The sequence below is a fragment of the Triplophysa dalaica genome, chromosome 17, assembly GCF_015846415.1.
Source record: "Triplophysa dalaica isolate WHDGS20190420 chromosome 17, ASM1584641v1, whole genome shotgun sequence".
In the NCBI taxonomy this organism is placed as follows: Eukaryota; Metazoa; Chordata; class Actinopteri; order Cypriniformes; family Nemacheilidae; genus Triplophysa; species Triplophysa dalaica.
The window spans coordinates 7,313,774-7,369,989 of record NC_079558.1 but is presented as its reverse complement, the minus strand read 5'-3'; the positions used below and the strand labels follow the sequence as shown (position 1 = coordinate 7,369,989).

Here is a 56,216-nt window from a genome sequence, read left to right as displayed (position 1 = left end):
ACTTTTATATCTTAAAATGTATCTTTTAGCTTTAAGGTGATAGTTCAAAAATTCGCACATCAATTGCCTTGTCATTTCAAACCTGTTTGACTTTTTTACGCAAAACACAAAAAAATATATTTTGAAGGACATTTTAACTGGCACCCAATTTGCTTGCATTGGTTTTGTGTCCAAACAATAGAAGTGAATGGGTGCCGGTGCTGTTCAGTTACCAAATTTCTTAAAATATATTTTTTGTTTGTTTGTTGTGTGGGAGAAAGACATGTACACAGGTTTGATACGGTAAGAGCACAAGGACAGAATTTTCATTTTTAGGTGAACTATCACTTAAAAAAAAACTGCATGCACCTTACAATGTCCTGCACAGTATAAAATAAGTTAGTATTCCTAAATTTAGTACCTAAAAGTATAATAAGCAGACAGGAACAAAAATTAAACAATAAATCAGTAAAAGAAGGAACTCTTTTATTCTTTAATACCATATATAATGCAACAATTGCATATCTTTGGCAAAAATAAACTTTATAAACCTTTTATTAACAGAGGTTAGCTTACAAAATCAAAAATCCGGTTCGGTCTGCCACAAACACGTGGCAGATGAAAATGACAAACTGATCGGGAAGTGGCAACTCAGTTAGCGGCCAATATTTTAATAATAATAATTATAATAAGAACAATTAGGCAGCTTATTTTAGAATTGGCCTCAGGATCTAAAACTACTGCTTGCTCCCTCCTTGCATTAATACTTCTTGCATTCTGTATCAGCACTATGCACAGCTTGAGCAGGGAACGTCTAGAAATTGGCAGCCACAGTTAAAGTGACAGGGAAATAACTTTATAAGCATAGGCAGTTTTGACACTTTGAACTCAAACAAAAGTTCTAGGTTCTATTATGTCAGCGTGAGGGGGTGGCAGTTATATTTTACAATTTCACATGCTTGGGTATATAAAATCATCATAGTCTCAAACAAATACTTAAAAACTCAATCGAATCAAACAAAGGTTCAGGGTCACAGAGTACACACAGCCAGGCAAATTTTGTGAGCAGCAACTCTGGCGATCTCAAAGGGAACACAAACAGGAGGATATAACTGGAACCGAAAAAGTTTGCAGTCTTCATCCAGCTATGCTCCTGTCATGTTCCTGTGTGCGGCTGACTCTCCAATCACCTTCCAGCTCCTTGCTACACAAATTTAATTTCACGTCCTGTGGTTCTGTTCCTATGACTTCACCCCTCAATCAGCCCCATATGTGAGCTGCAGAAAATGTTTTTGCTCCTTTGCAGGACCATTAGTTGTGCAGTTCACATTGTCTCTGGTTTCCTCTCAAGCGTTGGGAACTCTCCGGAGGGTTGGATTGGGGAGGAAAATGTTAAGCTGCACAGCTCCCCCTACTGGAGGCATCGTCACACAGATTGTAGCAATTAAACACGACAATGAAGACACATTGCACCAACAAAATGTCAATAAGCAATGAAGGTAAAGTGGTTTAAATTTCTTTCAGTAGAGGTAAAATTCTTGTTGTGATTGGCGTTTAATGATTAGCTCCAATAGCAAGCAATACGCACACGGACAGAATAATAATGTCAGTGCAGCGTATGATGGTACGACACCTGGTGACGGGGATCAGTAGCGTTGGAGAAACACTGAGGTTGATGTGCATGCAAGGAAAAGTGTTCGATCTGTTCTCCAGCTTTCCCCATAAGTCAAAGTGGTTGGGGATGCAAAACCAATCCATTTAGAACGCACAGGAGAAGTCACATGGTTTTGACATCATAACTGCGGCAGCAAAAGGCTCCCAGGGGCATGCCGTCACCATCACACAGGATATAAACCAGCAGTACAAAAATAAAATAACTACAGGTATTTAGGTCAACTAATTATTGCATTTCTCTTCATTTCACGTTTATGAACAAAGGTCTTGTGATCCAAAAACAATGGCACTTTCAAAAAAATTATCTTCATTTTTTTCCCCATCTATGATGCACAAACAGGAGAGGACATAGGAGCTCTTAAAATCCATGCATTCATTTTCTGTATAAATACGTTTGTGTTGATTTAAAGGTGGAAGCATGCAAATCTTCAAAGTCTGAAGTATTTTTTACTAGTCTTGCACTTTTTTTGTTGAATTAACATCTTTAAACACTCACTGATAAACTCAAATGATGCGGGCTGTTTGTTCTGATCTGTATGGCTTTTCTCTCCTGTGTTTGTATTGCCGTGTTTGATGAGTGGTTAAAAAAACAAAAAATATTTCAACATGAAGGAAGATACACCAAACCAGAAGAGAGAGGTTGGGTAGGCCACAGGATTAAGTCACAGAATAGGGGTGTGGTAAGACAGTTCGCAGGGTTGGGGATCATTTTCTACTGAGCTTCCTGCTCTTGCGTCTCGAGGCGACTAAACTGGTGCGAATGCCGGCCAGGTGCAAGAGCGAACCGGCAGCCTCCTTCAGCTCCTCGTCCACCTCAGGCCGAGAATCTCTCCTGCTCCTCTTCCCTGATAACGGGCCCTGCTGCGGGCTTCGTGACCGTCGGCCCCGAACTGCTTTATCCTGCTCGTGGTGCAAACCCAGGCTGAAGTCAAGCGGATGTGAAGGTTTTTGAAGAGGACAGGGAGGTGTGGGGGTGCTGCTGTAATTGTGATCCTGCTTTGGATCCCGGCTCACAACCACCACGTCCCTTCGTGAAAGATCTATGGGTCCATCTTGGTCATCTGGTTTAAATGATATGCAAAGTGACAACTGATGATTAGATCATGTGTTGAGATTATCAGAATAAATATCAAGAAGCATTTGTTGGTAAAAACAGATGTAACATGGATAAAAAGGAGAAAATAAAAAGGGAAGCACGTAAATGTTGGTGTTTGATGGTGATCTCTTACATGAGTCAATGTTCTGCTCAGAGGCAGACTTTAACAGCATCATGGCGGTGGCAGCGTCAAAATCACATTCTGTAAAGAGAAAGAAATCTTTGATGCTCACACAGGTACCGACTACTGGTGTGCTTTTCTGCTTGTGTGTGTGTGTGTGTTTAAGTGAATGAGTCACTTCCACCCAGGAGAGAAACAGTCTCTCTCATTTTAAAGTATCAGTGCCTTGGTTGTCAAGGTTACTGTTACAGGAAAGAGATGGCATCACTGTGGAGCACAAAGTCTGCCAGTAGGGGGTGAGTGAAACCAAAACAGTTGAGATGAGTGACTTGCTTTAATGTGTGATGATATGTCTACTAATGGTATGCGAGGGATGCGAGTGAAATGTGGAACTTATGAACAGAACTGATTAAGTCTACTCACCTTTTAGGGCGCAGGCCTGCTCTGACGTGAAAAGGTGATGAGGAGGAGAAGAGGCACTACAGAAAAGCAGAAAGAGAAGATATAAGACAATATACACACCACTGAGGTGGGCGGAATGGGCAAAAATCTATTTCACGGAATTTCATTTCATGGTAACAATATATTTCAATGTAACAATCTCCCATTATAATTCTATATCTTATACCTAATTGTATTTATTTATTTATTACAGTTCATTTAAATGCTCACCATGGTTAAAACAGAAAAGTTATGAAAATGTACTGAAGATATCAGATTAAGTTCTGATGATGAGATGTATTATTTATTTATATTTATCTTCTAACTATATCATATGTATACAGAAGTAAGATAGACATCAAGTATAACAATGAGAGTACAGTACATGACTGGTGTTCATGGGGTCTGTCCTGTAGGTCTTAATCGCTCTTCACTCTCTATTAGATGTGCATTTTTTTTAGTGTGTTGCATCTTTATGTTAGTTAATTGTGGCGCTTGTCTTTGCACTGCGAGTCTCTGTTAACCTCACACACATCTTCTAAAACGCGGGAAAGCGTTTTTCATCGCGCATTTCAACGCAAGTTTCATCTTTGGCTTGCCTGAAGTTAAACTTTTAAACAATTAATAAGCTTCACAAAACAATCCAACTTCTGAAACAAGTGATGAGAATGAGCTTTTTTAAATGCTTGCGCAGACCCCTGCACATCCACTATGGGTGAGCGAGAAAGCGCCGGCCTGGAGCAGATCACTAAACTACAGACTGAAAGAAGGTCGAGAGAATATTTGATACATTAATTTGCCACGAGTGGATTAATTCACTTGTTTTTTCAGAATAACGCCAAATTTGCAGAGCGACGAGTTAACCACGCCTACTTATCTACAGTGCACGGAATAGAAAAATCTCTTACGGTTGACATTTTTTCCTCAGTAACGGAATATTCCATCATAACGCTCAGCCCATGTAGTCTGTTTATTATACTGCTAAGAAAAGGAGTTCATATTCACTTTTAAGCAAAACAATAGTAATATTTGAAAAAGATAAAACATTTGTTTTCATGTGTTTTGTCATGCTTTTAGTATTCCACATTGCTGATGGATACACTTTATGTCACTCCTGAGGTTTGATTTTGTTGAGGTTCAACAGACACTGGACTGGAATGGCCATAACACATCTAGAAATGATGATTAAATGAAAACTTGGAATGGTCTCCATTATTCCCGCAATTAGAATAGATTTTTATTTTATTTGAATCTGATCCCGTTTACAATTTTGGGATACTGAATAAAACAGGAAGGTAGGGCCAGTGTAGGCTTAAAAGGCGATTTTTATTTGATGCAATGAATGGCTGGCATTGGAACAATAAAGCTGTTTACACTAGAACTGCTCATCTGTGATTTGCCAAGGTCTATGGTTTTTGTCAGATATACCATTGCTTTAAAAATAGTAAATCTCCATTTTCAATATGTGTTGGACAAAATCAGGCCAGTGGTAGTACCTAGGGGGAGAGGCGGGAGGGGTGCAGAAGACGTGTGCGTTCGGGAAGTGCTGCTTCCTCAGAGCTTGCATCAGCATGGGCCGGAACTCAGGGTGAACGCACCAAAGAGAGCCTTTCCCATTGGTCTAAAAGAAACAGAGGGGAGGAGTCAGAACTGCCACAACCAAGCATGATATCTGGCAAAGTGGTGTAAGAACGCTGAGGTTTAATGAACACGGGCCACGCCATCTGTCTGTACAATAAAATAGCATGCTGCATTATAACCACAAAACACATTAACAGAAGAATGATCTTTAGCAAACGAAACAATGCCCACCTCATAGGAGCTTACTTTCAACCCCCCAGTGATTGCACTGGGTGTTTATGAGAGTCTGAATTCAGAACTCATCACCCTTTGTCTAAGGTGCGGTCCTGCAGGGAGAATATGACCTTGACTCACTTTACTAGCCGTGTTCATAAACAGGAAAGAGGAAACATCGCCATGGCAACAGACACCAGGCTGAGACACATGAAACCCACAGATTCACACACAATGTCACACGTTAATGAAACATACCAACATCCCCTTTCCAAAAATCATTTGTCATCTACGGTTCACATACAAAAAATGAGAACACCTGCCTCGTTCCATTTGCGTTTGGTACTGGCTTCAAAAGAAGCTTAATATTCCTCTTTACTACCTTGTTAGCACACTGCAGTCAGCAGCTACATACACTGACCCACTTACTGAAACATCTGCAGCAATGCTGTGTGAACCGCGCTTGAGAAAAAAATGCTATTCCAATGTACATCACAAGGGAATTTCCCTTCTTGAGTTCTTACCTTCCCTATGCTTCGCTCCACTTTGCAGAAGCACTTGTTGAGGGAAAGGTTATGGCGCACCGAGTTCTTCCAGCCAGTAGGGGCGCTAGAGAAATATGGGAAGTGCTTGAGGATCCAGCCATAGATGTCCTTCACAGGGAGAGATTTGCTGGGAGACTGTTCGATAGCCATGTAAATCAGTAAGGAGAAAGAGAAGGGAGGCTTTGACTTGTAAGGATCTCCTCCGCTCCCTGCCGAAACTGAAGAGGCCGAGGAGGTGTTGGTACTATTTGGCGATCCTCCGCCTCCCTCTATGTCAAACAGCGGGCTGTTGTTTGCTTGCGCCTCGGGTCCACCGAGAGTGAAGTTCTGCAGCAAGTTCTCATGAAGCCAGTTCAGGTTGGTTAACTCGTCGTCTTCAGATTCACCTCCAGCGACACTCAGAGCTCCAGCTCGACCGATCTGGTCCAGACTCGTGGCCATGGGACTAGAAGCGCTGTCTGCCTCAGGGAGAGTCCCTCCTCCACATACGCCCTGAGCTCCAGGGGATTCAGCTTTCTTATCTGGAGACATCCCAATTATCGGACCCATCAAACCAGGAGGATCTGAGGAGATAAAAGGGAAGGGTGTGAAACAGATAGGAACCGGTCAGTAAAACTGTCAATGACGAAAAGATGGAGCCGTACCTAGATGAGCTGCTTGTTAACAGGGTGGAGTCTTTAAAAAACTAAAAGGTTTTCTAAAAGGTTGATAGGAATAATAATGGTTCCACAATACGCATTTATTAATTTCGGAGGCTCAAATGCATTTCTGTCAGGTTCAGTATCGTCCAAAATAATAGGCATACAGTTAAGATTGGCGGTATGGTTCTGTTCTTGGCAAAAACATGCCCATCCATGCAGCCAGCATGAATAAGATCAGGGAGTGCAGCGATAAACCCCCCTTAGGGTAAACATAACAGATCAACTGATATCCTTAGTTCTTAATAACATTTAAGTGTAACACATTATGTAAAGTAATTGAGACTTATTAAAAGGAATAACAGAAGTCGAGTCCCGATGGATCAGTAATCCATTTAACTGAGTTAGTCAACACATATTTTTGTTGTTTTTAAAGTCGGGTATTATGCTATGTCCTGCATTCTGACTTCTTTACACTGTTAAACGTGCTGGCTTCTCATGCTTAACATGGTCGTTAAAAAACGAGTTGGATGCATGACGTAGTATTTCTATACTTGATGCACTCCCCCAGCACTCCAACTTGTTTCTGAAAGTGTTTTATAACTCTGGATCATCATGTTGTCAGAGGGATACTATTCCTTTTATTGGCCATTCTCCTGGAAAAGCACGGCAAGGCGAAAGAAAGAGCCCGTCCACGAGCTAACCGATGAGCAAGTCCTGCTTACCATCAAGATTATCTGTGCTACGTCAAGATGGGCTGCGCTGCAGCTCTTTACTCTTGCAATATAGAGAAGTCTAGGTGTGCCTGTTTGTTCACCGCATTTCAGTGATAGATGTTAAATAAACGGTGGATATAACACTGGATTTGGAGATTGTTTGAAACTGATAGATGGCGTGGCCCTAGTGCTAAAAGATGCCGGACGTGAACTGCACACGGCAAGTCAAGCGAAGTAATTCGTCTGTGATTTGTTGTCAATGTACGTGCATAATGTACAAAACACGAAGGGATTAATGTGATGATGTGTTGCTTGCTCGTGCTGTAGTCCCATCTCTAGCAACTTGGGTTTTTCCGGGAATAATCGTACAGCTGTATCTCTCTTTTAAAATTTGATCAAACTTAATACTCTTCGAAGATACAACATATGCAATACAACTGTATAGGCACTAAAGAATAATATGAGATAAGCAGAAACTGCCGGTGATACGCAATCTTTAAGCGTCAGTTTACACATTCATAACTGTGTGACGAGAAACTTATCTCACGAGACATGAGACTTGGTTCACGTGAGACTTTTTTACAGAGAAATCCACAATGATGAAATATAAATGGAAAATAGTATTTTATTCACTTTAACACAAAATGCTAAATTAAAATCAAGCTGTGCATTATAAAATCAACTTGTACTTTATGAATATTATGTATATTATGCATTATGAAACACATTAAACTTCTATTTTTATTATGCAGTAACAAACAATATGTAAACACTGCAAAATGTTTTGTCACAAACTCAAATGTCAATACTGTACAGTAATGAAAACATGGCACACCACAACAAAATGTGCACTCACAAATAACTCCCAAATATATTTTGAGGTCGAACAGGTTAAATTTAGGGAACATATGCACCTAAAATGAGCCCAGCACTCCATCATGCCAATTGCGTAAGGAAATTGAATTCTCGCGAGACTTATCCGATTTCGAAAGATCTTGTGCCACGATGGATGTCATTCCCTATTTTCTTAAATCAGTAGAACTATGCACTCTCATCTCATCTCCTCTTCATCCCTCCCTTTCTCTTGGGAGAATTAAGCGGCCCTCGAAAGAACACAGTTAAGCGCCTCTTAGGTGTCTACTCAAGTGTCTAAGAGAACCCTGACCCTTATCTTCAATGTGATAACGCACCAGCACAACTGCACTACATACTCTAGGGTTCACAGTCTCATCCACTTCAGAAATTCAGCTCTGATATATGTAACGTAATAGTACAGACACGGACAGAGAACATAGAGCGACATTCAGTCCTAATCCCTCCATCCGATTGCAGGGGCCCGACAAAACAGATCCACACAGCTAAACGAAACAGGAAGCCTTCCAAGCACAAAATAACTCAGGGAAACCAATCAGAAAGCAACCCTGACGCAGACTAAGTGACTTCCTCTAATGGACAGCGGTGGAAAGCACACCGAATATTGATAAATAAATCATCAGCTCAAGTAAAAGAGGCTGAGTGTCTAGGAGAGTGAATGTTTCTCTGCCCACTATTATACCCACTACCATGGAAACCATACAGCACATCAATAAATAAATAATCACATAAAGTGCTCTGAATCACTCTCTCTCACTCTGGAGGACAGACTGGAGGTAGCGGGAGGGGGACCCTCTTCCTTTTCCAGATCATACAAAAAACAACTTCAACTCAAAATAAACCTTTTACAAACCAGCCTTCCTTTAAAACTAATGACTGTATTAACAGGTGCTGACAAAAAAATACTTTTCCACATTAAATGTATTTCCAGGAAGCTGAAACTCTGTCTTACTTGCCCGCAGCTTTACACCCCTGCAGTATATCCACATAGTGCTTTTCTGTAGCTTTGTTTATGCTGCTCCATGGCCACTGAAAAGCAGGTATGTCCTTTATATTGAGGTCTGTTTGTTTCCCATCCTCAGCAGAGATCTGATAGCTGTATTCAAGGCGGTTCCCATTAGCAAGACAAATCTAGCCACCTCCAACAAGCTTATCAGCCCATCTCCAAACGCTCTATCCACACAGAGAGACAATGGTAATGATGTCACTCTACTGTTCTTAGCAAATTAAAACACAAATAGACACAAACAAACCCTCTATCAACTGGTCTAATGGAGGGGTGGCTTAGAAATACAACTGCCCCTTTGAATCCAGTTAGGGGGAATAAAATCCCACAGCTGGGAAAGCTCTGGCATTTATTTAATGACCATTATTGAATTTAATTTATTCCATTCCATTTTCTACCGCTTATCCGAACTTGAATTTAATTTATGTCACATTAAAATAAAAATATATGAGCTAGGAACTACGAGGACATTATTATTATTGCACATATACAAGGTTAAGATAATGAATCCTGTAGGTCAAGTGGCATAGCACTTTATTAGCAACACAAAGGTCAGAGGTTCAATCACATGGAACATTCAAGTGTATCCATTGAATGCTTCAGAAAAATGTGTCTGTCAAATGTAAATAAATAAGCCCATAAGCTCAAGCATTAAGACTGTTATATGAACATGAGTTCAAGCCACATGTTCAGGAAAGGTGTGCAATTTCTTTTTAAGCCAATAGTGAACTATAATATGTGAAAGAACCCCATAGACTTAGAATAGCAGAGTTTTTGGGGTAGGCTCTTTGAACTACTGAACACCTTTGCAAGTTATCTTAAATAAAAAAGAATGCCCACAACACCCTAGTATTGTAGTGGCGATATTCGAACAGGCAGGCAGACACATATTTTATTATTAATATTAGAGTGTGAAACGATGGATCTAAATATAAAGACTAACCCGTTCTATTTAATCTGCCAACGTTCAGCGACTAATTTCCATCACAGTTTGGAGGAGGATTTATTCGATATTGAACCGCTGATGTTTGCATTAGCGAGTACAGAACAGAGTAGCGCAAAGAGCATGTGGTCCTGTAATAAAACAGTTGGAGATGGATATCAAGGGGTCTGCTACGTGTTCAAGCATGCTTAAACAACCCATTTGAATTGCAGGTCTCTGCTAAAAAAAAAGAAACAAGCAGAGAGCTTTAGTATAGCGTAGCTGCTGGTTTTGGTCTGTCAAGCACCAGTTCCGATTGAAGGGCTCCTATAGCTGTGTGAGAGCTGATATAAAAGCCCAGCAGGAAGGTCGCCTAACAAACAACTTTTTTATTCTTCCCTGTATACACCTGAATTCAGGTATTCTCATTCGTTTCATAAAGATATTTGACAGATCAACTTCCATGGACAATAAGCTCATAAGACACTTACGTGCAGTACAAAACCCCTCTTGTTATTATTTTAACCAGTGCTCATTGAGCAACAATTCTGCATCACGTTTTAAAGCTTAGCTACTTACAAACATGGGTTCTGGAATCTCAAAAGCTGTAATTCACAAAAGTAAATACACAATACCTAAGTTTGTTTCATGTCACCCGCCATATTGAAACTCCTCTTCAGTCAGAAATATGTATTCAAGGTCTCCATAAGAGAGCAATGAAGTTTACTGTAGGATCCCTTTCTTACATGTTTTAAATGCTGGTGACATATGTGCATTCATACACACAAGGCCACACACGATCTCCGCAGCGTGTTGTCTGGCTTTCGTCCTGTACCATTGTCACACCCAGTCTCAATTAAACACACCCTGTTTATTCACACAGGAGTGACCCGCACAATAGAGGCCATTGTAACAAAAATGCCACAGGGCTACGGTACTGGGGCAAGCTCTCCTCATCAAGGCAGTGCCTGACATTAACATCACTGTCAATGGGCAGGGGGGCCCTAATGGCCCGCCGGCTGCTCTATGGACTTAAATCTTTCAGAAAGCAAGAGAGGAAAGCTTAACGAAAAAGGAGCGTGACAGACCCCATCTAAGAACACGAGGCTGAGTTGGGGGTTGGGGTGGGCACGAGGTGCGACACGGACCAGGCAAATGAGGGGGAAAAAGGCACACATTTGCAACTGAAATCTAGAGCAGTCGCCTATATTTGATTACCACGCCCCGGTGTCACCAAGTAGCCATGGCAACCCTAGCGTTATAGCCTCCTGGGGATGCGAGTTGTGCCTCCTGGTCTGACGAAGAGGGCATGAGGAACAAAAAGAGGCTAACAGCAGATGAGAAATATGTGCAGCTGGAGCCATAATGAGAGGATGGAAATAGGAGGAGTCACTAAACAAAGGTGTTGTCATTAAAAGGCCAATAAAAGCTTGGAAACAAGTTCGATTTTCTTTGTTTTCAAAAGAGTGTTGAAGAGTTGAAGAGTTCAGTGAAAATATTTGACCACAAGTTATTGTACATTAAGTGAATGTGTTTTGCCGTTCATATTACATTAAAATTACAGTGAAAATGAGGAACCTATACAGTCTGTGATGCATACGTGACCAGCTGGTTTTTATAGTCATGTGTTTATTTTGACTTTCCTGCTCGGGATGCTCATTTCGGATAATTTCCCTAACCGAGAACAGACACTTGTTATCCGAACATTAACCGTTAACTGATTAGATTTTAATACCAAATTGGAATTATATAAAAATACATCCTGGGAAGGAGTTCTTCGGAGGTTACGTTTGCGAATGCGACATCCGAAGGACGCAGACTTCGAAATGAGACACAGCTACAGTTGACGAGGGTCTGTGACATGTTAAAAATACCAAAAAAATCACTGATTTATTTAACATGCAAACAGCAGCATAACAAATAAATCGACAACAGCACCTGCATTCACATATAACATATAAAAATCCAGAGCATAAAATGAACAGGCAAGAAAATAACTTGAATAATTAACAAATTATGACAAAACGAAGACACAGAAGAACAGGCAAAGGCCCCATTCCCCGTGATCGCTTTTTTCAACCTTTAGTTAGTGTGTAATGTTGCTGTTAGAGCATAAATAATACCCTGCAAAATGATAAAGCTCAAAGTTCAGTGCCATGCGAGATATTGTCTTTAACAGAATTCACTTTTCAAGGACTACAGAGAAAGGCTGGAATCGGACTACTTCCCGTGTACATGATGTCACCATTCCTAATACTTTTAATAACCTCCACCGATAGGAATATGCAAAAAAAATGGGCAAGGTCTTCCTTAGAGAAGTGGAAGAGCGGCTGGAGTAGTGTTTGGTTATCAGAGATCGTAAACATTTGACTGAGCTACGCGCTAACTACTTTCACTTTCATAACGGCCCTACAGCTTGTCATAAGAATTCAGCTACACACATTCTAAGATAACCAACGGTCAAATAACAGCTTCCATGACTTTAATATCGGCTGTGAAAGCTCTTCTGTGTAATACACCGATATATTGTGTGTGTGCATAGCCTACCTCTAAAACACTTCTATGAAACGTCCTTTGAAGTCCTGCTTGCAAATGTCTTCTGGTCAATCTGCTTGTTTTATTATCCAACTCAGATCCAATATAAAAAGGCAAAACCAACGCTTCTGTTATTAGTGTTAATTAATATAACCGGTCTGATGCCATTCGGTCCGGTGTCATTTCCCTCGCCTTAGTAGGAAAAATAATTGCAATCTCTAATAAAGATTGACGTTTGCACATGCACTAGCAGACCTCCATTACAATTCGATCAATCCGCGTGTTTTTAACTGATAAAGTGAAGTTGACTCCATTGTTAATGTTTATTGCTCAAAGCCGAAGTTTATGAATACACGTGCACTGAGAGGGGGACCGACCAATCACATGAGCCTGAGAAGCGGAAGCTCGCTGATATGGTATGGATTGGACATCTTCACACACACTCTAAACAGGGAACCAATCACGACAGACCGGGTCAGCTTTACCATTCAGAGCTTTCGGAAGGAGGGTCTTTATATAGACTGGAAAAAATACAGTCATTTTGTTAAAAGAGGAAGAGTGGTGAACAACAAAATTAAAGTTTTTTTTTATTAGAAACAGTAACATCCATTGTTAAACATAACATAATCAAAGCCTCAAAAACAGCAAAGACTGGCTCCTTTAATAAAGTAACATGTTTACATGTTGTGGGGACAGTCTGGAGCCTGCTGACGATTAAGGGCGTACTCACATATAGCCCGGTTGCTCTCAACTGTGCCTGAGCACGATTGACAATGTTCAGTTTGGGGCTGTTTAACTTCATGCGCGCTGAAATGATGTCATTCAAAAGTGACACTAGAGTAAACGGCTCATTATGCTTTAAAATCATCCTCGCAAAGCCTATCATTACACACAGCGTTGCATTATGTTTGACAAACCTTATATCTGGAGTAGTTCTGGCTGTGGCGACACACACCTGCACGTGTAGTGTGCTGTGTATCACATGTTCTTTAAGGTGACCGCTGAATCTCGGGGAGTAGCATAATTTATGTCATGCTTTCAGTTCCGCGCTCATACTGCCCCCTTTCCAAACCAAACACTCACTCCAGCTCACCTCTTCCAACCAGGCCAGGGCACATTACCGCGCCCGAGCATGGTTGGGAGCACTCACACTAGTCAATCCAACCAGGCTTTAGGGGTCAAACGTGCCTGGGCGCGGTTCAATTGGACCATGTGATTAGGCCCTCAGAACCGCAGCAAAAAACACCCTTTTAGATGCCACGGTCCCAGTACTGCAAAGATAACGCCTCGGAAAGCGCGTTTCAAGTGCTTTCCACCAGCCAGGATTAATGTCCAAAGAGGACATAAATGTGTTTTAGCTAAACAGATATAAATCCAATTAGCTATACCCACGCAAATTTTTTTAAAAATTATTTATTACTTATTCATATTTCACATTCGTATTTTTACGTCACGTCTAAAACGACGCACCATTTCTCCTTCTTTCTAAAGCGCAAGGGAAACAATCAGATGAATAACACTTGTCCAATTTCGCCAAGTGATTTGCGTGATCGGATTTAATTCCGTCTCGAAAACGTTTTGAAGGCATTTACACCCGTTCGCACGCGTCTGCATGTATAGCATATTTTTCTTTCACAATACAGAAACCACATGTATGATTTAATAGTTATTTAAAAACATATTATTAAATGATTATTCATAAAAAGTTATTATTCATATTATTTTACTTGTTTAAAAATACCCTTTAAATCGTTTAACCGATAGTATTAATCGGTCAACGGTCATCGGTTTACTTTCGGTTAATGGTTAATCGATCAATATGAAGATCCCTATCTCCTTCTTTAAAATGCTTTGTGCTTTTTTATATTATTTAAACCGTTTTTTGGTCATGCAGTTTTCGTTGAACTATAGTTTCCAAACTAGGTATAAAGTTCAATGTCATAAAATAGATAACATAAAAAGAAGGTAAGGACAAACCTTATCAATAAAGTTAAATATTTATTTATTAAATATATAATATTATATATAAAAATATAAAAATCCCTACAAACATATTGAAACCGTGTCCCCTAGTGTAGCTATTTACAATGTGTATATCCTGCATTCACTCAGCATTCATTTACCTCCATATAGCCAAGAGCAAGATCTTATCTATCATTGTGAGCTATAATGAGACTAATTAATTTCCCGTTTAATGCCAGGAGAGAAGCAATAAGCAAGGGACCATTTGCTGTGCCCTACAAAAGCCCTCCAGAGATCAGCACTGCTCAGACACTATTGCCATTCACTACATTAGCACAGGATTCTGTACTAATGAAGACTCTTTGGGAATTTCTTCAATTTCAGAAATAGCTGGCAACACAGTCTCCGACTTCTGTACATAATGCAAATAATATAATGTATAATGTATCCATATCCTAATTACAGGGCAAATCAAAACAAAATAACAATGATGTTTACAACTGATAGCTCAAGCAAACACTCTTTTAACTTGTGATATGGCCTCAGTGCGTCTACAGTCTAAAGTGCAAAGTAGACAGCAAAACTAAATGATGTGCTCATGTGACAGACTGGGCAGAAGTTCCGTGCTAGTCCCCAGCTATGCTTGCTCTCTGACCACGTGTCAGTGTCACTCAGACATATCCACGCCGGAAATAATGAGTGCACGTCCGCTTCAACACATCCAATTTCATCAACAAGTCACGAGCTAATGTGCCAGACCTTAGGTTTCGATCTTGATAAATACCCATAATTCTGAGGATATCCATAACATATAATAAACAAAACAAAACAAAAACAACAGCCCCCACCCTCAGATCTCCAGTTACATAGTTGCCCTAGATTCTCACTAACGTTACTCGATCTAAACTTAATATCACTGTAACCTTCAACATTATTTATGTCAGGGAAACAATATCTGTCGTTCGAATGACGTTCCATTCGAATGTTTTTGTACCTTTTGAGTTTGAATTTAAATGAGATGACTCATTCAAATGAATTAGGATTTGAACTAATTCCACGTCATATTTTAGAACGATTTAGCGTCGTCTGTCGTGTTTCGAAACTTCCACAGATCATGTCAAAAGAATGCTGGCTAGTCTTGAACGGTCTTCAGCTAGCGACAAGCTAAAGCGTGGTTGTAAATCAGAGCTTCACGCGAGCCTCTGTCAATCTAGCGGAGTTCGGGTAATAAAACAGCACTAAACTCCCTGAAACGTTCTTCGTTTTGGAAAGCCGTACGAATATGTGTAACGTGGTTGGTTTGTGTCGTGTCAGCTCGAAGGCAAAACGCGTGCATTTCACTCAACTAAGTTAGCTAGCACGATCACATGGTATTAAATGTTTCTTATATCCTTAACAAAACAAAGTATGCGGCTTCCTATTTTGCTCCGAAAGTATGGTGAAGCCATGTTTGTAACGTAAACAACAAAATTAGGGAGCTCGGTGGTTTGTTATTGGCTTCATTTTTGTTCACGAGGTACGTTTCGTACTTGTCATCTGAATAAAACACGTTAACATAGTACATTTCCCTTTAAATACCACGTATAATAAATCATGCAGAAAAACGTTTACTTACATTCGTGCATTCTATTGTCGCGTTCGACGACAAAAGCTCCCGTGCTTTCATGCAGTAGCCCTTCGCTCGCGCTGTGTCAAAAGATCAGCAGCTGCTTCCTCCATCCACGCAGCGCGGAGATCACGCCGCACGGCAACGCTTCCGTACCCCCCCTGCCGTCGCCAAGGCAACACGGCCGCCTCAGCCAATCGCGCACCCTCCTCTCCGATATCCCCCTGACAACTGCCGCATCGCAGTAGCACTTTTTTAGCAAAGCTAAGCAATTGCGTTCAGCATGCGCTCCGCGTTGCAGCACGTTATTCATTCGTTCTTGAGAGGTTTGTGACGAAAGATCTGAGCGCTTGGAGTTTCGGGATTTTAAACAGCACTCTTAAAGCGTGCTTAAATCGAAATACTAAACGTAGCCTCAATTCCGTATCTTTGACGTCATGTTCTCATTGAGAATTTGGCTTTTCAACTTAGATTATGTTTGACCACCAACCAGTTTATGGTGGAAACGAGGTCAGATGTGGTTGCGTCATTACGCGGGGGAGTCCTGGAGGCTCGTCGTCCAATCGCATGCTTTTTCACGTTATTAACAAAACTCACCAAACGACTTACATAACTACTATGCTCCAGAGAAATCAAACGGGTGATTGAATGCCAAGAATATGACGAACGTGTATTTTCTTTTTTATATGTTCCTTTATTTCTCTGCAAAATGTAAGACTTTAATGAGGTCATTAAGTTAGTAAGTTAGTTAGGTGCAGTCTTAACCATTAGTCACGTTTAAAGGGCTTTATGCATACCCCATGCATGTTGCTTCCCAGTCACATGATTGATTTATGGCGTTGAGGTGGGCTGGAGGAGGGGTCTGTAAATGTGATCCGCAGAGGGCAGTGAGGACATAGCTGGGAGGAGATATAGCAGAGTTACTTCATTCTCAAGGGTCTCACACACATGAAACATTCGCAGGTACTCCATGTGTCTCATAGGCGCAGGGAACATTGTAAAATGTGTTTTCTCTGATTTGGATATTATATTTCTATTAAATGTAACATTACTGGGGGATTCTCAAGCAAACTTGGTTAACAAGATGTCAAAACTGAATTTTTCCATAAACTGGCATTAAAGAGATCCAAAAATGAATATCCTGTCATCATTTCCTCACCCTCATGTCATTTCATACATGTATAAATTACAGAAAGATTTTTGGAAGAATATTTGCAATTTCAATTCTGTGACATCATTGACTGCCATAGAAGGACAAATTAAACGATAGCTAAAGGTGCCCCAGAACTGTTTGTGTTCCTAGATTCTTCAAAATATCTTCAACTGTTCAAAATAATATACAATATTTTCCCTACTATGGTAGTGGATGATGTCACACTGGAAATTGCTAACATTCTTACAAATATCTTTCTTTGTGTTTAACAGAACAAATACATTTATATAAGTTTGAAACAACCTGAGGGTTAATAAATGTATGACAGTGTTCTCATTTTTGAGCGAATCTTAACAAATTTGAGGTATTAAAACAAGATCTGACATGTTTAAAAACAGGTTTTTCACCATTTCCAAAGCAAGATCTTACAAATCTCTTTACCGTTACAGTCTAAAAATGTCAATATCGTAGAATTTTTGCCTAAACAAGTTTTGATTTGTCACAAATAATTACACATTGATGAAGTTTATTTTTATAGAAAATTACGAATGTTACATTTGTAAATGTGAAAAACTAACTGTTTCGGTAATGAGAACCAATATTGTTGTGCAGTACGACAAAATTATATTTACGTTTTAACTAGAGAAATAAACAAAAATCTTTTAAATTACAACATATTCCAGTCTTTCTATCAAAAAAAAAACTTAGCTCTATATACTGTGGTAGGCTATATGAGACCATTTTAATTGCACTTAAGCTTATTTGTAAGTCGCTTTGGATAAAAGCAAAACAAAAGTTTTATGCTACAAACATCAAGTTAATCTTACTATCCAATGCAGTCCAATTCTGCTTGTTTTCATAGATAAGCAGCTCAAGGACACAGGTATGTGCAAACATTACATGTTCCCATTGATTTGACCCCTAAGGTCTACCTCATGTGCTTGTAGTCCAGCCTTTTCTTATTACTCTAAGCACAGTACTTGTTGTAGGTGTATTCATAGTGTAAGATGGAAAGCCGCCGATTTTTGAATAATGTTTTGAGTGCAAGCCAAAACATGACAGGGTGTGTTTCTTGACACCTATACACTAAACACAGGATGAACTGTTTTAAAAGCAGAGCACAGACAACCTTAACAAAAAATCCTTGATGGGTTTACTCTGTAATTTTTCCTGAAAACAAACATTTCATAATTGAATAAACTGAATTGTACTACCACATCATCATCAGTAGTCTATTAAAAGCTCTTGTATTTTAAAAGGAATGTGTCACCTGGGTGCCACAGATCACATAACCAGCTGAATGCCTTTTTTATCTTGGTCATCCCTTGTGGTATAAATTATTCACGTTTAAATGTGAATAGATCATTTCAACAGATCAATAAGAATTATTAGAAGACAAAACTTCTGATTTAGCATGGTGTTGCTACACCCACGCCACTGGGTGTCAGTATCAAGTCAAAGACAACAAACAAAAAATGATGCACTCTTAACTGCAAGCCTGCAATGCAAATGAATCAAACTTAAATTTAAGAATTAACTCATATGCTTGAGAAATGAAAATTCTGTCATCATTTACACACCCTCAAAGTGTGCGTGATTTTCTTTGTTCTGATGAACACAGAGAAAGATATTTGGAAGAATGCTTGTAACCAAACAGTTCTGGGCCACCGTTGACTAACAAAGTAGTTTGTTCAGTTCTGTTGAAAACATCAGCATATTTTGAAGAATGAAAGCAAACCGTTCTGGGGTACTTTTGACTACTATTGTAATTGTTCTACTAATGAAGTCAATAGTGGCCAAGAACTGTTTGGTTAAAAGCATTCTTCCAAATATCTTTCTCTGTGTTCACCAGAACCAAACAATTTATACAGATTTGAAACAACTCGAGGGTGAGTAAGTTGACATTTTTTTGGTAAACTTTCCCTTTAAGAAGTAAAAAAACTACTTAAGCACAGTATGTCAGCATGGCAATGAAAATTTGAAGCCTGCCTTTAATGTGAGAAACTCAGAGAGACACTTGATTCGGTTGTTTGCCTAGAGAAAGCACATATTTACCCAGTAATTTACCTGAGGCATTATGAATTGAGTCAATAATGACCTATTCTTATCAGACCAGATAAAACCCGCTGAAGCACAAAGCTGTAAAAGCACAGGGCACTGCTTTAAGAACGTTGACTACTATATTTGCTTTGTGTAGAGTATACAGCATATTCATTTATTACAGGAAGGCGACACCTGCAATCAGGGAGGTCTTATAATAACTGTTATCAAGTCCTGTTTAACAAGCTCTTGAAGGCATAGTATACTGTACCCCTTACAGAGGTTAGGGGTTGCAGTGCTTTATGTTTATATCAGGAACTTCACCATCAGGAATTAACAAACTCAAGCCAGCTTTGATCTAATAAAGTTTATTTTCTTAAAAATGACCAGTTTCTGTTCTTTTCTAGGAAATTAAACCCTTTTTAAATTCATACTAGCATCTACATAATGGTTATTGAAGACTTCACAATATATTAAGTCTAGATGTTATGGTACACATGCATAAAATTCAGGCTGCATGAGAAGCCAAAGTCACCACATTACACATAGATGGAGTTTGAGGGGCAAAAAAAGACAATGGGGCTGTAGAGATACTTGTCTCAGCTTTAAAAGGGACCAGAGGCCCTCAATACAACCAACTCCAGCAAGGCTTTTTAGCGTATTTGAAACAGGCACAAGTAATGCAAAAAAATAAATAAAAATGCTAAAAATATATTTTGGTTGCATTTTTTAATCAGTTATGGACAAATATTAACGTAATAAAAATGCTCTGGGATCATTTTTACATTCTGTATGAAGTTGAGCAATGTTTCAGAGTTCTTTGGGCCCTTGGTTAACACTTTAAAAGGCTTAGAGATAAAACCTCCAAACATTTAGAAAGGGAATTACAACAGGCAAACAAAATAACCCTTCTTATAATGGCAGCAACACACCATGGAACCTGCACAACCATAACCGAATACCGTAAGTTCCACACATCAATCGGTCTCTTTAAAGTAGTTAACTTAAAAACGTCACCTCATAAAAATAAGAAAAAAAAATGCTGGAGGACAATGTAGTGTTTACTGATCTTTGTTATTCCTCTTTCACAGAAAGAACTTATATGCTGAGACACGAGTATAATTACAGCAAGCCTAATGTGTGCTAACAAAAATATTAATAACAACAATAATAATAATATATAATAAAATAAAAGACATTCAAATACAGTAATTTTTTTTTGCCTGAAAATACAAAACTACATGAGAAAGCATTAAAATCATATTTGTAGATCAGAATAACATATTAACATATTAAAAAAGCAAGTGCTAATCACATTGTTTTTTGTTAATTTTTTATATCATACATATATTTCAGCACATCGGCTGTCAAAAAACAGTCGTGGGGGAAGCCATAGTGGTATGGCTCTGCCTCTAATCCGAGAAACGGTTATCTATAGCTTCTAGTGGCTCCGGCCGTGGTTAGGTCTGTACATATTCGGCAGCATAACTCGTCTTCAATCTCCAAGATGAAGTCGCACAGGACACACTGTAAGACTATGCGGTCGGAAGGAACGAAGAAAGTTTATTCCCTTCCCAAACTCAATACCACTGTGGTACCACCTCAATAATCTCCTTAATCCTGAGTCAACATATTGCTTAACAATATTTTCCTCTTCCAAATTTTCTGTTGTTCTCCCAACCATTATTTCTCTGTACGTTCAGAGTATTCCAAGTAGAACTCCTTGCATCCAAGATATCTTTCTGGATAGCAATATACAGGAGTCTGCGTCCAGTACTGAGGCAGCTTTACACAGAGTTCTGTGTTTCACTTTTGTAGTTCTCTTAAATGTATTAATTCAAAGTCTGACGTTTTGTTATCCACACACACTGTGCACAAAAGGTATCTCTGTCCCAGAAATGGCAGGCGCTCTGGATCTGTAGGCAGGTAAAATGAAAACCAGGGTGCTGTGATGACGGATGAGCTTAATCTCAGTTGTGCTGTAACGTGTTGGATTCTATGGGAGGTGCAGAGTCATAAAGAGTGTCCGTGTCATGGGTTGGCTCTCCGGCCAATGTGCAAGGATTGGACAATGTACCTGCGCCGCAGTCACAAAAAAACCTAGATAGGGAAGATTAGAAGAGGGATTAGTGAAGATAAATGTGTGCGCAGACTATAACTATGGCAACACTTGTGGGTTTATTACACTAAAAATATACAGATAAAACACCTTAAGGAAAACGAAGAGGTAATGCACACTAACCTATCATGCCGTATAAACTCCACATCATGCCCTTGGTGGCACTTCTTAATACAATTCACACAAATTGCATTCCGGTCTGTTGTGTTACAGGTATGACACCTAATGCAAGAGAAGAGAAATTGATGAAATACAACACTTTGCAACAATTTGCAAAGCACACTATTTTAAATTCCCTGCCTTTGGATTACCTGTAGAAATCGTGCATGGGGTAGCTGGTGTAACTGGAAATCTTGTACAGGCACTGACCTCTGCTAACAGCCTTTTCTATGGCATCTTGATTGTTCATGATTTTATTATCTAGGCAGTTGGGAAAAAACATTTGTTTTAGGGGGATGGCACCAAAAAAGCTACTCTTTTTTTAGCTTCAATGATAATGCTTACCTTTCATTGTAACGTTGACACCAGAGGCTAGAAATAACCCTCCAAATCTATTATTGAATATTTGATTGCCTTCCAGGGTTGCAGTGGCATGATTTGTAATTTCAATGCCTTAAAGCGGGACAGAGGGAGAGAAAAAGTGTTGGGTGAATGGATTGAAATCAACATAGTATGTCTAATTTAATTCACATTAAAAAGACAAACAGGTCTTTTTTATACTGCATCACTCACAATGCATGAATGCAATGAAGAGGCACTTTGGACCTTAACTGTATACTGACCTGCAGCAAAACCATCAAATATCCGGTTCTTTCGCAGCACCGGGTGACTGTTTGTGCTGATGAGAACACCAGCCTGTGCGTTTCTGAAGATGTCGTTCTCTTCCAACAACCCTGAATGTCCAAAAATACAAACTAGTATTAGTTTTATAGTCAACACTATTTCTTCAATATTCAGAAGAAATAGGTACAAAGTGTTATTTTCCTCAACCCAGATATCTTATTAGGATTAATCATTAAGCAAACTCAAGATCTTTGGTCTTTGTCTTGGAATCTGCACTGTTTATTATTCTTTAACAGCAAATCAGCTGGTGTAGCGTTTTCAATACTGTAACCGTGAGCGAACAGAGATCTTCCTCGCCATTCTTACCCCTCCCACCGTTGAATATGCAAATGCCCCCATCCCGACCATCGTGAATCTTATTTCTGCGCAGCGTCGGGTTGCTGTCCGTCTTAATCCACACCCCTGCCATGGCATTATCAAAGATCTCATTGTCCTCGATGAAGCCAAGCCCTAAAAACAAATCATCCAAGACATTGTTGTTCTCAAATCTGGGCAGCTCAATGAAGCAGAGGCAGAAGTATGATGAAAAAACATTTTATTGCGTTGTGGCAGAATTATAGCACAAAAGAGACAAATTACTCAGATGAAAGCTCCATGTGGCACATCAGTCAAAGTCGAACAGACACAATAGCGAAGTATCAGATAAAAATACTTACCAGAGTTGTAAACAAGGATGCCTCCATTTTGCCCGCCCCAAATTTTATTTCTTCGGATTTTTGGATTGCTTCCAGTTCTTTGTTCGAAGCAAAAAACAAGAATTAAAAAATGTATTCAATATAGCATTACAGTTGTTATGATTATAACGTTTATTCTCTTTTAGGGAGAAATTCAGTTACTTTCCCAACCTGATCTGGACTCCAGAGTACATGTGATTGTAGATATCATTATCCTCCAGTACTCCGTGTCCATTGTCATAGAAATACACTCCAACCTTTATAGAAAAATGGCAATTTTAACATAAGGCTAGAGAAAAAAACGAAACCTATATGAGGATTCACATTATTGTTTAAGTTCCAAACCTGTTTGCCGCTGTGTATCCTGTTCCTCCTGAGCACTGGTGTGCTTCCTGTTGTGACCCACACGCCTGCCAGAGTGTTGCTGTACACCTCATTCTCCTCTATTACACCCTGGCCCTTTTCATGCTGGAGACATTAAAAAGACAGAACAGACCAAATCAGGTTATAACAATGCATTTAAGAAGTATGTGTGGTGTACTTGACTGTGTCCACAATCCTCCTTCTATTAAAATGAAGTGTTGCGCATGTGAATGTACATGCTCACCACATAGATCCCTCCATGCTGGCCATCATGGATCTTGTTGTGTCTCACGATAGGACAGCTGTTCGTTCTAATCTGAATTCCAGCCAGGGCATTTCCATAAATATCATTTCCCTCAATAAGGCCTCTACCATCACCAAATATGTAAACGCCACCTTGGTTTCCATTGAAGATGGCATTTCCCCTAGAATAAGCACAGAAACCTCTTTTATAGGTGTTGAGTGTTTAGTGAAATGCTTTACAAGCGCAACTGACTTCATAATGAATATATCAAGTCCATAATTTATTTCCAGGTTGAAAGTAAATTTTTGATCATTAATAGCATGGCACTGAAAAGTGAATTTCCAATACTGACCTTATAGTCGGATCACTGTTGGAGGTGATCCATACCCCAGCGAAATTATTGGCATAGATTTTATTTTCTAAGAACTGCCCTCGGCCCTTCTCATGTACGTAGATGCCCCCTGTTTGGCCATGGTGGATCTCACAGCGTACCACAGTGGGGTTAGCATATGCTTTCACCTCAAACCCTGCGATCCTATTCCTGTGGATATTACAGCTCTCAAAGTAGCCCTGCAGAGGGAGACAGAGAGACAGTTCACTGAATAATGGTCGGAATCGTTGGTGTAAGTGAATGAACAGTTGTTTGGAACATTTACCATGCCATGGTCGAAGGTAAACACTCCCACGTCTCTGCCGTGGTGGATATGATTACGTCTGATTATAGGATTGCCGTGGTTTTTTACCCAGATACCCGCAAGCGCATTGTTTGAGATTTCATTGTCTTCATAAATACCCTGCAACACAACATTGATCAGGCACGTGATCAGCCAAGGACAAAAAAGAAGGAAGACTGCTCGCACCCTCATCCAACCCCAATCCCCCCAAAATAGTCTTCAATGTTCCTAATTAAATGTTACATTATTAAAAGCAGGCAACTGTTTGCCAAAAGTAGATATTTTTCACTTAGCAACACAAAAAAACTATTATAATTAGCCAATTCTGATTGTCAATTTAGGAAACATCGGTTGAGTTTATTAGTGTAACAGTCACCTAAACAATATTTATTCAAATAGGTTAATTCTTTGATGCTCATGTCAGATAAGATGGCATTAACAAATGGCAGCCCTTGAGTAGTTTATATTAGGCTTACTTTAACGTTTGTTCGTATTAATTCACATGTAATAAAGTATTTGCAAACCCTGCATGTTACCCTGCATGTTGCTGTTTCAGTTCATTTAAATGTATGCAATCAGTAGAGACTTCAACGTATTTATTAATTATATTGTTCTGAATGAAGCGGTCGCCCTGCATTTATATCAAGTGTGTGCATGACGTAGAGAGCGTAGAAAGGATCCTGTTGGCCGGCTGTATGATGACTATGCACAGTCGCACACATCCCCAAACCCCCAGTACCATCAAGAATGAAAACAAATCACATTTATGTGATTTATGTGGGTGCTCCCAGCAAGATAAAAAAAACAGAAATCCGTATTTATACGAAAAAAAATAATCACATCCCTGATTGTTGTTTGTCAAAACAGTGTCAAAAAAAACAACTACAGTTTTTAAACAGAGAATGAATCTACATACCTGTGCGTGATCAGTGATGTACAGCCCAACGTTCTCACAATCGCTGATGTTGCAATGTTTTATGGTTGGACCAGCACCCTGACCGCTTACACATACCGCTGATCCCACTGTAACAGAAAGGGAGACAAAAATACTTAATAAAGTTTTTGTGCTTTAACATGTTACAGGACCTATTTTCTAACTTAAATGTATGTCTCAAATGCACTGTCGCTTTGAATAAATAAACAAAAATCGACCAAATAAATACATTTTAACCTTAAGTGATAGTTCACCCAAAAACGAAAATTCTGTCATCATTTACTTGTCCTCTTGTCATTTCAAAACTCGATGGCTTTTTTTCCCGCAGAACACACAAAACAATATTTTTAAGAAAGTTGGTAACCGAAAATCAATGCCCCCCCAGTGAACAACATTTTTGAAATGACCCAGTCATACAGGTTTGAAATGACAAGAGTGTGAGTAATTGATGATAAATCTCTGTAATCTAATTTGTCCATATGGCGGTTGTTCATTTACAGTAATGCACAAAAAAGACAACAAATTTGTCATAAAACATTTATCAATTTAAGATGCATGGTTTGTTAGATCAGTGCAAGTCTGAGGACAGGACATGCTTTATATAAATGTAAGTTTATTTATTGGTGTGTAGTGGAAGTAGAAGGGACCTGTGCAGGTGCTGCGGATAACACAGTGGTCGATGTTTGGGCTGCAGTTAACGGTGATCTCCAAACAGTGATGAGCATTATGATGCTGGGCTGATTTATCATCAGGGTTGAACTGCATATGAAATACAGGGTCAGAAATTAACTAGGCAAAAAATGCAATCGCAAGTCAAAAGCCATTAGCCATAATTTAACATTGAATATCTTTCACAATATTCTACTTCATTCAGGATCATTCTAAGCCTACTAAACTACACTAAAAATATATCTGTTAACCCTGGATGTAAAAAGACTGCCATAAGCACAAAGTTTAAAAGAGCATATGCATCAAAATCTAATTTGAAAGTAGACAGCACAGAGAAACTCTATAACCCAATCTAACTATATAGCTCAGCCAATTATTTACAAATGTTGCACAGCAGACTGCTTGTGCTACTGTTTTGTTGTTCACCCCACGTTGATTTACATGTTGATAGGCAAAAGCTATAATTGCGCAAATTAACAGTGTCTCATGATTAACTGATTTAAGTATTGCAGTATTTATTATAAATTACATTTACATTTAGAAAACAAATATGACCTTATAAATAAATATGAGAGTCAAAATGTCTACCATTATTACCTCTTAATAAAAAGGAACATGTTTGATTAACAACAGTAAGAGCGAGCAACATTATCAAATGTGCACAAAAATAATCATCAAAATCACCAATCAAAAACAAGGGCTTAAAGATGGGATGCATTCTGACTTTACACTGTTAAACCTGCTGGCTTCTCATGCTTGACGTGGTCAAGTTGTCAAAAAACGAGTTGGACGTATGACGAAATATTTTTTCAAGTTCGTTTAGGTTTAGTAATGTTTTTTACAGACATGAAACTGTCTTACGTAACAACTTTTAATAGTCCCTTATCTGACAAATCTCCCAGAAAAGCATACCAACAAGTCAACCCGCATGAGTGCGATGAGAGAGCACTCCCATGCTTCAACCATGGAGAGCGGGAGAAGGAGCATGCGCACACGTCAACCAGCTGGAGCAAGAAATAGAGAGTTCAGCGTTTGCGAAGATCAGTATTTGTTTATTCACTGCACTTCGGAGAGGAATGTTATATAAACGGTGGATATAACGCTGGATTTGGAGATTGTTTTAAACTGATAGATGGAGTGGTCCCAATGCTAAAAGATGCCAGTTATAAACCCCACGCTGTAAGTGAAACGGAGTCATATGTCTTTGTTTTGTTGGCAATCGGCGTGTATGTGCATAATTTATACAACACAAACTTAGTGAATCAACAGTTATGTAGGGATCATGCGACAATGCATTGTGTGCTCGTGCTGTACTCCCGCCGTTTTCGTAAATAATCAGCTGTATCTGTCTTTTATAAATGTGATCAAACTAAAGATATAAAGTATGCAATACTACTCTATAGGTACTCAAGATTAATATGAGATTGGTAGAAACTGCGTGCGTTACGTATATATTAAATCCTGCACTTACCCTGATGGTCATGTAGCCCACATAAGCGTCTTCAGATCCCTCCATAAAGACAAACGTTGAATCTCTAGTGTTTTCAATGACAACCTTGTCAGCTACCTTCCCTGAGGCTGTACGAACAGAAACAAGGTGTAAGGATGTCATGAGGTCAAGGCTAAAGTTAATTTTAAAATAGAAAGGTAAATGCTATTGGGAAAGAAAGACAAAAGGTTTGTCAGGTTCACCTGCGCCAATCATTGTGATGGGGGACTCAATGTAGATCCATTCATCTGTGTAAATGCCAGAATGGACAAATATCAGGCCGTCGAAATGAGCTTCCTGCACCCCTCCCAGTGCATCTTCAATGGTGTCGTAATACTGCCAACCAGAATAACACTTCCATTATAATGGAGCTGAAACACTACCATGCGTCTATTGAATTTTGATCACAGAACAGAAAAAGCAATATAAAGTTAAATTTACAAGTCAAAGGTCCATACCAACATATTCTCTCTGCCTTTATATCTGGCGGGATTGCTATAAAAGTGTTCAGCAAAACCAGGTTTAACATGTGCTCCTTTATACTGTAAAAAAACAAAATTATAGACATAAGGAAATTAGTTATTATGTAGTCACATTTCAACATCTGCCGGTCAACCCTGTGATTTCAAGATGAATGTTAATAAATAGGGGACTTAAAATTTTTAAATATTCTCACAGGTAAAGAATATTTTTACTTTCTGATGAAACACTAACTTGATGGATGCAACATTAACAATGTAAGTGATGTCATCATGAGGTGTCATAGCGGCCGGCATAAATGAACTGCAAACTGCTTAAGCATCGGGATGGTTTAAATAAAAAAATTGTGTAGTTCTTTTAAAATAATAAGCGAGCTGAACATGCTCCTGTGCATTAAACTTTGTCTGATGTCCTTGTGTAACTCGTGTTTAGAAAGACGAGTTCGGGGCAACATAAGAATATATATATATAAAATGACATTTTCATTTACTTATTAAAAAAAAGCAAACACTCCTACCAACTGCTGAAAACTCTCCTTCCATGGATTGGGCTGCTCATACTCTTCTGGGTTGATCTGGTAGAACTTCCCCGGCTCTGGATGCATCATGGGTCGTGTGTACTCAAACACCTCCATGTACAACCTCTTCCTGAGAAACAAACAGACAGACAAAACAATTACTCACAAAATAAGTACCATTGATTCTAAACATCAATCCTTGTAATGTTTATTTAGTGTTTAAGCAAACTTAATTACATTTACTTGTCAATCGTCACTTGTTCAAGTCGTCCAAATGTTCTACTCAATCATTAATAACCCAAGTGTTTCTGCAAAGCTAAACACTGCTATTGAAAGATTCTCACCAGAGAATGGGGTCATTTGCAAGCTCACTGAATCGCTTGCATACGCAGGCGGCCTGGCACAGATCCTGCTCCAGCAGGTAGGAGAAGATCTTTAGGACAACTTCATCCGGAAGCTTCTCTTGTAGATACTGCTCCGCGGGGGCGGCTAAAGATATAAATCACAAGCAACGTACATTTAACTTGGAAATATGTTAAGGGTTTTTGGCACTATCAACACTTGTGAAGAAAGTAAGGCATAACCATTGTTTTAATATTGCTTTTAAAACCATTAGTTTTTGTTGTTAGTAGGACGTGTGTTTCAGCTGTGTGTTGTTTAAATGTGTGAATTGTTTTCAAATGTTTTAATGAAGTGTATCTCGACTGTCAGCACTTTGGTAAATAAAAGTGAATGAATGAATGCCGTACTAACTTGAGTCACAGCTGGAAAACTATGAAAATTGCTCACTCACCTGGCAGGTCTTGGGATTTTCCTGACACTCTTGCACGTTTAGCTCTGTGGCCAAAATTTTCTGTGGCTGAAGTGGAGGCTCCCTGCGCACATAAACAACATCAGTAATGTGCTTCTGAACAACTACTATGACCAAAAAGTCAGCCTGAATTAATGATCATCTTTACCTCCATACTGCTTTTTGTTGGGCACACGGTTCTTTTAGGCAACAGGGATTTTCTGCGGAGTTGGTATGGACTGTTTTGAGCTCCTGGACCGGATTCTTCTGCAACCATATCTGCAGGGATGTCCTCATCTACAAAGAACACCGAAAAATAAACATTTCATTCAACAAGAGATCTGCCCTGAACAAGCTCAAAGGTCCAAAACACACTTCTGATTTTCATATGCGTGCACGTTGTGAACTGTGCCTGTACAAGCAAAGTGAGAAACTCTAAGAAAACCAGGAGAAGTCTAATGATGACCCACAGGGAAGCCAGCAGTAAGGGACCATTTGAATTGGTTGTTATAAAGCATGACATGTGTGCACGAATAATCCACAACTGCAAAGAAAACATCCATAGCAGGAAAGACAACACTTCCACCCATCAACTGAGAACGCTACGCATCTAACATCTTCCCACAGAGCTTCTGTAATGTATACAATGAATCTTCATCCGTGTATGCTGCTTTATCTTCAACTACAAATGTTTTAGGGTCCCTCTGTACCTCGATTTGTGTGTGCGGGTACCCTACCTACCTGTCAATACCTCGTGTACCTGAGAGGCTTACAGTCTGTCCTTCTCTACAGCACATTTGGTACCTAGAGACAACATTCAAAAGGTGAAAGATGAGTAAGGAGAGCTGGACTCAAAATCTGTGCCCAGTCGAATGGATCAGTGGGTCAATCGCGCCATTGAGATGACAAGATTAAAGTGATCGTTCACACTAAAATAAAAACCTGTCATCATTTACTCACCCTCTTGACATTTCAAACGTTCACAACTTTCTTTCTTCCACAGAACACAAAAGATGATATTGTGAAGAAAGTTGGTAACCAAATAACACTTTCCCCCATTTATTTCTATTGGGGCAAGTTGACAACATTCTTAAAAATATCTTCTTCTGTGTTCTTCGGAAGAAAAAAGGTCATACAGGTTTGAAATGACAAGTCAATGTAAAAGTAAATGACAGGTTTTTATTTTAGGGTGAACTATCACTTTTAAACTCATTACACCCACTAAACAAAATATGGGTGCTATTTACAAGCCAGGATTCAGCTCACTCTCTGTCTGCTTACACACAGGTACTTAGAAACATGTATGAACGTAAAGCCGAATGTCAAGAAGAGATGCCCATGTCGTATGTGATGAGAGAGGAAACATGTGCCCAAACAGAGCCTGCAGTGCGGCGTTTATCATACTCCACCTTTTTAGAGTAGTCATTGTGTAAATACACACAAGTGGAATGTTATTCTTCCTTTTCCTTCCTCCTTATCATAGTTTAAATGTGTTTGCAAAGGGTGCCTACACACTATACTTATCTCAATGAATACTTAAATCTTATTTTGAAATACATAGGTAAGGCTGGTTCCCAAAACGAATGTTTTGCCTCAGCAGCACTACTGATACAAATAAATCATTCAGTCCTTCATAAATTTAGTGTACAGAAAACATCTAGGAGCATGAAAGAGCTCTCAAAATGTGAATATATTTTCAAAGCAAAGCTGAAAGTCAGTGGGGGTCTGTAACCCAACTAAACGTGAAGACAAAGGTTTCTGATTGATCGTCGCAGATGCACTGCCACCACCACAAACCAAACTATTGTCCATAACACGTATTGTTACAAAACTGTAATAATAACTTCTCAAACCAACATCGCAAATGTGACCAACTACGATTGCGCACATATCTCTGACAGAATTCCTCTTAATTCAATCCCGTTCGTGCGTTACGATCCCAACTGCGCAGCTACTCGATATAGCTAGCGTTGCTAGCCTTGCTAGCTAGCAGTGTGTAAACACAGAGCAACTTCAAAACTAAGGCGTCAAAACAAACTGAAAGCATCATGAGAACATTGCAAACTTGTTGGGTGACGCAACACTGCTGTTGAGAGTCTAGTTTGTGTCATTGTTTATTATACAGTGGTATACTTATTTATGCAAGATAAACGATATCAATGGCAGCCTACACTAGCAGCTACGCAGCGGAGATTTCCCTGCTTAAATCCCCTTTTCACATCTCTTTTCCAACTGTAAACAATTGGGGGTGGATTAAACTCGGATAAACCCAATTCTCCCTCCAGCACTTTGTTTCCAGGCGTAACTTTAACCCGGAAACGTGACAAGTGTGTAAAAGCTACCCGTCTACGGTTCTGGCCCGTGAAGCCCAAACAAAGCGCGGCCTGGCCTGCATATATGAGCCTCGACGGTTTCAACTCAAGCCGCTCAGGCAGGCCGGGTTGGGTCGGGCAGAGAACGTGCCGCACACGACACGGCGTTACATTGAAGCGTTGTTGGATTAAAGACCCCCGGTCTCACCTCTTTCTGCGTTGTTTCTTTCCGGCTGCACCGGGCGCGGCCTCGACACTCGCCTGGGTCTCCTGCTGCTCGCTCTGACGGAGTTCATTTGGCGAGGTGAGTTTAGCCAGAAAAAAATACACTTCCCTCGGACCTTATTCCTTTGTTCTTACCATTTACGCGAATCTCAGGTCCGAAACGAATAAAACCGACCGTCTACGACAAAGAGGACACCAACCCGGGCAGTTTTTCTTATTCGGGGTGTTGTTGGTGTGTTTTTCGGACAGCTCCCCCCTGCGCTGAGCTCCGTGCGTCTCTCTCTCTCTCTCTTTCTCTATTGCAGGAGGAGCCATTAGCATGGAGAACATGCACAAGGGGGCACTGCTATTATTTTAAAAGTATTAAAGTGTCGTTAAACCAATAAGTTCAGTTGAAAAAGATTGTCTTTGTTATAAGTGTTTTAGTTACTTAATTATTTTCAACTGTAAGACATGGTGTTTAAATAAAAGCAGTATGTGAACCGTCTAATATAACAAATAAACTGACATGCAAGCGACCAAATGTGTTATGCTTGGCTTTGTTTGCTAGTTACGGGACACTATATAATATAACAGAATGAAAGCAAGTGTCCAAAATAAAGTTTCCATTTTTGAAACCTAAGATGTTCACGTACATAGTTTTAGTTTCACACGTTCTCACGTGTGTCCATTAGATGGCGACATTGTCAATCTAAATTGTAATCGTAACAAATTTCTGAGCTGACAACACATACATTTTTTTACTGAAATAGTATTTATCAAAGACAAAACAAAAATACAAGACAATAATCTGCATGCACAACTCCTGCAGCAAAAAACCCTGAAGACAGAGATGGTATATTACATGGAACACTTTTTCTAATCTACTTTAGATTATATGGATTTCCATCATACCAGAAATAATTTTACACAAATCAGACTTGTTTTCACCCTAAAGCTGACCCTATTTGACTTTGTGAATATGTGACAATATCGCATTGAGAAAGCTGTTGTTTTGGGCAATGACCTCTGCCCGCAACTTGCGTAGCTCCTTTTTGACAGTTTCATCAGTCATGCCATCGACAGGAAGTGCTTTAACTTTAGCCAAAAAGGCTTCAATGATCTTCTCCCCCTCCTGTGGGTAAAATGACAAGACAAGAAACCAATTTTAGCCACAAAACTCTAACAGAGAGAGCAGGGTAGTCAAAAACACTTCACATTTCACCTGTTTTTCAAGGCAGCGTTTTTTGGCTTCGGGTCCAGCATCTGACCCCTCTTCAACTCTTGAGAAATCCTGGAACTCCTCAAGCTCCATAGCCTTCTCCCGTGCTTTAGCAATCACATGCTTGGGGAAGTTGGCGAGTTCTGCCACATGAATCCCAAAGCTCTGGTCACATACACCTGAATCAAATGATGAAGAATAAGCATACATTAAAGTGTCAAATCATAAGTACATCAAACACAACATTGAATTATGATCCAATTCATTTTTAATTGAAATTTTATAACTCGCTCATCAAAAAATGAAGATTTGCACACAATGACTGTCGTTGGTTTTCTATAAAGACACATACCTGGTTTGACCTTGTAGAGCATTGTAAGAGTGTTGTCTGTGGTCAAGGCAGTGACGTGGAGATTACGCACAGTGGGGACCTGCTGTGCCAACACTGTCAGCTCGTGAAAGTGAGTGGCAAACAGGCAGAAAGACTTGATGCGGGTGGCTATGTGCTCTGAGATTGCCCAGGCAAGACCGAAGCCATCATATGTGGATGTGCCTCTGCCCAACTCATCAATAATAATGAGAGAGTCCTCTGTTGCTGATCTACAGAAGAAAAGGAAACAAATATTTTACCCAAAACATAACCACACAATATTAAAACATTATAAATGTATCTAAACCTAAACCAGTATTTCAAACATATTATCTGGTGCAACTAAAAAAAGTTTTAGAAATTGGAGTTCTGACCGGAGGATAGCAGCAGTCTCCAGCATCTCAGCCATAAAGGTGGACACTCCTTTAATCTGGCTATCCCCTGCACCTACTCGAGCGAGCACGCAGTCCACCACACTTAGTTCTGCCTCATCACATGGCACAAAGCAGCCAATCTGTGCCATCAGGACAATTACGCCCACCTGACGGATGTAAGTGGACTTGCCACCCATATTCGGTCCTAAAAAAATATTTGAACAATAAATGAAACAAAGGCTTTGAATACATTTCCATTTACGGATTTGGCAGATGCTTTTATCCAAAGCGATCGCATTATACTGTATATCTGTATTAGCTACAGTAGGCACTTTGTATGTAACAGAATCTTACCTGTGATGATATGAAACATCTCTTTATCCCTTGAGAAAGTGACATCATTAGGAATGAAAGCCACATCATCTTGGGCTTCGACACAAGGATGTCTTGATGCCTTCAGAATGAGTCTGCCTGATCCTTTCTCAAGTATTTTGGGCCTTACGTAAGGCACTGGAGCAGCATGGGTCACAACGGCAAAGCTCACAACTGCATCCAGCTGAGCTATCACCTCATTCAGAGTCTGCACTGGATCCACATATCCTACAATACAAACACAGCGGCAGCAAAATATCAAATAACCTCATTTCAGTGCCCAAAGCCATGTCAACAATAAAGAAATAATCCAATTAGGACACATCTTTGGACACCATTTACGGCATATTGCTTGTCAAAAGTATTTGGCACATCCTTCAGCCAAAATCTGACAATCAAATTAAACAAGGCCATGCTTGGATTGAAGGCTGAAATTTGTTTCTATTTATTGTAAGTGCATTATAAAATGTCCAGTGTGTATTTTTTTGGAGGATGTACTGACAGAAATGCTATATAATATACACAACTATGTCTTCAAAGGAGTATAAAGACCTTAAATAATGAAGGGATATGTTTTATTACCTTTAAATTAGCTTTTTATGCAATGGAATCCATAAAGTTGTTTCTACAGTAGCCCATAATGGACAAACTGCTCTACAGAGCAGATTCAGATTTCCTTTATTTGTCAATTTAATGCTTCACATAAAAACGAAATTATGTTTCACATGTCCACACCTCAGTAATTCAGTGCAAAAAAGGTATTATACAAAAAATTCTAATACTAATAAATAAGATAAAATTTAAAATGTAGTCACATGCAATCTCTTTTTGGTTAATCGTGCACAGCCTTACTGAACCTTTAATCCGTCTTTTAAAAAATCATTGAAGGTTACGCATGGGCCGGTATGAGATTTTGACGGTATGATAACCTTAAGCAAAAGTGTCACAGACTCACGGTTTCACAGTATTGCAATTGCAATACTAAAATATGTTATTTTCAAATCTCTGCTAATACAAACAACAACCTTTTAACTGGACACAAATACATTTCATTTTTAACCAACATTCTTAGAACGTATATGACAGGAAAAAATAAAGCCTTAAAATTATAAAATAAATACTATTGTCAAACTATACATTAGGCTTTGACATCAAACATTGCATTGCATTACATGACTTAATTATGTATTTTTATGTTAACGCAGCTAAAACCTTAGAAACGGTATCACAGAAAATGTTTGTGGTTTTGCAACATTGACTCTTGCGGCCCATGACTAGTTAAAAGCTGTTTGACAGACTTCCTTACCAGAGGCGATGCTGATAATTTCTTTGACGATGGCATTCTGAGCCTCTTCATACTCTTCCCTGCTTTTGGTGTATTCGTCATTCAAAGAGCTCAGCTTACTGTGAGACACAGAACCTCAATTACTCGCAAGAATCTCTATTAGCATCAGCTTATAGCATCAACGTTTATCATCTTTCATAAACATCTAACTCTCACCTGTTTGTAAAGCGCACCCCATTCTTCTGAACATCTAAAGTTGTAAATTTCTTGTTGTTGCGAAGGCTTTTCTCTTCTTTGCATGTGACTCGGTAAAAGTAACCGATCTGGGCATTGGAGTCCAGCTTTATGGTTTTACCTGCTTCCAGCCCTGACACACAAATCAACCATTCATTTTAAAAGAACAAACATTAAGAAGAGCAAAAAGGAAGCTGAATTTTTAAATCAAGTTTACCTACCAAGCTCACGAGCCACGCTGCTTAAGGCGGCCTGCATAGCTTTCTCCAAGTCGTCCATGCTCTCTCGGAGCTCACTTAGCGTGGGATCAAAGGAAGGTTTTACCAGGAACTCATGATGCTCAATCTGGACGAGGGACAGGTTTTAACATTTCAATTTAAGGTACTCTGCAGAGTACAACCAGAGTAACGTACATCAAGTCTTTTCGTTTTTTTAACACAAGGTGTACATGACCATAAGGCTCACCTGGTTCATATCTAATGTAGTTTCAATCATCTCTTGAAATTTGCAGAAGTCAGATATGAGGTCATTGAAGGGAGAGATGAACGCTGCTTGCAGGAGGACCTGATGATTTCCTGTTTATGTGTTAAAACATAGGTACACTTAAATCATGTCGATTTCTGAGCACTGGCCTTAAAAAGAGATTGAATTGTGTCAACAAACCACTTTTACTTCTAAAGGTACAATCATAGGAACTTATGTCAGTCTTAAAGTAAAAAACATATCAATGCAGAAAATAGTATTATATCATAACTCAAACCCTCTGGGGATCTTCCCTTGCGACACAAACGATGAAAGCATTACTGTAGTTTTGCTACCGAAAAAATATTCCAAATCGCAAAATATCAGTCATTGGGAACTCAAGATTTTAGATTTACGCAATTTTTATTTCTCATTCACAGGCATTACATGTACAGGTATACAAATACAACTGATCACTAACGGCCAAAAAGTCAATAGTTTTGATGGCACACATGTTTTGCTTACCACTGTATCTCTCCAAAGCCAAAACCAGTCCGGACAGTTGCCCAACAGCTTGGTAGACACGGTAACAGTCCTGTAAATTACAGCTCTGACGCTGAAACTTTTTCGCCAGTCTGTTCAAATCTGGAAAACGACGGAGGAGATCCTCTTGACAGCTCTTCCTCAGCTCGGAGTCTTCCACAAAAGCTTCAACAAGATCTAATCTGTTTAAAATATAAATATAAATTATATAATTTACAGTATATGAATATATAATATAATTCCAGATAAAATTAAAGAGTTAATTCATCCATTTTTTTGGTTTGAAAGTAGGTTGTGACCAACTCTTCTCAAGCTTCAAAAGGACACAACAGCTATACTTTTTTTATACATAATACATATTAAAATATTGGGTGCTGTAGAAATAACTATAACTATCTTGGAGTGACCTATTGTTTTTCAAAAACTGTATATAATGTGCAGTGTGACCTAAAGTATTGCTGCTGTTCTATATACACTCACCTAAAGGATTATTAGGAACACCTGTTCAATTTCTCATTAATGGAATTGTGGTGGTGGTGTAATGGTGTGGGGGATGTTTTCTTGGCACACTTTAGGCCCCTTAGTGCCAATTGGGCATCGTTTAAATGCCACAGCCTACCTGAGCATTGTTTCTGACCATGTCCATCCATTTATGACCACCATGTACCCATCCTCTGATGGCTACTTCCAGCAGGATAATGCACCATGTCACAAAGCTTGAATCATTTCAAATTGGTTTCTTGAACATGACAATGAGTTCACTGTACTAAAATGGCCCACACAGTCCCAGATCTCAACCCAATAGAGCATCTTTTGGAAAGACGGTGACAGCAATTAAAGGCCTCACCTCTCATCTATTTTGTTTTTGTCTCTAAGAGGCTGTTTGATCCACTGGTTGACAAGCCGCTGTCCTTGCGGGGTACGACATTTGTTTAAAAGACCTGCCAGAGAGTGAGTGCCTGTTTTATCCTCAGAGGAACCCTGAAAAATAATAAAGAAACACATGAACTCAATAACATGATTCTCTAGAAAATCTATTTTTAAAAGGCTATGTTAAGATTTTGTTGAATGTCTCCCGACCTGGAAGAGATTAAGGGCTTGCACAGCAGCATGATCCAAACGCATGTACTGGTTGAGATCAAAGGTGGTTATCTTAAAGGTACCAAAATTACCCTCATCTGATAGGAGTTCCAGGTATTTGATGACTGCTTCCAAGCAAGAAATGCCAATCTGCGAAAGGAAATTAAATACAATTACTTTAATCAACTTTTTTGGGAAACACCACAAATAAATTGCCTTTGAGAGCCCCAAACCTGTCTATCCATCTCAGGAAGTGCAGCACTGGACACAGTCTCTCCCTTACGGGCCTTTAGTAGCCGATTCAGATCCTGCACAATGTCTTTGGTTATGAACTCTGATTTCTTTCTTTCCGTGAGCAGAACACCACCACGCTGTACTACCTGAATTACAAACATCAATCAAAGGGTATTCAGAGGTTGAAATCTTAAGCATTTCATACAAGCAGACAATAAAACTGTAAGCAAACTACCTGTTTGAGCTTTCCAAGGTCTCCACCTGCATCTCCTCCAGGCAGCACACACTCTTTGGGTCCGATCTGCACAAGTAAAGCCTCCAGATTGGAGAACTGATCATTGTCCGGGAACTCACACACACCAAGTTTTCTGAGGGTGGAGTCCACATATCCCACACCAACAACACGTTGTCCATCACTTCCATTGCCAAGACGGACACCAACGACACCAGCAGCTGCCTCTCCTGGTCCTCCACTACCAAATAAAATCTCCTCAAACTGGGTTAAGTTTCCTGGAGATCCCTGTCATTCAAGAGATGGCATGGGAATTATAAAATACATTTGAGGTGACACTTCGTGAATACATAGTAAGGAATGCAAGATACCTTGAAAACTAACTGCCAGTCATGATCTTTGCTGCTTTTACTGGCATTCCTGTAAACTTCCACTCGGTAGTGTCTGACCAACAGCAGGTCCCTCACAAATGTTTCAAAATTCGATTTATTGAGGACCACACCCTCCAACCTGTTCTTTCCTGCGTTTTATTGAAGAAGACAGGACAGACAGTGTGGTTATAAACATAATGTTCTTCATACAAATTAAACAGTTGCTTTGCAAAGTTAAAATACACACATCTGCACATGCATTAAACTAAGAAGTGTTCTAACATATAGCTTATTTTCTTTCTTTTTTGCACTTAGATGATACATTGTTTCTAAGACAGTCCAAAGAACGTAAGATCCTATCTGACATGTTATGACGACAACGACAATGAATGGCACATTTAAAAAGTATTATTGTCAACCTGTGCCCAGGTATTTGATGACCCCATTCGTCTTGAAAACCTCCTTGGCTGCAAAAAGCGCATCTTTTCCGTGCACCGTATAGTAATCGTTTCGATCAAATATCCTCACGGTGGTGTCTGGCTTTTCAGGCATAGAAAAATAACATTTCAGAAATAAATTTTCAGAAGCACTGTCCATGGACAGTTTTTGTTTAGGTTGCACCGCCATGCTGTAATCTCCCGCCACAGCACACGAGCGCGGGAGGGTCAAAGGCAAAGGGGCGGAGTCAAAGTGACGATGCTTTCCAAACAAAAAAATTATGTATTATAAGCATCCTTATGGTATGTTTTTATTGTATGATGGTTTAATAATGTATGTATGATCAGTGTACAATTATTCAAAAAAGCAGTACGGGTGTAAGGTGTATTCAAGTTGGGATAACGTGTCGAGCTATATAAATTCATGCAAAAAGCTAAAAACAAATAAAATATTGTTATTAAATATTAACATACAAATAGTAATTGATGTCAAATAACTGTTAATATTAAGGCAAATCATTTGTTATACTAATTTACTCAAAATGATACTTGATCACATTCTTATTATAGTATTATGTCCGTATGTCTAAATGACTAATGTATATGTCAAAACTGCATTAATAGAAATTTACAATAATAGATAGTTCAAGCAAAACGAAATTTGTTGCATCATCTATCCATGTCATTTACTCGTGCCATTGCAAACCTGTAGGCTATGACTTTCTTCTGCAGAAAACAGAAGAAGATATTTTGATGAATGTTGATAACCAAAGAATGGTGGACCCCGTTGGCATCCTTTGTATGAACACAAAATCTCCGAGAAACTGTTATTCAGGTTAAATCACACTCACACAGAAGGAATATAACAATCATATGGACACTAATTTATTTATTTTGACATTTCTTATAACAAAAATAAGGATACATAATACTTTATGTGGGGTTACAGCAAAAATGCTGCTTTTGTTTTTAATATTTTAAATTGTAATTACATCTGAATGTATTATTGGCAAATCAGTATATTTTCTTGTAAAATTTAACAATCACTGTTTCCTTTTATTTCAGCATGAGTATTTACATACTTTTAAAAAAAGTGTTTTTTACCACAGAAGTTACAGCAGTCCACTTTCATGTACAAATCCAACAACTGCTTCAAAAGATGTGACAAATAGATGCATTTTGAGGGGCCAGTTAGAAGAAAAATGCTATTTCAACTGGATTTACATTGATGTCAATATGATGTCAATACAACATCAAATGAATGCCTATAATGCAACGTTGATTTGACGTCATTTCAATGTCAAACATATTGGGCTATACTTACATTAACCAATTTCAGTATGGGATAAACCTCATATTTTCACCTCATTAAAAACCTTGAAGAATTTAATGTATGATTTGAATTTGAAATGATGTGGTGCACCATCTTGATCAAATCTTGTCTGAAATTTGACATCAAATTGACATCGAGGTGCCCGCTGGGTTAATTGGTGGTGTTAAGAACATGTGCAACTTGTGTTATCTGGCATAATCAACATGGTTTGAAAGGTGTGTGTGAATCAAAGTGAAACATGATTGAAAATGGTTGTTTGCCTGTTGAGCGTTAATCACAGATCAAATGGGATCACATTTAATGATGGTTATTGTCTCATTCCCCAGTACAAGAGAACCATCCATTTTGTGTGGACCTATAATTAAAGGGCCGATCATTTAAGCCCTCAATCTCAGCTTCAGTCAAACTAATGCACTTGTGCAAATGCAAATGAATGTCTTTACCTTGCTTCCAGTGTTTTATAATCATAGCTTTGCCAATAATAAAAGCTTTTCCAAGAAAAAATGCTTGTCTGCGAATTACACGAGAATAACATGTTTAAATAATTTCATTGATAATGTTGTTAATGCTGTCCATTTGTGTACTTTGTACTGTTTTCAAAACTAGAAATGTTGCAGTAGCAGGTTTTCATCACCTAGTGTCAGAGTTGAGCTGGTGAGGATAGAATGAAGTCATCCTCTGAAGGGATGCTACATGAAAGGTTTCTTCCATAACAGCAGCTACAGCTGTGTGCCTTTAAAGCACCTCACTTCATTCACTGAATGAAGAGAAATGAGAAATGGCAAACATATTAACTTTGTTGTAACCCTACCAACAGCACTCTTTCTCTTTGCACATCACCATACAGTACAGTACATTATAGCCAGTGCTGTACATATGCACGCATAGCCTACGTCCATACGGGAAACACAAAACAATGCTAAAGCAGATGTTCCATTCAAAGGGTTTTTTTTATTTGACAAACCAAATCTAACTTGACAGGCTGATAAACAAAACTGACACTTTCATTATCTGCATTAACAAAGTCCCATCATCTGCGTCTTATCAAACTTCAATAGCACAATTGATGGCCCAAAAATCTTTATAATTCTGGTGATAGCAGGCTGCATAAGAAGATGTGTACTCTTGTGTGTTCCATAAAAAATAATCAGTTGACTGAATGAACTTAAGACTTATAAGACTTACCAGGACCATATGTGAAGCTTTGTTAGGCCATATCCTAAAGTAGATTTACATTTATTTGTTTAGTTGATGCTGTCTTCAAAGCGTCTGAAAAAAGGTATGTGTGTGTATACACGTGTGTATATGCATGTGCATACATGTCTAGTGCAGAGGAGCTCAACCTGAACTTTAAGCAAATCTTGCAGAGACGTTGCAAACGGGTTTATCCTAAGAGAACCATCTGACGTGGCCTATATATCTGTTGCAGTGGCTGCTGGTGGTGTTGTTGACTGATAAATTGCAGATGGGCCGAGTGAGAGTGTGTTTGTTCTCTGCAGTGGCCTTTCCTAGTGGGTTTGCCTGCTTTAATGGGGGTGGCAGCCTGCTGCAGCGCTCTGGACCAAGGCCAGATGCAATTGTCTGACTTTTACCGCTGTGACGGGGCAGGACTAGAAGCTTCTACAGGGGTTTCAATGATCAATATTGGACAGAAGCATTTTGTGCCTTTTAAAGTAATTTGTGATTATGCAGTATACTATTATCATAGGTTAAAAATAAGAATTAATATAAACAATAGGCGTATAAAAACTTCTTAAGCAGCAAGAATGATGACATTAACGCCTTATGATCATACATAGCAAAAAACAAAGATTGACATTTGAAAGTCTTGGGACTAGCCCCAAAATATATAAGGCTATCAGTTGTAGCTTCATTGGGTCATATGTTGTTGATTGTTTCTCATATTTTGCTTGTCAGCACACTGGCACAATTCACGATCCCATTGTTATCTGTTAAATGACAGAGATGATAAGTTAATGGTTACAAATAATGGTATATTTATCATAAACATCTGCATATTTTTGTGATTATGTTAATAAACAAGTACACAAAAAGTGTCTAATAATGAGTGACAGCAGGCTAAACAAAGAGTTTGTCTTTATTGTATAGCTGTCTCTTTTTTACCGTGTGTTAATTATCCGTAGAGTTTTGTGATGTCAAGTAGGTCTCACTAAATACGTGTTCAAAAATTAATGCTGTACTGCATGTGAAACTTAAGCCCCAGCTGTACTTGAGTTACAGATTGCATTTTACAACATCTCACAGAAAACACGTTCATATTTACTTTTAAGCAATAGAACATTCATATTTGCACTTTTTTTATCAAATGTTATGTGATAACCTGGATTTTTATCAAAGTATTCATGTGTCTTGTCATACTGTTAATCTTTCACATTGCTGTTGTTTCACTTTGTCACTATTCATCACGACTGTATGTAGGCTTATTTTTTTAATTATTTACCATCTTTATCACAACCTTCCTGTAACTACAACACATCACCATGAAGAGTCTTTAGTGCTGCTTGCTTTATCCGTTTGTACTTTAACCCTCTATGTTCATTTTATTTTCTGCAATAAAAGCTATCTCTTATGTTTTATCTTTACCGCAATTCATACCTGCATATCTGGTAAAGGTAATAAAAATGATGTAACAATTTATGTTCTTTGCGGATAGAAAATCAGTGCAACTAAATCAAACCTAATGATGATTTTGCAGTAATATTTTTGGATCAAATTCATTGTTTTTAATAACAATGATTTAATGTATATGCATTTAGGCAATTTGTTAAATCCCCCCCTTAATACATTTGTGAGACAGTGTGGATTTAAATTTGTGCCCCTAAAAAGATTACATTGTTTAATACAGTGCATATATTGATTTGAATTAAGAAGATTAAATTCAGCCAAACCTCTCGCCAAAAAAAGGCATCCATTATTAAGCTCGCATCACTCAAATGATATTAAAAAGCCTTTAAAATACTCCTTTTCTTTTCCTGTAACATTGATTGGTTTATTGTTCCATTGAGAAATCCAACAGAGCTGGTGCATATAATGCAAATCCTTTTTTTCTATATCGGATTAACTGCCAAAGATCCAGAGCTTGTCTGTTACAAGTCAAGCCACTTTGAATGCCATTGACACATCTGTAAACAAAATCAATGTTATTAGCATTTGACTCATAATGTCAGCTGATCAATTTAACAGGAGCCTAATCTGAGGCATCCTACGCCTATTCCTGAAGGACAGAGCCGATGTTAGTTTGGTTACAAGTCCAGAGTACAACGTATGCATTTGCATTTTTTTTGCTTAACATCAATAGCTGCGACCTTCAATTTACAACAATGATTCTGCTTGTCATAAAAAAGATCGGAAAAGCAAAGGACAATCAAACATGCTTTTTTCTTTATACTGCTTTGTCAATATGAACAGACATTTGCAGACATGCACATGCATGCAACCGCTCATAGGGCTATGTTGGGAAATTAGAAACCGGTGTTGCAATGTCTAGTACACAGCACAAAGCCTGATGTGCATTAAAAATGAAAAGGTTTACAGTTTCATGGTGCTCTCTTAGAGTGTGGTCAGAGGCTCTTTATACTAGCGATTATCAACCATCTGTGTCTCACATGGCTTTATTTGTCCCCAATTACCCATTCACAGACACTGGTATCTTATTACCAACATTTGTGGCATAGTGAAAAGCAAGACTAGTATATCTTGTTTTCTAGTAGTCATTTTACTAAAATTTCAGATGAAATGAAACCAGGGTGTCTCCACTAAAATAACAGAAATAATACCTTCAGTTCAAGAAGTGGTATTCACACAGACACATACGCACACAAAAATGCTGTCTTTGCCTCAAGCAAATTATACGTATTTGACAATTCACATGAAATGACATCAAAAGTTTGTTTGTTGTGTGGGCCTGGGAAGGTGGATTAAATCTTAAAGGCGTTTCTGTGTTTCAAGATACCATACACTCTTTCGGCCTCCAGACCGAGTGGAAACTCTTAGGTAACATGAAAGGAGTCAGCACACATGTTGCATGTGTTGTGGGCATAAGCAATGTATGATTCACTCTTTCCCCTGGTTTTACAAGCTCGGGACGGCAAGTATGCAGGAACCACCCAAGTTATTGCAGCACTCTTTCAGACAAACCTGTTGTCTTAAAAGGAAGCTTTATGCTCTCCTCAGTGATGCATGGAAAACATATAGGGTAAACGATGAACCTTATGACCCAACAGAAAAGATGACATATTTATTGCTTTCACAATGTACTGAGGACGGTTTACTGACTCTGATGATAATCTCAGTTGCTCCTGCAACTCAGCAACATTCTGTCTTCTTCTCAGCCCTTCAAAACCCTCAAACCTGGGACATATCCAGAGACAGGTGGCCTGCGAGGGGGAGCTGATGCAGTCAAGCATTGAGAAGCTGGGCATGAGCTCCAGTAGGCCTTGATGAACAAGCCAGTGTCTGGTTGACGGTATTACTACTCTCAGTGCCTTTGTACCTGAAGTTTTGTGATTTCAACTTTTCTTTATCACGGTTCTCAGTGGGTCATAAATGCACTTGACGTCACTGTAAAGCAATTTGTTGAATGGCTCTTCCTATTCATTGTGTTATTTTTAATTTAATAACTCAATACATTGCACAGATTTCATTGGTTAATACATTTATGAAACATTCTGTGCATTTTCTTAAGAAGATGGAGCTATTTAGAGAGATGAGTACATCTGGCATCAACTTGCAATTTCCAAGAAAATTTAAATAAAGCTTCACAAGGAAAAAGCAATAATCAAAACATGAAATAACAATGGACTTTAACATAATCATCATGCCGCTAAAGGAAGCAAAAGCTCAGGTGATTCCCTTTTTCTGCTCAGTTGCATGGCATTTATGGCCGTCCAAACTCTACACTGTGTGACCAGGGAGTGACGCATTGCAGGTACAAACTAACCAATCAGAGTGAGCCGCACAGCAGAAACTCTTAACTCATACACCTCCGACGTCAGATAGTCCCCCTATATTTTTTCGTTTAGATACGCCGTTTGGAAAATAAAAGACTACTTATTTGTCAGCGATTGTGACGCATAATTCTTAGCTGAAAATCAGTTTGATCTGAAGTGCCTATATTGCAGTATTTCTGACGCACCTACAGGCAGAATGCAGCGCGGTTGGCGGATGAATACAGGAAGATGGGAGGTGTTTATGTACGACCGTTAAGGCGGGTCTATACCAATATTCAGACAGACAACCATTTGTGATTCTCTCACGGAGACTGAGGGAGACAGACTTAGACACAGAAGAAAATGGTGAGTCCACGCTAATATATTTTTTAATTCGTTTGCAATTAACGATGGGCGTCTGTTAGTGAATCAAGGTCCGAAGTAAACGTATATTCGAATGAGAGAAACCCGAGCAGGAAATGCATTCAGACACTTCTGTAGTTGTTGCTGTAATATGCCGCCAAATTTACCGCTACAGTGAATGGCGTGAATGAGGAAATGTATCCGCAGCGTCGCATCGCTTTCAGGGATCCTGTTTCTTCGGGGTTTCCTGTATTCATTCGATAATCTACTTGACTGTATTTATATCATGGGCTAAAACTAAGAAATTCAGAGCTGAAGTGTCGCTCAGCATCAGCTGTTGATGTTGCATAATGCATAACGTTCATTTTTCAGCCCAATACATTAATACGAAACGCTATTTAGTTCGCAGTCCTTCATTCAGACATGGTTTATTTCTCCTTGAAACCTGTTTAAGTCGAAGTATCCTAGTTGGTTTAGTTTAGTCGGCTGGGCAACAGTTTAACATCACATGTGAGTTGTCCGTTACCACAACAGGCTTCGTTAAGAAAAGTAGCCTGTTAAACCATAAAAGGTAACGTTAATTGGTTTCTTTCGGGTTTTGTTTATTTGCATAAAGTCGTTGTGGATTTATTTATTCTGATTTCCTTTAATCGACGCGGTTAAAAGGATCTTGATGGGAACCATCACACCGGTGTCTTTTCATTTTTAAGTCTCTATACTTTAAACGCTGTGAATAGATGTGTATGTTCCGGAAGCTCTACGCCACATGCAGGATTTTCTCGCTAGGGTAACTTACTCGATGCAGGGTTATAACAGCCAGGTTTATATTGTTGGCTATTATTAATATGTGAGAAGACGGTCTATAGTATCACTAAAGGATAGTTTTTCTACATACTGTGAATATGTAAAGTGGGTCGATGAGGTGCGGTTGTTAGGAGTGTCTGTCGTCGCTATGGAAGGACTTTATTAATATGTGGAGAGGGAGGGAATTTGAGGTCTTTGTTTGGCGCGATCTCAAACGAGTTGCTAGTCATTGGTGTCAGTGCACCAGAACACGTGTACTGCATGCATTGTATTCTATGCGAGTATTTTCAGTTGCTATTAAGAGGCATGGTATAGTAATATAATTGCTTATGATGTCTTCTCATTTCCAGGCCGATCAACTAACAGAGGAGCAAATTGCTGGTAAGATTTTTTTACGCACGCACACAAGCACACCCTCACTCTCACACACCCTCAGAGATTCAGAGATTGGCACATGGCAGTATTCAATAGTCTCCATGTACTGCCTGCTCTTCGTATCATGGTGGGGAATCGTTGCGTTTGTTGCCTTTTAAGGTGGGCTCCAAGTCGAATCTGCCTGTGCTTGTAAGCAGCCTATGTGCATGGATGGGTTGTGCCAACCAGACGATGGTATCAGCTCTTTGAATCTACACTGAAATAAGTGGCTTGGCTCAAATAACTTCTACTGTTGGACATGCAAGGCTGTATTATGAACACCTCAATGCATTAACTCAAAAGCTTTCGTTTGATGATCTTTAAATAATATTCTGTACATCTGCTCATGCTTTTCTGTTAAGTTTAAGCTGGTTGTGCATTTCTCTTGGCATATCAAAGTAATATTTGAATTGGTTCATCTGAAATCAATCCATTCATCTGGATGATGTCACGGCTCTGTTGAATGGGCATTGTTTGCTGAGAGGGGAGCTTGGATGTCACAGCTTCAATTGTCCTTGAGTTTTTTTGACCAGTGGGCAAATGCATAAAACACAGTCTCACTTGTCACTATGGGTTTGGCCTAACTTGACCTGCGAGGATCACTTCTCAGAATTTAACAGTGGAATGTTACACAGTTTGGAATTGATAGGACTGCCTAATGCTTGCTGTACCTTTTCTTTTTTTTTTATCTAGAAGGCACTTTGAGCATCCACACAAAGTGAAAGCTGTCGCTTTGCAGGCACGTGACTGACATTTAACTGTTAGTCACCAGAATTGATTTAATGTGCATTTAAGCAGTACTGCTAAATGGCTTTAGCACAAATAAATACAATTGGTCTGAATTGTTTGTGTGCTTGAATGCGTTTTTGTCTGTTACCAAGCCGCAGTTAAAATGTGGACTTTTAAAAGCTATAGATTTGGAGACCTTTTTTAGATATGAAGTATGTTCTGAGCCACGTGGAATCTTGATGCCAAAAGCTTGACATAACATAGGAGTTTGCCATTTCCCATTAGTACACTTGGAGATATGGGAGTTATTGTTGACGAGTAGGTTTACCAAAGTACACTTAACCACAATAAAGATATTAATTCACAGATTTTTCTCCTCTCATTCCAGAGTTCAAAGAGGCTTTCTCGCTATTTGACAAAGATGGTGATGGTACAATCACAACCAAAGAGCTGGGCACAGTCATGCGCTCCCTTGGCCAGAACCCTACAGAGGCAGAGCTGCAGGATATGATCAATGAGGTGGATGCAGATGGTGAGGACACATTTTTGCTGCTACATTAGCCATCACCATGCGTTAACTTTTTTGGAGTCCTGTTTGTGCGTGACCTAAAACCATTCGCCTGGAATGCTTTTTTTCACAGCTCAATCACTTTATCCCTCTCTTATCTGTGCACTTTGTCTGATCTCTATTGCCCCTTAATCAGGAAATGGAACAATAGACTTCCCTGAGTTTCTGACGATGATGGCAAGGAAGATGAAAGACACTGACAGCGAGGAGGAGATCAGAGAAGCTTTCCGTGTCTTCGATAAGGTAAGATTTCTGTGCTGTTTACAGTACAGAACTGTTTATTTTTTCATTTAAAATGAGTTAACCTGTCACTTTGCTTGTGAAATTCTGAGATCTAATAAATTTGGCTGGTTTTGGTCAGGATGGGAATGGATATATTAGTGCTGCTGAGCTGCGCCATGTTATGACAAACTTGGGAGAGAAGCTAACAGACGAGGAGGTGGATGAAATGATTAGAGAAGCAGACATTGATGGAGATGGTCAGGTCAACTATGAAGGTGAACTGCTTAATTCATTCAGTCTGTGCAATGCTAACATCACCTGACAATGATGCTAAAAAAATCCCCCTTTTCTCTTTTTTTTTACAGAATTTGTACAGATGATGACAGCGAAGTGAAGGCCTTGTACAGAATTTCTTGTATAAAAATTATCTGCCTTTTCTCGTTTGTAATTTCTGTAAAATGTTTCATTTTAATTTCCCCATCCTCTCCTGCTGTCCAAAGAATCTGCATGTATACTATAAGATTTGAGTGCTCATGCCTTCCCCAACTCCCATTCATTGTAAACAATCTGTTGGTAGCAGCAGCTATGGGACCAGGTGATATAGGCACAGATATCGGCTACTACACACAGGCTCCCTTTCCCCCCTCTGTTTTTCTGGCTGCCGACCTGAAAAGCGATGACATCTAGGGTCCAGCTGACTAAGAGTGGCGTCATTTCAACAATTTTGGCATGATTTTTTTCCTCTTTTTGTTTTATGTGGAGGAGCAACTCTGCATGGACAATGGACTGAGACTAGAAATGGGAAAAGTCTTCAGCATTGCACTATTGCAACACCATTGAATTAAATACTAACGGGTTTATCGCCAGCTACTCATACACTCTAATCTTTTTGTATTTGTTTTGTTCTTAAGATTTTTAATTGGTCACTTTTTTTTTTCTTTTTTAACTGCTTAAAAAAGCCATGCCTCAGAATCCATTCCAAGTTGTATATTTGTTTTCCAATAAAATTACCAATTTACCCAAAAAGATGCTTTCCCCTGCCTTCTTTTAAAATAGTAAGCATCACTGTAACCATTATAAAGTACTTATCATCAAGATCTTCAGTACCTTGATGCTGCCTACATACTGTTTCATTGTTGCAAAAGTTGTTATTTGACTGTAATTTCAGTGTAAATGGCATAGTGTAATAAAACGGACTGACTAGATCACCCAAATATAAAAAGTCTGCCATTTACTCACCCTCTTGTCTTTTCAAACCTTAATGACTTTCTTCTGCAGAACACAAAAGAAGATATTTTGAAGAATGTTGCTTACTGGCCCCTATTCACCTGCGTTGGTTTTGTATCCATACAATAAAAGTGAATGGGGTCCAATGCTGTTCGGTTAACAACTTTCTTCCAAAATATCTTTTCTGTTCTGCAGAAGAAAGTCAGTCATATAGGTTTAAAATGACAAGACGGGTGATTTAATGATGACAGAATTTTCATTGTTGGTTGAACTTGTCACTTAAATTAGGTTTTTACGATTTGTTCTTGTGTCTACAGTTTAAAATGATGTGTACAATATTAGAAATTTCCAAAACTATAGTTTGCAAAAAAGATTGCAACTATTAAGTGTAGTATACAATGTCTTAACATAAATTTATATGAGAGGCTCCATTCCTGGTACAGCCCTGTCTAGAGAGATGCCTCTGATGAGACCTACAGCAGGCCAAATCTGTTCCACCTCACAAGCAGGACACTCACTGTAGTCTCCTTATAACACCTCCTTAAAAGGGGTTGTTGAAATATTGCCAGGGTTCCCCACGTTGGATATTTAACAGCTTATGTAGCTGCAGGCCTGAAATACAAACACAGTGTTTCATTGTAAGCAGACTGTGCATAAATGGTGCTGGAGCCTTTGAAGTAATCAAGTGTAGGTAACAGGGAGTTGGAGGAATGAGCAAAAGCTCATTCACAATGCAAACAAATGAGAAGCGACTGTGATGGAGGCCAATGAGGCGTGAGCGGCTCACGGTATCGAGGGAGATACTCGTGCATCTCATCTTGGGGAACTATTTACCGCCGTGCTGAGCTTTCTGGCGTGTGATATTCATGTTCCGTCACGTTTCCTAGCAACCGTGAATTCCAGTCTCATGGGTATCTGCTCATTCCCTTTTCCAGTAGGCTCTGAAGGATCATGGGGAGGTGAGCAACGCTCCCGTTTTTACGTCATGTAATTATGGGATGACTAGATTTGCTATGTGGAGGTAGTGTAAGAGGTTGTATCATATGGCATTTTGGTAATTCCAAGCAAATGTCAACCTTAAGATTGAAAACTCAAGTTTTCACCATGCTGATAGGTCATATTAGGTGGTTTAAATACACACTTGATTTTTTATGTTGTTGAAAATATAAAAACTATTTTACGTTCTCTCCATTTGTTGGGTATATTAGTCTCTGGTGTACACATTTTAATTTACAGAAATCCTACAAAGTATGTTGTCTCAAAAAACGTGTCTGTTTTGTCACATCCATAACATATTAATTTTCCTTTTAAAATAGAAAATTTGTGCATATGGACACAACATTTTCTGATGTCTGGACTCTTATCATCAGGGGTTTAGTCAAATATAAACAGATAGTTCAATACAGGGCTGGATAGGACTAAAAAATGGCCCCCAGTTGTGCGGCGGCCCTCCATCCGGGGGGTTCAATATATTTAAAGTTTTGACCAAGGGGCAACCTTGCCATCTCTCTCGTGAAGCCAACACGGAAGTGACTTAAACGGCAATTCATCGACTAGCCGCTAGAGACTGGCTCCAAAAGACAGCAGAATCTCAGAAATCTCTCTGGGCAACTTTAAAGCAGAAATAGCATTAACAGCCTGGTACAAAAAATATTTTGCTCTATATAGCTCATTTTACCGTTCATGACAACTGTGAGGAGGTTGAATTTTTTACTTACCCGTTTAACTTATATTAAGCCTTTAAATTCTGCAAATAAGGTTCTTGGCCACTTGAGTGACAAGTGGTTTCAGCCAGCAAGCGCCTCCGCTCCAACCATGTCCGCCTCTTTACCCATTTTCAATTATCCAAGAGTGGTGTGCTGCTAAGATGGCGATGGCCGGCTCTGCCCACTTTACATTCACATTTACGCCTTTGGAAGACACTTTTATCCAAAGCGACTTACATTGCATTATCCTATACATTTTGTACTTATGTATATGCAATCCCCTGGGATCAAACCCACAACCTTGCGTTGTTAACTTAATGCTCTTACCACTGAGCTACAGGAAAGCTTCAAAGGTGCAAAACAGCTCCTCAGAAACCTACGGGTGACCTCACTGACACTACGTCCATATTTTATACAGTCTATGGCTTTGACTGAAAATGTCACATCCATACCGCTGTTATTGCCCATACCTCCTGAAGGTGAGGGTAGTGTTGTATGATGAAAGGATGCTCACCGCCATTTATCTATGTTCCCCTTATGTTTTCTTGAGGATTGTTAAAGATTAAAAGGCACAGCGGAAAAAGTCTGCTTGAGTTTTGGGACTTTGTGATAATACTACCAGTACAGGCTAACAATAACCTTTCCTCTTATTGCCATTATATCAGATCACCAAAGACTGTTTTACAGGAAATAAAAAAGAGTTGTACAACATACTTTTGTTGGGTTTATTTGATACGTTTCTGAGAAAGAAGAACTGAAATTAAATCGGAGTTCAAAGAAGTGACTTGACTGAAAGAAAGTCAGTGTATATCGAAAGTGAGGAATGTTAATACAGCAACATACAGGTAACACGCATTTCTGCCTTTTAATTTTCCTCTCTGGCTGGAATGCTCGGGTTATTTTCTTGCGGTCTGCTCATCTGCCGTTCATGTTGTTGCCATCCTTATGATTATTGCTATCACTCAGCAAGGACACAACGCAAGCCATTCCCAGAATGTGTCAGCCACCAACCGTACCGCATTGACACTTAATAAGATCATCTTTCTCTCCTGCCCCTGGCTGTCCACCCTCTCCGTGCGTAGTTTGGCAATCGCTGCGGCCATTATCACATGTTGCTGATGGATATGTCTGCGAGTGCGAGCGCACAGCTGCTCCCGTTGTTGTGCCATGAAAAATGGGAAGGGGTGTTTAATGGGCCCATGTGCACTCTTGTGGTTATTTTTCAATCCTGGGTTCAGGGATGGCTCAAAGCGCGACACCCCATGGGCCCGGTATGTACCAAAAACAAGCCAGAAACCGAAACCACAGGAGGACCCAAATGAGAACAAACAGTTTTTTGCGTATCAGCAGGTCAGCCTTTAAAGCTTTAATGTAAAGGAACAAGATTTGATTAGCCTCCGTGTACGGATGCCAAATCGAATGCAGATCACAGCCAGGTTGGCAACTGCTCATAAAGAAGAAATGTTAATGGGGTCAGTGCTTGGCAGCAGCTCGCAACAGGTCTCCGTAGTCAACGCTTGGACTGTACGGTTTTACAGCATGCGCCAAAATTAACACCTCCTCCTGAGTCTCCCTGCCCCTCTTGCCACTAAAGGGATTGACTGTCTCCCGCCCGGGGAGTCCAATGACATGTCATGTCTATGTAACCAGATTATCAATAGCGGTGTAATGCAGTTTAAGCATACAAACACATACACACTCAATTTGCCTGTCTTTGGTTGCCTCTTTATTTATTCACACAGCTGATACAAATGACGTCATCATCAATAATCCATTAAAGTCAAATGCGGTCTTTCTGCATACTGGTGACCCATCAGATGACTGGTCATGGGAGGCCTGACGCAGTAGGGTCATAAACCGTAATCTGTTCTCATCAACGGCGTCTCATTATTCTGTCCAGAAAAGCACACTGTAGATACAAGCAACATGCGCTATTTCTGCCCACCTTCTTGCAAAAGGCCAGGGAGGGGGTGGTGAGAGAAGGAACGAGGAATCGGGGGTGGGAAGTGGAAGTTGCTGAAAATAGTGGAAAGCAATTAGAATATCACAAAGTTCAACCCCAGGGGGAACAACGGGTGAGATTTTTTTGAAACAAAAGAGCTGTGTTCTCCGATGAGCACGCAGAGCGATTGAGAAATTCAGATGCAACGAAAGGAAAAAGACAGATTTGAATGGGGGAAGGGACTAGCAATATCAGGAAATGTTACTCGTAAGAATCTGAAGCATGGAGGAGTGCCTCATTTCTGGAACAATGCCACACAGAACTTTTCAGGAAATTGAAGACTAGGATTACATCATGAAACATGCTGTGTAATTCTAAAGGTGAAAATGACCCTGTTGGCATCCGTTTGGCGATTATTATATAGTTGAGATATATGTATTATATATATTGGACAAGTAAACCTCATAAATAGTAGAGGAGAGGAGGTTTAAGAGCTGCTGTTTGTCTCTGTAGCACCTTTCCAGGAGCTAGAGACGGCACAAGGGGTAGAACTGTGCTAAAAACCTGTGCTACATTTATCAAATACTCCTGTGCTTTTGCCTGCTGAGGGGAATGAAGAAAAATGTCACCTGAATTCTGTCTCATGAAATTGACTCAGGCCACACTTTAAATTGTATGATGAAGGTTCCTTGGGAACAGATGAATCGTGCTCATTCATATTGACGGGGCACATAAAATTTCAATGCAAGATGTTATTGTGGCATTAATTGTGCCAAAGTATCTTTACGCATATACACAGAGGTGATACATGAAAGATTAAAATGACTTTGAACTAAATATTTGATAACAGTATTCTTTCATACAGACATTAAAGGTCCAGTGTATGACATCTAGCGGCATCCACCCCACCCTTTCGAAGCACTACAGTGGCTGACACAGGACTAAGATGTCATCACATTTTCGCTTCTTTGCCGAAGTAGATAACGTGTTTATGAAACATGCTCTGTAGAGCAGTAGGTCAGTTTAGAGGTGCTGTAGAAACAACATGATGAATTCCATGCAATGGGACCCGCAGAGTATGTAGATAGAAATAGCTCATTCTAAGGCAATAAAAGCATTGAATTGTGTTAGGTCTTTATACACCTCTGAAGACAAACACGTAGTTATGTATATTATATTGTAATTCTGACAATAGGTCCCCTTAAAATTACACACTGGACCTTTAAATAAAGCTAGTGACAATGGAGATCACATTTAAATATAAATTTGCCTGTTACAGATGCATGACTGCCCTGCCCCAGTAACACCTGAATTTGATTTTCACCCAGTTTAGAATAATTTCAAATGAGTATTTCTCTCTCAAATCTCAGTAACACAGTAAAGGAAACTAGTATAAAAATAATCTCCATTTAACTAAAATGTCTTGCAAACATAAAAAATTGGCAAGTTGTTACAAGCAGACACTGTTAAAAAATGAGCCAGTACTGGCAAAACAGGTTTATGGTGGACTAGCTCAGAACCCAATGCAAGAAAATGGTCTAAAAGTCAATGCAGCAAGACATTTGCCATTCAAATGTTCAGACTGCCTATTTACCTTAAGACTCTAGTGTTGTGATTGGTCAGTCTAACATGGTTTCTTTGCGGTAGGCTATATGTCACGACTCACAAAGCAACGCCAAGGTTGTGAATTTATGTCCTATCTGAATGTTTATTGCCTAATCTTGGACCTGTGTTATTAATACGAGGGTTATAAATTCAAATCCACTTACCTTGTGACTTAAGATCACAATTGTGCACATATGATCAGGTTACTAAGAAAGAAAAATTCTAGAGTTAGAGCGATAAGATAATATATATATTAACAAGATGCACCAGTGCCATTACAATAAATGAGGAAAGATGCAACGCTCAATATGAAAAGATCTAGCAAAGAAAGCACAGCCTTCCAGTAAAAATATACAATCGTCAATCAATAAAAATTGACGATTTAATCATTGACCAGAAATATGCAATTTTATTGTGATTTTTGCCTGCGATTTTAAAAATATCGGCCTTCCACCATTCAAGAAGATGGGACGGTTTACTCGCTATGATGAAAATAGCTGCCCAGATGCGTTGCAAACATGGCCGCCGATGGCTAAATGACAACTAACCCAAATATCATCCTTTGAGTGTTGAGTCCCATTATAACCAGAGCAACACTATAAACATTATTAGAACATCTTTCTGCCGCTGAACAATTGAAGTGGTCTAAAACAGGCAATGGGGTGTCCCTATACCACCCAGACATAATGGCTGACATAAATTTAGATCAGAGCAATATCACTTTTATTACCAACAATATTTCCTGCAACATTCCACGAACGCAAAATGAGAGCCGGGAGGACAATCTGCGTTGAGTTTTATGATGCCTGCTCATTTGTCATGTGCTTTTTCCTGATCCCTAGATGGCTAGACAGAGATTGACATTAAAACAGAATTTTGGGCATAGGCGCAAAAAAAATGCAAAAACTTAAATTAGGTTAATCAATAATCCAACTGTTATGAAAGAGAATGACTTACTATACTGTACGTCAATAGACATTTATGATCATCAGTGGGTGATCTGCAAAGATGTGCAATAGACTTTTGATGTTTCTTTGCAGTGTGGTCAGTCTAATGCAATCATGAGCCCAGTAATCCATTTAAAGTCATTCTCTGAATGCTCAGCAGGGAAGCTACTCCGTCTCCTCTCTCAGATGGCCTTGACTTCTCTAATTGATGCATAACAGCAGTAAGATGCTCGGATCGATGAGGAAACCATGTGCTGTGCATGATATCGTTCTTCTGCGATAATACCCAAATGTTAATCATGTAAGGATAATTCAATTTCGTAGCTCAGTTCCAAGGAGGATGTAATTAGGTTTCTTGGTGTACTCATCAGAGACAGTGAAATGAAGTTTATTCCCAATTGCTTGAATTGGGAATGGTTTTGTTCATGCTACCACAAAGACATCAAACGTAACAACTTTCATCAGATGGATGGAGATATCAATATGCAATTCATAACTTATGCATTATATGCGCCACTTGCCAGGTAGAAACTTTCAATCAATTTTAAGGGGCAACCACTGAAAGATGAAGTCTCTTGTGTTTGTTATTTGGACAATTCACTATTGTATACCTGGGCATGACGGTTTAAAGGATTATTGAACAATGTCAGATTTAATGCATGAGGTTCATTTATTAATAGTGTGTGCTTCAACATTAATCCCTGTATCAACTCTGTCTGTGATCTCATCACACAGATAAAAGAGCAGACACAGTAACCCAGTGTAGATTATACTGTTA

The 56,216-nt window shown here is 39.2% G+C and overlaps 4 protein-coding genes across 6 annotated transcripts; 1 reads left to right on the top strand and 3 right to left on the bottom strand.

The window, feature by feature from the left end:
- Positions 1–444: 444 nt before the first annotated feature.
- foxn2b (forkhead box N2b) lies at positions 445–16,721 on the bottom strand. 2 transcript variants are annotated; one of them, XM_056770679.1, is made up of 6 exons: positions 15,918–16,717; positions 5,630–6,213; positions 4,808–4,932; positions 3,294–3,349; positions 2,883–2,951; positions 445–2,714 (listed from the first exon to the last, which is right to left on the bottom strand). In XM_056770679.1, the coding sequence occupies exons 1-6, from the start codon at positions 15,925–15,927 to the stop codon at positions 2,359–2,361; spliced, it is 1,200 nt and encodes a 399-aa protein (XP_056626657.1). In that variant the 5' UTR covers positions 15,928–16,717; the 3' UTR covers positions 445–2,358. The 2 variants fall into 2 exon arrangements, with proteins under 2 accessions (XP_056626657.1, XP_056626658.1); XM_056770680.1 differs by lacking the exon at positions 2,883–2,951 and having other exon boundaries at positions 15,918–16,721.
- A 3,435-nt stretch (positions 16,722–20,156) lies between these two features.
- fbxo11b (F-box protein 11b) lies at positions 20,157–31,682 on the bottom strand. The gene is made up of 22 exons (XM_056771145.1): positions 31,418–31,682; positions 29,067–29,194; positions 28,901–28,982; positions 28,452–28,596; positions 28,108–28,237; positions 27,569–27,652; positions 27,314–27,446; positions 27,093–27,199; positions 25,600–25,711; positions 24,935–25,041; positions 24,001–24,138; positions 23,697–23,914; positions 23,345–23,525; positions 23,083–23,205; positions 22,909–22,994; positions 22,720–22,796; positions 22,370–22,513; positions 22,003–22,113; positions 21,725–21,832; positions 21,532–21,640; positions 21,344–21,442; positions 20,157–21,201 (listed from the first exon to the last, which is right to left on the bottom strand). Exons 1-22 carry the CDS (start codon positions 31,503–31,505, stop codon positions 21,072–21,074), a joined length of 2,640 nt encoding a protein of 879 aa, XP_056627123.1. The 5' UTR covers positions 31,506–31,682; the 3' UTR covers positions 20,157–21,071.
- A 485-nt stretch (positions 31,683–32,167) lies between these two features.
- msh2 (mutS homolog 2 (E. coli)) lies at positions 32,168–38,844 on the bottom strand. Its single transcript, XM_056771223.1, has 16 exons — positions 38,612–38,844; positions 38,193–38,341; positions 37,825–38,109; positions 37,589–37,735; positions 37,356–37,505; positions 37,123–37,256; positions 36,258–36,457; positions 35,736–35,845; positions 35,492–35,615; positions 35,253–35,403; positions 35,058–35,155; positions 33,734–33,979; positions 33,380–33,584; positions 32,988–33,235; positions 32,639–32,814; positions 32,168–32,548 (listed from the first exon to the last, which is right to left on the bottom strand). The coding sequence occupies exons 1-16, from the start codon at positions 38,817–38,819 to the stop codon at positions 32,378–32,380; spliced, it is 2,802 nt and encodes a 933-aa protein (XP_056627201.1). The 5' UTR covers positions 38,820–38,844; the 3' UTR covers positions 32,168–32,377.
- Positions 38,845–45,160: 6,316 nt separating this feature from the next.
- On the top strand, positions 45,161–49,037 carry calm2b (calmodulin 2b, (phosphorylase kinase, delta)). 2 transcript variants are annotated; one of them, XM_056771338.1, is made up of 6 exons: positions 45,161–45,277; positions 46,429–46,459; positions 47,610–47,753; positions 47,926–48,032; positions 48,151–48,286; positions 48,377–49,037. In XM_056771338.1, the coding sequence occupies exons 1-6, from the start codon at positions 45,275–45,277 to the stop codon at positions 48,403–48,405; spliced, it is 450 nt and encodes a 149-aa protein (XP_056627316.1). In that variant the 5' UTR covers positions 45,161–45,274; the 3' UTR covers positions 48,406–49,037. The 2 variants fall into 2 exon arrangements, with proteins under 2 accessions (XP_056627316.1, XP_056627315.1); XM_056771337.1 differs by lacking the exon at positions 45,161–45,277 and having other exon boundaries at positions 46,396–46,459.
- The last annotated feature ends 7,179 nt before the right edge of the window (positions 49,038–56,216 follow it).

Excerpts from the sequence above, each read along its gene's own strand:
- foxn2b (XM_056770679.1), bottom strand. Across the intron at positions 4,933-5,629 it reads TGGAGCGAAGCATAGGGAAG|ACCAATGGGAAAGGCTCTCT; the intron begins GTAAGAACTCAA and ends TGTTTCTTTTAG. Across the intron at positions 2,715-2,882 it reads TGAGCAGAACATTGACTCAT|ATGACCAAGATGGACCCATA; the intron begins GTAAGAGATCAC and ends CATTTAAACCAG.
- fbxo11b (XM_056771145.1), bottom strand. The coding sequence starts at position 31,505 with ATGAACTCCGTCAGAGCGAGCAGCAGGAGACCCAGGCGAGTGTCGAGG. Across the intron at positions 22,995-23,082 it reads GGATACACAGCGGCAAACAG|GTTGGAGTGTATTTCTATGA; the intron begins GTTTGGAACTTA and ends TTTTCTATAAAG. Across the intron at positions 21,443-21,531 it reads CCCATGCACGATTTCTACAG|GTGTCATACCTGTAACACAA; the intron begins GTAATCCAAAGG and ends CTCTTGCATTAG.
- msh2 (XM_056771223.1), bottom strand. The coding sequence starts at position 38,819 with ATGGCGGTGCAACCTAAACAAAAACTGTCCATGGACAGTGCTTCTGAA. Across the intron at positions 37,257-37,355 it reads AAGCCCTTAATCTCTTCCAG|GGTTCCTCTGAGGATAAAAC; the intron begins GTCGGGAGACAT and ends ATTATTTTTCAG. Across the intron at positions 35,616-35,735 it reads CTACATTAGATATGAACCAG|ATTGAGCATCATGAGTTCCT; the intron begins GTGAGCCTTATG and ends TCCCTCGTCCAG.
- calm2b (XM_056771337.1), top strand. The coding sequence starts at position 46,408 with ATGATGTCTTCTCATTTCCAGGCCGATCAACTAACAGAGGAGCAAATT. Across the intron at positions 47,754-47,925 it reads CAATGAGGTGGATGCAGATG|GAAATGGAACAATAGACTTC; the intron begins GTGAGGACACAT and ends CCCCTTAATCAG. Across the intron at positions 48,287-48,376 it reads TGGTCAGGTCAACTATGAAG|AATTTGTACAGATGATGACA; the intron begins GTGAACTGCTTA and ends TTTTTTTTACAG.